At 40.0% G+C, this 56,672-nt stretch overlaps 5 protein-coding genes across 6 annotated transcripts; 2 read left to right on the plus strand and 3 right to left on the minus strand.

Moving 5' to 3' along the window:
* Positions 1-1,418: 1,418 nt before the first annotated feature.
* LOC117384214 (endothelin-2) lies at positions 1,419-3,318 on the minus strand. The gene is made up of 4 exons (XM_033981502.2): positions 3,192-3,318; positions 2,831-2,984; positions 2,213-2,326; positions 1,419-1,805 (listed from the first exon to the last, which is right to left on the minus strand). Exons 1-4 carry the CDS (start codon positions 3,268-3,270, stop codon positions 1,667-1,669), a joined length of 486 nt encoding a protein of 161 aa, XP_033837393.1. The 5' UTR covers positions 3,271-3,318; the 3' UTR covers positions 1,419-1,666.
* A 2,361-nt stretch (positions 3,319-5,679) lies between these two features.
* LOC117383261 (transcription factor HIVEP3) lies at positions 5,680-36,034 on the minus strand. Its single transcript, XM_033980381.2, has 9 exons — positions 35,778-36,034; positions 12,776-14,963; positions 12,295-12,563; positions 10,390-12,165; positions 10,126-10,280; positions 8,683-8,858; positions 8,473-8,574; positions 7,273-7,889; positions 5,680-7,087 (listed from the first exon to the last, which is right to left on the minus strand). The coding sequence occupies exons 2-9, from the start codon at positions 14,655-14,657 to the stop codon at positions 6,473-6,475; spliced, it is 5,592 nt and encodes a 1,863-aa protein (XP_033836272.1). The 5' UTR covers positions 14,658-14,963; positions 35,778-36,034; the 3' UTR covers positions 5,680-6,472.
* Positions 36,035-39,565: 3,531 nt separating this feature from the next.
* Positions 39,566-44,414, minus strand: serinc2l (serine incorporator 2, like). Its single transcript, XM_033981074.2, has 10 exons — positions 44,276-44,414; positions 43,610-43,771; positions 43,334-43,521; positions 43,136-43,215; positions 42,900-43,037; positions 42,648-42,817; positions 41,977-42,067; positions 41,484-41,631; positions 41,200-41,409; positions 39,566-40,728 (listed from the first exon to the last, which is right to left on the minus strand). The coding sequence occupies exons 1-10, from the start codon at positions 44,312-44,314 to the stop codon at positions 40,590-40,592; spliced, it is 1,365 nt and encodes a 454-aa protein (XP_033836965.1). The 5' UTR covers positions 44,315-44,414; the 3' UTR covers positions 39,566-40,589.
* A 607-nt stretch (positions 44,415-45,021) lies between these two features.
* stmn1b (stathmin 1b) lies at positions 45,022-47,135 on the plus strand. Of its 2 annotated transcripts, XM_033981075.2 has the most exons (5): positions 45,022-45,097; positions 45,973-46,008; positions 46,369-46,538; positions 46,615-46,806; positions 46,873-47,135. In XM_033981075.2, the coding sequence occupies exons 2-5, from the start codon at positions 45,996-45,998 to the stop codon at positions 46,930-46,932; spliced, it is 435 nt and encodes a 144-aa protein (XP_033836966.1). In that variant the 5' UTR covers positions 45,022-45,097; positions 45,973-45,995; the 3' UTR covers positions 46,933-47,135. The 2 variants fall into 2 exon arrangements, with proteins under 2 accessions (XP_033836966.1, XP_055083693.1); XM_055227718.1 differs by lacking the exon at positions 45,973-46,008 and having other exon boundaries at positions 46,873-47,134.
* A 2,229-nt stretch (positions 47,136-49,364) lies between these two features.
* On the plus strand, positions 49,365-54,067 carry paqr7b (progestin and adipoQ receptor family member VII, b). Its single transcript, XM_033981715.2, has 2 exons — positions 49,365-49,509; positions 50,791-54,067. The coding sequence occupies exon 2, from the start codon at positions 50,797-50,799 to the stop codon at positions 51,853-51,855; it is 1,059 nt and encodes a 352-aa protein (XP_033837606.1). The 5' UTR covers positions 49,365-49,509; positions 50,791-50,796; the 3' UTR covers positions 51,856-54,067.
* The last annotated feature ends 2,605 nt before the right edge of the window (positions 54,068-56,672 follow it).

Consider the following 56,672-nt stretch of genomic DNA (forward strand, 5'->3'; position numbering starts at 1 on the left):
CCAGGGTTTCCATCGCCGTGTATATACAGGTTGCACCTTTAAAATAAATAACAATCACACATCTATATACATACATAAACAACTGTGTATTTTTAGTGTAAATGTAGTTATTTTTATATATTATTATATCTTTGTGTTTTTTAATTATATTGGCCTTATTTCTGTGTACTAGGAGGGTTGGGGTTATAGGTTAAATTCAGATGTTTTGATGAGGTAATAGAAATCTGTTCAATTACACAGAGCCATAAGCATTGAACCAAAAGAAGATACTTGACATGTTCACTTGGGATTTAAGTGCCAGATTTGCCCAGACCTGTTTTAAAGTCTCACCTGCAGGTACAGTAAATGTAGTGGGGGGATTAGGAGGGGTCACTAGATTAAGTTATAGATAAATCATAAAAAGCATAAAGTAACAAACCCAATATTTACAATTGGTCTAAATGAAGATTAAAGTTTGTGAAAAAGGTTAAAAGTGGATTTTTTGGAATGCTTTCTTTGTCCACATGTGGTGTCCTACATATTGCCCCAAATGCGGACGGTATGTTCTGGGCTGACACTCATTTAGTGCATGGGGTGATGGGGCTGTGCGTACCTCTCTTTCAACTGCGGCCCAGAGCAAAGTTACAAAACAGTGCATTCCTTCCATCGAGGACAGATCCTTATCATAACACAAGCTGCACGGCCTCTGAATAGCAGGTGAGCCTATTATTGAATTGAGCCTTGAATTCCAGGACCATTCATCCATCTAAGGCCTCCTTTTGAACTGGCTAATGTTTGTGCTAGCCAAATCACACATGCACCGCAACAGAGCATTTTAACAGTGACTCAACACTTTTCAAAGCAAACAGTAAAAGACATCAATTACTAAAAGAAGCCTGGAAAAACAACACGATGGCCACTTTGTGCATGTGTGTGCATCATTCTGTACAGGGAAAAGGTGGTTAGTGGGTTCAAGCCCCAGACCTACTTCAGTCTACTTAAGTGTGCATTTTTAGTCTTACAAAGAGGTTTCTCCTTCCTGTCTGTGTATAAATAGGTGTTTTATAACTTTGTAAATCAATATTACCACAGTGGTTAACTGATTATGATTGCTACTGTCTAGAGTACTGCACCAATACTCCTGTGATAGTCTGCCCATGACCTGATTTGTGAAGAAGCAAAAGACAAATGAAAACAACAGGATTAAGCAAAGCCAATCCAGCATGACATTTATTTTAAGTGACAGAATTGTGGCAAAATGTAAAAATAAAATTCAATATAAATATATAAATATTGCAACATCTAAAATCTGCACCTAACATTGTGAGAATATAAAAATACATATACAAAATGTACAGTTGTTATTGTTCTTTTTCCTTATAAGGTTGGATTGTTGCACTCAATCCTAGAAATCCTTTTTCTTCACCTTCTCTGGGGTACCCATCTTGATACTGGAGTCCCATCCAGTACCACAGTGGTCTATCATCACACGGCGTCACTGATCGTCCTCACATTTCCCATGATGCATCTGGAGACCTGTGTTTCCGCCTCATAATCTTGGGTTTACACAGACACCTTCTTGGCGTTTTGGCCATTTTCCTTTGGACGCAACGTTTGATTTTGTTCCATCAGGTAAAGGACTGGCCCTTGTTGAAATGCTCTCACTGCCCCTCTGTTATCCAAACTTTCACTGAGCTGCAGGTCCACTGTCCTGTCCTCCAGGTGCATTCTGGGAATATGGGGACCTCTTGATGACAATTTTTAAAAAGCTGAATATGTCCTTAGCAGTCTTCTTAGGTGCTGTCGCTTGAGTTGGCACTCCACAACTGCAAAAACACATGGATTTGATTGATCACATTTCAGCTGTCATATTTTACAGTTTAATAGTTCAGTCTAGTCTTTGCCTGCCAGTGTAATACATCAATACTCAGTCACTCAGTCTTTCCACTGGATCTAGGTGGGTACACTATTTGCTTGTTCGTACCAGGAAGTGCACTGTTATAGCTTAGATTTAATAGATTTTTTCCACCCTCCCACTCAGTCGATACTGTTTTGTTGCCCTGATAAAACAACACTGTACTCCCTAAGTCCCTAATAATAAAAGGAGATGCACAACTCCTACTGTTGAACAAAGGACCAGTATCCGCCTTTGCAAACACTACTGTGATTGAGTTTGGAAAAGGAGTTATTTATAAAACCCTTGTAGAAACAGTGGATTTAAACTGAAACTCACTGGTGCTGACAGAAGTTGGAGCAGGTGTAATCGTCTGGGTTGGCACAGGAGCAACGGGTGGTGGACCTCCGACGACGGGACGGTCCGATCCCCAGGCCATAAACGCTGGTCTTACTACGCACGCGAATAGGAGATAAACAGATAGTCAGACTTTGATCTTTGATATGACACATTTTATTTCACCACAATAAATGTGCAAAGTAAAACGATGCAACAGTATATTATGCAATCTATTTGTGTCTGACACAAATATGAGTTTCATTGGAAAGGACTGTATATGCTGTGATAAAGACTACTGTTATTTCTAGTCTGATACTACAACTGGTCACTAATAACTGTGCTAACATAAGACCACTGCTGTAATTCTATTTTACCACTTAGACCTAAAAACACATCATAACTTTTTAACATTGTGCATGCATTGCAATATTGTTCAGCAAGTTACAATCACATCTTTGGCCCTCTGACTTAGGTTTCTCATCATTTTCTTGTTTAAGTGGTGTGGTAAGTTTATAACTACACATTTATCTGTCTTATTTCAATTTTAAATAAAAATAAATACTACTGAATTTAAACACATAATGACATATTATTTTATTTTGGATTTATTCTGTGTACCTTGGCGTGTTGACCCAGATGATGTCTAGGTGGCAGAAGTAGTGGCACTCTGAATCCAGGAGGCTGCTGCAGGCACAACGTTTGCTCCTCACTGAAGAAGCCGGAGCACCGCCCGTGTCTTCTGTCCTCTCCTTCATCACAGGAAGACCAAGACCTGACACAAAGGGTGCACTTTAATAAAAACTGTGAGAAGGCACTGCAAGAGTTATTAGCCCTGATAATAAAATATAATAAATACAATTGTTGTAATGTCCTTTAAGAGTTTAATAGTGATTTATCAGAGGTATTTTATAGCAGTAATAATTAAAAAACAAAAAAAAGTATAAAATCAGATAAAAATGTACATGTAATAATTACTCACCCTCCTGCAGTGAGGCCCACAGACTGAATAGAAGCAGAATGTTGGCGTGTGGAGACATATTGGGGCAGATAATATCCATTCACTGTTATTATTGAACTGCTCCTGTGTTTGTGTGAGCTCTGACACTTAAAGCTCCTCTCCCTCAGATGACGCAACAGCACAAGCCCCGCCCTCTGCCTCGGAGCCACGTGAAGAAGGGACCCTCGCCGGGACATCCCACCCGCGACACATTCCACGGATAGCTCAGCTCCTGTGATGTGTTGTCACCTGCAGGCAGCCACTTACAGGTTGGAAGTACTTCAGATGAGACAGATAAGGATTAGAGTGTTGTTAGGGAGCAGAACAATGCACAGAAATGTATAAGAAATATTAATCAAGGTAAGAGTGTAACCATAGACCATTTTAGACAGACTGAAAGTCTGTTTTGACAGCCACATAAAAGCAAAACAGCAAAAATGCTTAAGGAGTTATAGAAATTTGGATAAAAAATGTAATACACAAATGATTAAAAATATTGCTGATTTATTTATTTATAATTTTAATGTAGTCCAATTTCCCCTCAACCCAGACGTGTCCTCCAGCTCCTTCAGTGGGACCCTGGGGCGTTCCCAGGTCAGCCAAGAGACATAGTCCCTCCAGCGTGTCCTGGGTCTTCTACGGGGCCTTATCCCGGTGGGACATGCCCAGAACACCTCCCTAGGGAGGAATCCTGAACAGATGCCCGAGCCACCTCAGCTGGCTCCTCTCAACATGGAGGAGCAGCAGCTCTACTCCAAGCTCCTCCTATATCACTGAGCTCCTCACTCTATCTCTAAGGGACCGCCCAGCCACCCTGGGGAGGAAACCCATTTCGGCCACTTGTATCCGCGATCTTGTCCTTTTGGTCATTACCCAGAGCTCATGACCATAGGTGAAAGTAGGAATGTAGATTGTAAATCGAGAGCTTTTCCTTGCGGCTCAGCTCTTTCTTCACCACAACTGAACAGTCTGATACAGTGACCGCATCACTGCAGGCGCTGCAGTTTATGCTGTATTTCATGCTAAAATTGTTAAATTGTAATTTTATTAATATCTGGCTGTTTCTTGTAATGTTTGCAACCATGGAAACCAGACATCCACAAACAAGACAAAGAGCTGCGAATAATATCTCAATTGTCAATAAATAATTAGTCTATCAGCCATTACTTAATGGCGCTCTTGTTCATAGGGCCTATACCTTAATGTCATAAAAATAAATGAAATACAGAGAGGAAATAGAACCCCTCAGTCCAGATGGATTGTGAGGAATGTTGATCTGCGCACATCAGTCCATCTCCCGAGGTTTTAGTATATTTCCCTGGAGCACATTTGCCCCCTGTACTGGAGTGCTTTCTAGGAAAACTGGGCACAGAGTCGAACCAGGACTGTGCATTTTTTAGACGAATGTGCAATTATGTATTTTTTGGACAAATGTGCGATTATTTTCTTCCAAACTGTGGAATATTCCAGACAAAGCAATAATATCTCCATAGAGACAAGCAGGTGATGGCAATAATATCTCCATAGAGACAAGCAGGTGATGGGCCCCCACCAGAAAAGTTATATAGAGCACCTTTAACACAGTTAACTCTTCAAGTGGTCTTAGAAAACACATCTGCTGTTGTCACATTTTGCAACATTATTGTTTGCCAAGCCATACTGCCAGTCACTTCAATCTAAGATTTATGTAATGCACATTTGTAGGAGCTATTTGTGTGATCTCTCAGAAGCTGTTTTATGGTGTGTTTTCACTGCATATCAAACACTGCAGGGACTACAGAGATGACCTGATAAGCTGATAATCTATTTTCCTGGTTACTGTCATTTGACAAAGTACAGACCTGTCATCTGAAACAATTTGACAATACTTAAATATCGGTCACACTTTATTCTACACTACACTGCAGTATTTGCATAGTGTGTAATTACACTGTAATTAGGTGGGTTACATGTTTGTCAGTGGCAAATGGCAAAAATAGCGTTCTGTATTAGTATTGAGGAAGTGTGCTGGATCCAAAGCAAGTTACATGTTATTACACACTTAAATTAAGATAACTAGTGCAGTGTAGTGCGAAATTAGATGTTACAACATAATGCTTTTCTTTTAAGTAATGAAAAGCAGTGACAACCTTAATGAATCATGCTTGTTCAAACATAAGCTGATAAAATGTATTGTATGCAGAAGAGTGAGAGATGACAAAATATGGGGATATTACTGAAGGTAAAGCACAGGGCTGGCAGTATCTCTGTGTGAAATATTGCCAACCCTATTTTCGCCTCATCATTTGTGCTGACAGATTTTAAACTTTATGCCAGTTTATGTTTCATAATTAGGGCCAGTAATTACATTTTATTACCTATAAACCAGGTAACATGGCAAACAACATTGCATATTCTGCTATTTAGCCTGTCATGATATCACATCAAAGCACCTGGTTGGGTGAGAGAGCAAAATAAGGTCACAGTCCCATTTGTGTGTAGTGCATTTTTATTCTTTTAATGTAATTATAAATTCTGCTGTGTGTGAAATTAGCAGGGCACTTGTTCCCTCTGTACCTTCCCTCATTTTTGTAACCACTTCAAGTCACAAGAACATGATGAAAAACACACACAAATGTAACAAAAACTACTTTCTCAAAAACTAAAAGTAAAAAAGTTGAAATAATGCACATTTTATCTTTAAACATCAATAAATAAGAAGCATTCAAGGCTGTACAAAGATATTTTCTGATCTCAAATGTCATAATAAAAAAATAACTTCAGTGCATTTCCTTTGACATGTTTCTGCTCCTCCATGTAGATACCCTGGCATTAAAGCATTGGCAAGAAACGCAATTATAACCTTCACAAAAAAATAAAAAGGAAATATAAAATTTCACAGCCTCCTTTATGTCATCTGTACTGACATGTCAATACATACACCTGGACAGAAAAGGCACAAGAAACTACAACTGGAGTAATACTGTAATAACCAAACAAATGGAATTATTAAGAATAAAGTTTTTGGTCATTTACAAACATAGTCAATTTTTAAAAAGATATTTAAACAGACAGTATCCATACAGGAGGGATATATTTATATATAATTTATATATGCATTTACATACTTTTATCACAAATAAAAAGTGCTGTTTGACCACAAACCTGAATATTGCCAAAGAAAAATTAAATTAAAAAAGCATTTCAATGGTAAAAAACAAAGCAAAAATAAGAGTGGAGCAATCGATAAAGCTAATGTAAGTGACACATGGAGGTGCTGACACTTAAGTGCTCTGGTCTGACTGCTCTGTTCCCTCCTCCACATTGCCCCCTGGTGGTGGCTGCTCCCTGTGCCCTCTGGAACATTCGGCTACAGACACGGCTGGGCTGAGGGCTGGTCCCAGGCCAGTGTCCCTCACGGGGGTCCCATCAGAGCCCCTGGGTGTTTGGACAGAGCTGTGCGAGCTGCTATATTGCTTTGAGTCTGTCTCGGGTTTGTGTTTGTGTAGTTGTGTCCTGTCTCCGTGGGGCTGGCTGGTTCCTGTTTGCTCTGACACTAAAGACTGGTCCGAAGGAGTCCTGAGCCCTTGAGTCCTGGGGGTCCCGGCCCAGTACACTGAGTCAAAGCTGAGGCGAGAGGATCCCTCAATGGGGGGAGAGGTCGGGGAGGAGGGGGTGGTTGGGTGGGATCTTGGCCGGGCCTGCACCATCTGTATTCCGCCAATAGGGATCATGACACAGGGTAGCCGTGCCTGCTGTGAGTGCAGAGGAAGGTGACTGAAGATGTTGTCTACAGGCTGTGCACCAGGATAACTCTCACATGTGGAAAGACGTAAGGCAGATGGAAATAAACTGCTTTCTGGAAATGTCTGTCCTTCCCATGTTGTTCTGCATTTTTCCTGCAGATGGTGCAAAAATATAATTTTAGAAAGACAAATCACACAGTACTGAAGAGATACTTAAAAGTCTCATAAAATGAACTGGTGGCACCTCACTGCAAAGGAAATGTGAATTCATAAAATAAGCAATATGTAAGTAAAATGTATTCAGAGAGTTTCTTTGATTCACAAGTTATCTCACTCACCTCTTTGCTGTTAGCCCCTCTAGTAGCAGGACTTTCCCAGGGCAATAATGCAGGGGTCCTCCGGTGCAGACCCAGTGGAGAGGGTGGGGCTCGGGCTTGGGGATACTGGTAGAAGCTTTGCAAGGTGGGCCGCAGAGGAGAGAGGGGCCTGATGGGAGATGGTCCTCTCTCAGGGGAGGGGGACACATGTCGACTGGGGGAGGACAACTCTGTTTTGGGGGACAGACTGAGGACTGCGGGGGACAGCTCGAGTCGAGGAGAGAGGCTGCGACTTGGAGAACAGCTCTCACTGCTCGGGGAGAATGCCCGCGCTGCTCTAATGCCCCGGCGGGAAAATAACGCTCTTCTGCTGCAGGGAGAGGACCGTAAGCCCCGAGGAGAGGGCTCATGACTCAAAGTGGGTCCAGGGAGCTCGCGATCTGGGGTGCCCTGATGAGAGTGCCCACTGCCTGTAGAGCGCCCCCCAATGGAGGGATGTGTGTCAGATGAACAGGAGGAAGGAGGATCATCTTGTGTGGTAGACTCTTCGTCTTCCTCCTCATCGTCGTCTTCAGACTCATCCACGTCAGAAAACTGGTGCTCCTCCTGCTCCTCTGGCACAGGCTCCTCACTCCCTCCTGAAGCAAAGACACAAACTTTGAAATAGGCTTACATGGGCTAAAATAATAATAATAATGGTGGAATAAAAGATACACAGAACAGCAGTCAAAGCTGCTTCACAGTCGTGACTAGAGTCCTCTCAAATATTCTCTAAGCTAGTCCTGACCCTCAGATGTTATAAATAGTGCTTACAAGAAAAGACTGGAAATGTATTGAGTTGTGCTGTGCTCTATTCATAAACTATCTCTAGCTTTGTGAATGGCAGGTCGATGGTATGTCCTTGGCTGTAATGACTGCAGTCCATCACCAGCAGACAGAATAAGGTAACTGTAGCTTTGGCACACACTGAGGTTTAAAAATGTCATTGCAGAGAATCATCTTTTCTAAAGGTATTCACTTCAGGAGCCTTGTGAATGTGGAATTGTCTGTATTCTTCATTTATTTATTGTATTTTTATCTATACTTAAGCAAGGCCAACGGGAGGAGAATAGAACATGGTGTTGCATAAGCTGTCAGAACTGAAAAGCTGCAGTTATGAACAGGCACACGCTCATCCAGCCGTAGCACTGTTTCTCCACAATAGAATCTGATCTTTAGTACCTGTTTCCTCACTCTCAGGCTCATCCAGTGATGACTCAGACACTCCCACGGACTGGCACTTTTTCCCATGAGCCTTTGACTTCATGTGTTTGGTGAGGTTCCCTGAGAAGGAACAAGGAAAGCATATTATCTCCTTAACCAAGAGAGGCTCACAATGGCAGAACATGAATCATGGAAATACATTAGTTAATTGCAGGGGGCCAAGGCTACCTTTTGTTTTGAAGGCAAAGTTGCAGTGTTTGCAGACATATGGGCGTACGTCTGTGTGTGTGCGGATATGCTTCTTCAGCATGCTGGGCTTCTTACAGCGGATCCCACACTCTCCACAAATGTACTTCCCCCGGCCACGTCCACGCACATACACATACTCCTCGCTTGACCTGTACCTGGGACACAGGTGAGAAAGTGAAGAACACATGGAACTGACAATATAACCTTTGAGTTTGTATGAATAAGAAGTAAATTACAATTATCAACTCTTACTTATCAGAATCTCATGCCTTTTATTCATGAACTCGACACAGAGACGCTTTTGAGAAGGTATTTTCATTTGCCCCATGAAATAATAATAATTATTGTGGATGCACCAGTTACTTGCATAGCAACACGCACACACAAGATAAACTGAGGAACAAGGCCCTCTTTATGCAGGCGGCTGGGGAAGCCCCAGCAAACCCGCAGCAGCAGAATAACATCCATTCTGTTACAGCCGACGACGCTGCCAACAACAGCAGCCGCTAAGAGGGGACGGCCGGGAAGGGAAGCCTGCATGGCCAACAACCCAAAATAGATACTATATATAAAACCAAGCTACACATTTAGCCCTGGTCTATAAAAACCTTGTTGATATGCACTATTGATATTTACCCATGGCCTATTTACAGAAACAGTAAACCACAGACAATTTATATTTGAATGAGAAAGTTAATTGTGAGATGGCAAATATCAGTGTGTTAAATATGGCATTTGGGCTGAAAAGTCAGGAGCTGAAACCATGAATGCACTGTTGTACAACACAAGCCACAAGAGTAAATCAGAACAAATTGTTACATGAGGGTAAAACAGTCTCAGCTGTGGCATTATGCAGCGCTGAAGAACTGGTGTCTGTCGCACTCAGTTAGTCACTGCTAAAAATATTTCCCCCACCTTAGAAAAAACACTGATTGTTTTCCCACACCAGGCATTAAATCAGCAGCACAGTGTTGAGTAAACTGAGGCCGGCCCTCTGCGTGCTTTATGACCACCGGAGCGCTTCCAAGCAGACGTAATCGGCTGATAACGCCACTGAGATTCACAAAAGAGCCTGAGCATGACTGAAGAACTGGGACTTAAAACAAAACTCATCACTGTTATTCATCAATAGCAAACATTTAATATACTGAGGACCTGCTCTGAACTATTACCTCAGATGTAGAGACTCCTAATCCTGCTAAAGTCTTAATTCAATTCAAGTCAATTAAGCTACACTTTTGGTTTGCTTACAACTTAAATTTACAAAAGTGTTCCCTTCTCTCTCAGGAGATACAAGTTTGTGCAGTTCCCCTGTCCTCCCATCTATTAATGTTCAATGATTCAATACATTTCTTGGTCAATTAAACATCTATATTGTCAGAATTTAAATAACAAGAGAAAAGTTTAAAAATTCTTTCTCACCCCCCTTCAAAAATGCAAACACATGAGGACTCTCTGGATTTGGATGTAGTAGCTTCTTCATCTCTCTTTGGTTTTGCCTTGTTCTTTTCATGTTGTGGTTGTTCCTTTATCTGACCACTAACCACAGGGCTGACTGGGGCGGGATTTATCTGCAACTACAGAGAGAATTGTGTCAAGTTTTACCTTTTGCAGGTGTTAAATTCAGCGACTAGTGCAAAAACATAAATATATGTTTTATCTATATTTGCCTATGCATGTTGTTACCTCTGTTTCCTGCTGGGGCTCCCTGCCCCCCTCTTTGGCCTGGCTGGCAGTGGCCATGGTGTAGGTCTCTGCACTGTGCCTCTGCTTGGTGCATAGCAAAGACAGGGCTGTCTTGGTGCTGAGGCCAGGCAGGTTGGGGTTGTGCACGCTCACGCTCCAGGAGGAGTACACTGAGGTCTGGGAGTCCTGCTGTGCTGAGGGGTTGGGCTTGATGTAGTTCAGGTAGCACCAGTTGACTGAAGTGTAGGTGTGCAGACTGGGGTGAGAAGCAGAGACTGGTCTGGTGCCTTCTTTTTTCTCAGTAACTTCAGGGTTTTGAGCTGAAGCTTGATTTTCCTCCTGCTTCTTCTCCACCTTTACATATTTATCTTCTGCATTTTGAGTTTGTTTGTTTTTTTCCTCTTCCACTTTTCTCCCAGTGACCTCACCTCCCCCCACACCTCCAGCTGCCTTCTCCCTGCTCCTCTCTCCCGTGCTGCCCTGCTCTCCCTCCTCTTCCTCTTTCACTCTTTTCTGGTGTCTCTGAGCCTCTGTGCTTAGCTCTAGACTGGCGGCGGGTGAAAGCATGCGTTTACTTCCTCCAGCCCCAAGTGGGCCATAAGCCTCCTCATCAAGTGAAACTAAAGAAGGTGTCAGCGAAATGGGAGTTTTCATTTTGAGGGCTGGAACAGTAAGGTAAGACCTCTGAAGCTTGTTTTGCTCCAGCTGGCTCATAACAACCATAGTGGTACATATAGGCTCAGGTGAGCGTGAAGAGGCCAGGATTTGGGAGAGAGTTGTATACATGGCACTAGCATATGTTGGCATGTGAGTCTGCAATCGCACTGGGACAACAAAAGGAACAACAGGTGTCAACTGAGCCAAACATGTGGCAATAATGGGTGGTGTGTCATGATATGGAGTGGTTACAACGGTCGGAGAGAGTGCTATGGATCTGTTTACAGAAGATGGGGCCAAGGGAGCATACGGCAAAGGCCTGGAGGAAAAGGGAAAATACAGAGCTTGACTGTGGCTAGAGAACTGCAGAGGGAGTAAATGGTGAAGTGGAGTTCCAAGCCGTGCAATGTGTGGCTCAAAGAAGGCTCTGTGGAGAACTTCAGTGGGTAACACATGGCTGAGAGATGGACCTGAGGTTTGCTGATCTCTGGGAACCAAAGAGAGAACATCTGAAGATGTCAATGTTTCTCCCGATTCTTCATGAAGAAACCATTCTTCAGTGGAGAAAAGTGGATGGTGGCCTACATGTGACGGCCCAGGCCGGGGACTGTCTGCTCTAGTCTGCTCCTCCTCTGGATCTCCTAATGTGGCATGTTTTACCAGAAGGCATTTCCTCCGCTCCTTCCAGGAGGTGGTGGGCTGCTGAGAGGACAGACAGCCGTAGTCAAAGGACTTGCTCCTGTTCTCAGGCGTCTGCTGAGGTTGTTGGTGAGTAGGGGGTGTCTGCTCAGATGCAGAGCGTCTCATCTCCTTGTGGCTCTGGTGGCACTGATGAGAGGCTGATGGCACTGTTAACATTTGGGAACTATGGCTGGTGGCCCAAGCCTCTGATCTGACGGGATCCTCCAGAGACACAGAGAGACTGGAGGAGAGGGAGACGGTGCTCTCCTGACTGGGGCTGCGAGGCACAGACACAGACTCAAAGCTGGACTCTCCTGAGGACTGAGCTGCTTCAGCCAAACGCAGCCTTTTCTTTTTGGGCGGCAGCTTCTCTGCAGGAAGCTGAGCCAAAGTCTGGCTTCTTTGAGGCCACTGGAACTGCTCCACTCTCTCTGCTTCCTATGACACAAAGCAACACATACGGTGTTTACAATGAGCAGTGCTAAAATTATAAACATGTCATATTCATTTAATATTTGGAATGTATTTTTTCTAAATAATTAAATTTCTTCTAGATATGAGACGAACCTTAGGTAAGGACACAGTCACCGTGGGAGACACTGGTGGCATGTCGGTGTCGGGCTCCAGAGTGACGAGGATCTCGGGCACTTGGATGTTGGGCTGGCGAATGAGGCGACTGGTTGAGGGGGAAGGTTTGGGCTGGGGCTGCGTCTCTTTGCTCTCTGACCCCTGACTCTCCATGGACACACTCTCCTGCTTCTCAAAGGAGCTGGTATGTTGAATCACTGACACACCCTTTCTATCCTGTTGCTGCTGTTTTGGTTCTGAAGGAACACCTACAAACAAATCAAGTCATTAATAAGTAGGACAGTAGCACTTAAAATATTAATTGTATATAATTATGTATTTATTCCAAAGAGAACTGTTGGCAAAATAATTTACAAAACTATCAAGTATATTGGCCTCGTAAAAATGTATAGTTTGAAATAAACTAGATTGATTTGAATATTTCATTATTGGAAATGCATTTGGATGCATTTATATTTACCTGACTGGGAATGGCTGCGTTCCTCTCCACCTGACACTGCAGTACGGGTTGTGGGGCTGGGAGGATCTTCCTCTAGGCTCTCCTCTTTTCTCCTCTTTCTCACTGTAACTGCCAGAGCTGGTAACTTGTAGTGCATCATTACATGGGGGTGGTCGTCCCTACCAGATATGACCTTGTCCTCGGCCTCCAGTTCAGGCTGATGGTGGTGTCCTGGACAAGTGCCCATGTGGGACTCATAGCTCTCACTGTGCTGGAACAGGGAGCCACAAGCCTCACACTCAAACAAGCAGGGACTCTTGTGCAACTGTTGCTTTGGTTGTCTTTTTCTGTCTGTACCTTTTCCTGAAGAGGACTGACCTGTATCTTCTAACACTTGTTCAGCTCCTAGAGGAACCTCAATAGCTGGTTGGCGTCTTAACATGCGCTGAACATGTCCCACTCTCATTTCTGCAGCTGCTGCCTGCTGCTCATCGAATGACTGGCAAAGGCGGAAGCCTCCAGGGGACATTGGTGTGGGGGAGGAGGGGGTGTGCTCCTGGCTAGTAGAGGAGGGCAGTGAGTGACTTCGGAGCAGAGGCACAGATGAAAGAGGTTCAGGAGAACCAGGTCTTAAACCGCTGGGACCTGGGCTTTCAGCTTTGGGGTCGAATGCATAGGGGTCTTTAGGAGTGCTAATCTTGGGTGACTCCATGCTGCTTTTACGGGAGAGTGATGAGCGTCGTGGCTTGACACTATCAATCTCACTGGTATCAACCACAGCTTCATTAATAGTGATGAGTTTGGTGATGTGTTCAATGACCTGTGTTTTGGGGACTGTGAAGGAGATGCTCTTCTCCTCAGTTCCAGAAGAAGCATGAGGTTGTTGCTGATGGCCCCCTCGCTGTTGGCCTCCGAGTCTTCCATATTTCCCCAAAATAATTTCGGCATAAGTTTTGGCACTGGCACTTGGGGGGCTGATTTGTGACAGGTCGGTGCTCCCTGACCCAGAGAAGTAGCCAGATTCAGTGCTGCCTTTACTGCCGGGGCCAAGTGAGGATGAGGATGTGGAGAGAGAGGAAGAGGGTGGGTCATCGGGGGAAGCCTTCGGACCTCGTTTGCGCTCACTAAGTCTTAGAGCCAGCCTCTGTTTGACGGCCTGTGAATCCTCAGGTCTGTGGCTCTCCTCTTTCCTCGGGGAGCGTAATGGGTCCTTGGGTTTTCTACGTTGTCCGGTCTCCTCCTCAGACTCTGTACTCTCTCCTTCTGTGGGCTCCTCATGCTCCTCTCCCACATTTGCACCTTCTGTGCTCAGACTAAGCTCCTCCCGACAGGACATCAGGCCTGCTTTGATACGGTGGGCATGGGACTTGCGATGCTTGTACAAGTTGCTCTTGGTCTTAAAGGAGAATCCACAGGGGTCACAGGGGTAGGGCCGCTCTCCTGTGTGGGAACGGATGTGTTTCTGAAGGACGCTGGGTTTGGCACATGGTCGGCCACAGTAGGAGCATACGTACTTGCCAGGTTTCTGAGGCTTCTTCTCTCCGCGTTTGGGAGAACTCAGCCTCTCTGCAGGGTCCTGGCTGGTCTGAGGTTGTACCCTGTGTCCCTGATCCCCTCGTGCTGAGGAGGTAGAGGGTAGGAAAGATGAGGGTGAGGAAGGAGAGAGGAAGCTGCCTCCAGAGGGGCCGGCTGCATCTGAGGGCTGCCATGCTAATGCCTGCTGTTGTTGGAAGCGCAGGAGGAGACCTGGAGATCTGGGTGAGCGGTGCTGCAGCCGCCCCCGTGACCTGTGTGCAGGACGTGGGGCGGAGATCTGACCGGGATCAGAGGGAACGGAAGTTTCTGTCACATGCTCCTGTCTCTCAGAGCACTCGCCCTCAGGACGTCCAGGCTCCGCCTCCATAGAGTGGGAGGGGCCTCGCACGCACTATGACAACCCCTTTAGTCTCATGGGGCTAACCGCATGGCAGAGAGGTCTGTGGCAGAAGTCAACATGAAGCACCACAAATCAGAACCAGGGACCTGTTCCTCCAGTCTGAGCCCATGTTATTGGAAAGGAGCAAAGGAGGCATTGTTAGGCTTCCCCTGTAGCTGCCATGAGTCTGGTAAACAAGCATCATTTTGTACAGTGCACCTCAGGCCATGAGTACAGCCCTTCCCTGGTTGAAGCTCTAACAGTGGCTGTCTGCTGTAGTTCTTCTGGAGGCATCTGAAAAAGAGACAAAAACAAACAATATATTCAGTCTAAGCAGGAAAGATATGGTCAGGTACCAGTGAAAAAACACAATTATGGCTGGCAAAGATGTGGCATTAAACATAAACAATTTCTTTACATCTGTAGTCAAATATCCTGTTTTGATGTGTAATATAATATAAGCAGCTTCTCTGGAGAAGTGAGCAATCCATGGGCCACTGGTAGTCTCTTCAAGTCAGTGAATACCACAATGTCAGGGGAAGAAATCAAAACAAATGTTGAAAGAATAGTTTATCTGATGGGCATCTCTCAATTCAATTCAAGTTTATTTAGATTGCACATTTGAAGCAACTTCAGCTGACCAAAGTGCTTCACATGAATGTTAATCACAATACCAAATAGACTACAGTACAGTACTGTTCTAAGACAGCCTGAGGTGAGGTCTCAAAAATGGCATTGGGTTTGGATGTATGTAGTTTGTGTAGTGTCTCGAGATGCATTCAGACCCATTTCTCTACCACAACAAAGACTTTTATAAAGATACATTTTCATATCTTCCACTTAGACACTTAGCTGGCTTTATGAGGACTCACACTTTTGTGCATTTGAAAACTCTGAGATGACGTTGCGATGAAATTTCCACCTTTTATCAAGACAGATGTAGTGTAATATCTCCCACTTACTACAAATCCTGCACTCGCTCTCAGCTCCAAATTCCTGTAGTGCAGACAATCTTAACATTTTCTGCCAATGGATTGTGCAAATCATAACAGGTTTGAGCGAGCATCCGTGTCCACACCTTTGACAACTCTGTGCCAATACATTCAGATTAGCAATCATTCAAGAATCATATCACTCTTGTTAGCATGTTAGCAACCAGGGACACTGAACTTTCTTAAGCCTCACGCTCTATGTGATCACTACGATATTGATACCACAGCAGTGAAAAGGGCGACAAAAAACCTAACAGACTTGCACAAAAAGCTATGAGAGGATGTAGGAAATGGGAGGAAGTGTGAATTGAATAAACAGCACTAGACTGGAGCGTTCGGTGGTAGCGGCACTGACAGGTTTTTAATGAGCCACACTTTTGCTCTCTCCATATGTCTATAAAAACACTGCACAGTCAGCCTTCATTAGAGCCGGTTTACAGCAGGAGGGGAAAAGAAAGACCCCAGAAAGAACTCGACAGACTCAAGGCGACTTCTCTCGTATCTGTCAAGGGCTAATCATTTGTTGACGATTTCCTCTGAAGAGCTCACTTTGATTATTGCAACACATGATGACTCAAACTATGAGCTATGCACAAGTCTTGAGAATTAATTTAAAAAGAATTCAGTTGTAATCATTACTCTTTGGTTATATTATTATTTTGTTCTGAAATACTGATTGCACACACGCACACCCACACCCACACCCCCACCCCCACACCCACACCCCCACCCCCACACCCACACCCACACACACACACACACACACACACACACACACACACACACACACACACACACACCCCCCCACATACATACATATATATATATATATATATATATATATATATATATATATATATATATATATATATATATATATATATATATATATATATATATATATATATATATATATATATATATATATATATATATATATATATATAATACTGTGGGGACAGGATCGGTTTAATTTGGAGCAATGCAATTTTAATACATTTTTAAATAGGTGAGTTAACGTGCCTTTAAATGGTTTTGAAGTGTCAACAGAACAAGGCAGTGCAATAAAATTACTGTTGTTATTCTTAATGTGAGCATTTTTATCGTAATATAATGAGTTTACGCATTTTGTCCTTAACAGAAATAATCAGTTAAATGTTAAACTGTGAACGATGTTGCCTTACTACAGATCTGACCTCTAATTTGCATGATAGCGCCAACTGCTTGTCTTGAGGTTGAATGCCATACTTTGAAACATCCTGGGCAAAGGACAAGCAGGTGACAGAACCTACACCAGATTACATAGTATGCATATAGTTATACTTCATTAACACATGTATTGCGTGTTTGTCATTTAGTTGTGATCTCAACTTTTACAGCTTCACTCAAATGATCTCTAAAGTTTCGCCTACAAATATGAATAAATACAAGCACATTGGGGTTTAGTATGACACGGGAGCTTTACTAATTGGTGACTTTAGGAGCTGTGATGCTGCACAAACATTCAGGAGCAGACAGGAGCAGACAGGAGCAGACAGGAGTGAAGGCAGACAGAGCATGACAAATGGTCTTCCTCGACACCTATGAAACTAATGTCTTTGTTTGTGTCAGCATGGTGATCACAGAGTGGGTTTAATTATCTCCGGTGCCACCAGTGAATCCGCCTAAAAAAAGGACGATTAGCTGCTTTTTAAGAGCAGCAGGAAGGTGCCTCCATTATTCATGACAGTCTAGACGACCAACTCTAGCGGGGATCCTCACTGCAAGAATGTATTTCTAGAGGAGTTAAAAAGACTAAAATTCAGATTATTGTAAGTAGATTTATTTGGGATTAGTATGGGCACATTTTTTGTCTTATTTTAAGCCATGTTCCAATACATTACATTTTATTATAAGCCACTCCAGGAAAATGCACTTTACCCATTGGATTTAATTTATTTTTTCAATGAAAACTAAATTGTGATCTGATCATTGTGACTTCTTAAAGGCTCCAAATCTTGTTCAATTAATTTTTTATTTATATAGCACTTTTTTTTAAAAAAAAAAGAAAGCATATCACAGGTGTGATGTGCTCTCATCTCTTAGTTTTTGTCAGTAGATGAGATGCATTCTGTTAGCATTGCAGGGAGCCCTGGTCCAGCCCCACATACAAAGAATTACAATAATCCAGACGTGATGTTACAAATTCATGGATTGCTTTTTCAAAATCCGCCCACCTCTGCCAGTAACCTGGGGAGAGTTCAGATCGTCAGGTGGTAAAAGTTATGAAAATGAGAAAAACTCACTGGCTTGGGGCCATAACTCCCTGAGCAACACAAACTCCAGTTTCCGCAAGGTGAAGAGATCATTCAGGAGAAGCGGCAAGTGACGCAGAGTGGGGTCTACATGACGGACTTAAAGGCTGGATACACCATAATCCATGTGATCTCTGAAGTGGTCCCGGGGAGTGGGATGGAGAGGAATAATTCCAGAATTGGCCCTCCAATAAGCCTTTACTCTCACTAAGAAGCCTCCTCTGTAAGGAGACAGGTGAGCGCAGCATGTAGGCCAGGACCGATGCCAAGTGAGGAGGGACTCTGGATGCTTGATCCTCAAAATTGTGATTAAGAGACCATCCTTGATCTCGCTTTAGATCAATAAGTGCCTGGCAATTGTAGACTAGAACTCCAGAGATATCTTGGCACAAAATACAAAGCAATACCACAGCAAGCAACAGTTTAAGCAGAGCAGGTAGACAACTGCCGGAATACGCTGGCGCCATCTTGTTGTACCTGTAGTTTAGAGAGCTGAACCTTTCTTTAAAATGTTAATGTCCTTAGAGCTGTTTGCAATGTGCACTCTGAACTGAATCCTACTTTAACACATCACAAATCTAATCACAATTGCAATCAAATCTAAAGTCAAAACTACAAAATATTCTGATAGTCCTTTGAACACATGCTAGATTTTATGAATGCAGGTGTACTTTAAAACAAACAAATGCCTGGTTCATACGCAGACAAGAGGCAAACAGGACTAACCAATCAGCTCCAATGACCTGAGGTGACCCAGCATGAGCCTATCCTCCTCTGATTCGCTAGGGGTTTTCCTTGTGTCTCGCTCCACGGAAACAACTGGTTATAAATAGCAACATTCCCCACACACGGCTAAAAATGATATCTATTGATAAGCGGGATCTTAAGACGGGGGTTATGTAAATGTATGTGCCCTGCTTAATAAGGGCTGACAAGGGCGTTCCTCTCTTGGGCTATTTTTAGACACATGAGGTGTGAACAGGAAGCTACGGAGGCAGTTTTTAGACGGTGCACAGTTCTTCGATTGGAGGTGTCATGGGGAGTTAATTTTAGCGGCACCAGAGCCGTCGATGTTGAAGTTTAGAACAATAAAAATCCCAGCTGCAAGACTGCTGTGTGCTGTAATGTTAGTAATGAGTGGTCCATAGAGACTGAATGAATGAAGGATGAGTGGAAGAAGATGACGTTTTGCCACAAGAGAATTTGATACACGTTTCTGAGCGGCAGGGAATATTAAATTAAAAGGAAACAGCCTCTTCTCATTAGCTGGATTTTAAGTCACAAACCATTGTTACCACACACTATAGCAGAAGCATTTTCACTATAGCTACGTCAGAATGGAAGTGCCAAAATGAAAAGTAATTTATTTCTAAACAAAGGCGTTAGTCTAAACTTAATTTTATTGCAAAAGTTAAGCTGTCCAGTTTGTATTATATTTTCTAATCATGTTTAACTACAGCTAACACAGATGTGAAAAGGTGCCACATATTAAAATCCACACCTACAAAATTAACAACATTCATCATTTCCTAAAACATCCCCATAAAGAAATTTCCTCCTCTCCTCGTTCTCTTACTGGTGCACGTTCCCATGGAAACCACCAGCCTACTCGGTGCAATGGCAGATGGAGAGGGAGCTGGAGGTCTAAATTTATCTCCCAGCATCCTCTATGACTACAGACGCACAGTGGCAGCAGGAAGTGAGGAGGGAAAAGGCTTCGAGACCGAGACGGTGTGCATTGACAAGCTGGCATCACCGCTGACAACCTGAGTGCTTGACTGACTGACCCATGTCAATCAGTTTTCTTACAACTAGTACACTTGTATTGCGTGAGTGGAAAGTTAAAAGATAGCTCTTGTCAATCAAAACACCAATAAGAAGAATCTAAGAAAGTCTGGTGTCAAAATTAGTGGAAAAAGACATAGCCAAATGATGAAGTGTTAAAAAAAAGTCTTTCTCCGTGCATACCAGAGGAGTCAGTCACTCTGCAGTATAATGGATACGAGGGCTATACCTGGACCGCAGAAGACAGCCAGTTCACAACGTGGTAAGACTTGCTTTGATAGAGAAAAGCCAATGAACCACAAGTCAATACTGGGGGCTTAAAGCGGACTCGTAATGAACACAGCGGAGTCTGAATGCTCGGATTGGTTAGACAGAAGTAACCACAGAATATAACATGGAAATGCATTAAAAAGTAAGACTACACCTGCAACTATTGACCTATAGCTAGTGTTAAAATCAATAACCATTTGTCCTTCCTTTCCACTCTGCTATCCTTTATCCATACATAATTGTCACATACATTTTACTCTGGATGCCCTTCCTGGTGCTACCCTCTTCATTTATCCTGGCTTTGGACTGGCACAAAAAGAAAAACGGATTGTGGTTAAATTGTGGTTAGCAAAAAAATCAACAAAAATTTGATCAGGGAGAGTCCTACAAAAAATACACAATCTTACATTTTTAAAAAAATTTGTTAAGAATAAAAACAAAACAAATAACAAAATTTTGACCATTTTTGAGGAAGAAATAATGAGCAGATTGCATGCATAACAACTTGGAGAATCTAAGATCTTCTTGAAATTTGACTGCAAAAATAACTTATTTAACACAACTGATAAATGAACAGCAGCACAAAATGAGTATAATATCTTGACCAGGAAAGCAATGGATTCCCATAAAAGCACAGACGGAGATGACACAGAAATGGGAATGAGGGAGGGGTGGGTTACCTGACAGCGCAGCCCTGGTCTTCCCCCTCTGAGGAGCTCCAGACACAGAGAGGCCGTAGAGCTCCGAGTCACAGCGGATATGACTGTTGGAGTGGGTGTGCGGCGAGAGAGACAAGCCCAGCGAGGAGGGAAGGGGGTGAGGCGAAAACTGCGATGAAGAAAGAGCCATGCACACAGGAATGTTTCCAGTGAAAAGGATGCAAAGAGGAGGTGGTATTTTCCAAAGAGGAACTTGGCACTCCACATAGCACTCCAATTGGTGGCTACAACAAGTGCTAATATCTAATGTTAGAATGATTATTATAACTGTGTGGATGTACAGCCATTCTCAGGCTTTACACCTTAACAATAGTTTTACAAGTCATTAGATACTAGAAGACATATTGATATAAGAAAGAAAAAAACAACCTTACAAGGACTAATCCAGGGCAAAGAGTTAAAAAAAAGTGGTACTGTGTTAGGGCTGGGAATCACAGGGTTCACCAAGGTTGATACACGATACAAGGCTCACAGATTGATAATAACACAACATCACATGCATTTGACATAATAATCTGAAATATATCAATATTTTTAAAGAACCAAATACATTTTAACTAAGGTGTTTCTTTGTACAATCACAAACTGCACAAACTTGTAAAACAGATATTAATAATCATAATAATGTCAAATGTATTTCAAGTTTCCTTTCTCTAAGCAAGCAACAAAACGCAGTCACAAAATATGTTCATAATACTTAAGTAAACAGCCGCTCACAATATCAGTACTGTATCATCACATCATTCCATATTTTAGTACCTCCCTAGACTATGTACTGTATATCTACGCTTAGTTACTTTGTTCACCAAAACGCAAACTAATCTTAGGTTGGACCATGTTTGGTACCATTACCGCAGTTTGAGAACCACCTGTGCAGTATGCGTAACTCAGTGGTGCCATGTCACTATAGTGAAACCAAACACTTCCCTCATTGTATGCAGAGGTGGCATGCTGCTGACAGATGGGCTTACAAACAGGTCTTACATGGGGCTTTCCCTGCATCACCAAATCCTTAAGGCAATCCCTTCTAATTATCACCTCCTTATCAGCAAAGCCGCACTATTCTAATGGCCTCAACACCAGTTTTTAATAGATTCGCTAGTCCTTTCCCCTTTCTAACGTCACTAAATAAATTGCATCCATTCACAGGGCCCCCGCATTATACAGAAGTTGGCCAATCAGTGGTGCTACACACAAGAGACGGAGAGAGGGAGAGAAAGTGAAAGAATTGAGAATGAGCGGAGGCCCTGCTGTTCTGTAGAGAAGTGTAGCACAGGAAGCGTGAGTCACACAGTCGAAAATAAACAAGAGCACACAGAGACGAGCAGCACACGACCGAGTAGATGACAGGGGCAGAGAGGCAGGGGTAGATCCAGGGGCAAATCAGGGAAGGGACACAGCGGGGTTGGGGCAGATGGGAAGGAGCAGAGGGGCAGTTCAAAGCAGATAGAGGGGCTCGAGGGGCAAATCCAGGGGCAGAGGGGCTGGTTAGGGCAGGGTTGAGAGGTGGTGAACAGCAGGTGTAAAGGGCAGAGGGCAGATTAGGACAGAGGGATAGGGGGCGGGGCAGGGCAGGGCAAGGCAAAGGGAAAGGAGCCCTGCTGCTGAGGACTAGTGTTCCAACATTCAAATGCCATTACATACTCATTTAATTTGATTTAGTTAATATAATAGCATCTGTAACTGATGTGGTATATCAATAGATCTTGGTCAATAGATTTTAATAAGACAAGAAAAGCTAATTAAATATTATTAGTTAAAGTTTAAGTACTGTAAAATTGTAATCAAAAGTGCTAAGGAGATGCTGAAAGGAAAAAAATTACAATCTCCCTTATATTCGAGTCTCCCTGCGCTAGAGAACATATTTTCTCCTCCTCTGAGTTCCTCCTCTCATTTGTTGTCATCCCATATCAATAGTGTAGTTGTTCACAATGTGGATCCCCCTAGTCCTGTGCTGAAGCTGGTCGCCTACAGGAGACAGTGCTGGCTTGGTGCTTGGACATTTCGGAGATTGGCTGTCTTCGGCTTCCCTCTGCTGTATTGTGTTGTACAGTGAGTGTGAATGCGCTCATTGTCTGGCACTGACAGGGCACACCTTCTGTACTTCCTTGTGAGGGACCTCCGGCTATCCGTCATGCCTTTGTCTTGTGTTTCTACAACGGGCAGAGGCTGAGAGAAAGGGCAGAGGCCAGGATATAAAAGTGCCACTGTGCATTTGATTGGCAGGAAAGTTGATCTACAGAGGCGTCTACAGCACAATGGAAACTTAAGACAAGATGTGTGTTTAAACTAAAGCCAAAGCAACGACAGCCGATATAATCATTGTGAGAGTGGTTCTCCATTGGAATTGCAAACATTGTAGAGGTGTGAAAACAGCACAAAACACAATCTGGTGTATAATAAGATAAAATGTGTTAATTAAAGTTGAAGCTTCACATTTTTTGGAAAATAATATACTTGTAATTCGATTAGCAGTGTAGATTACAATAAACACAGTCAGTAACATTTCCGAGAGGACTCAAATGAACTGCTTAGACTTATTTCCAAGCATGTTTAGGTCATAAGGTTTTAGATAATTTTTTTCATAAAAAAATTGAGTATTTGATGAACAAAGTCAGTTTGCCTGTTGCAACAATTTAAATAGCATTTTTGTATTGTAATAAAAATCCCACAAATACAAGAGCATAAAAGCAATGAAATAAATCATTTTATATGTTAATATACTTTAAAGATGGATTCTGCAAGTCTGTCATTCTTGATTTCTCTCCTATATTTCTATGTTATGGGGTACAAAGATGATACTATCCCAATACTGTACATAACATTTATTGTCTCTTTGTTGATGTTGCTGCAAAAACCACACATTCACACAATACAGTGCAGCCACAGTGTGAATCTAAGTGTTCATAATGTGAGATAAAGAACATATGGTTCGGATTTTAGCCAGCAGCACTCATATTATGCAAAGCTGTGTCATTTACAGTAAGTGGAAACAAGGGCTCCCCTGTGTATATGGTCACATGACACATCTCCCACACAGCAGAATGCACAGACCAGCAACACTAAAACACACACATCATGGTTTATAAGAAACTCCATGTTGTTCTGTGGCCACCACAGACTATAATTTGAACTAAATGAGGCGTTTGTGTATAAACAGACAACCGTACCAATGACATATTTTTGGATTTTTTGCTCATGAAGTGCAGACACAGGCAGTAAAACAGGCAATGAGCAGTGGCTTGTCTCAGATTATTTTAGACATGTGGGTTTTCTGTAAACTGGACCCTCTCTGTCCCAACCACTGTGGTGTTATGATAGAAACTAAAACCATTTAAGAGGGAGCCCACCTTGTGTATTTGTGGGTTTGTGTGACTGCAGACCAGGGCCAAACAGAGCATCTGCCTCCTCACTGCAGACAATTTATGGGGAGGATTTTGAGCCTGTTGGTTGCATCATGAAGAGTGGCTAGCATCTTAAAAAGTCTAACTCAAAACACCAGACAAAGCAACTATACTGTTGAAATACAAGAAGTGCTAATCAATATGATGTCACCAGACAGATTTATAATGAGTTTGGAGCTTACTAAAATATTGATTCATTATTTTTATTCCAAATTACTGGTTTGATGTGGTGTGAATTGCCTATTGTACACTCCAGAAGGTAATTTTAAAAATACTTATTGGGTTAACAGCAATTACACAAAAAGCAGTAAGACCAGAATTGCAACAGTGGAAAAATACTGACTTGATTCCAATGAGATCCAGGCTACTGTTCACATTTAGCCAGCTCAGACAGAAGCAGCAAACATTAATAAGACTGTTACAGTTGTCTATGATTACATTTGATTAACTCTATTAGGATAAACAAAAGTATAGTGATGCAATCAGTTGGCTAATGGACTGAAACATGCTAGTCTTTTGTTAGTGCCAATCGATACGAATCCTCAGCAGATGTGATATTTGATCCTGCTCAGCACTGAGGCACTGATCATGGTGTTAGAACCGTTTTCTTTGTCTTTTTGAGCAACACATTTACCTAAAAACATAGATTCTTGCATGGTGGGTTGATTTGAAAATATCCAGGACCTATGCAATAGACAATGTGGCTCAATGAACACAATGTTGCTGTTCTGTGAGTAAAAGCACAAAAACAGTGATTTGGCAGTTTGAATGTGGACAAAAATAGGTGTGATCTCTTTGCCTGAAAATAGCCTTGACTAACAGACCACGACAACAGGAGGATATTGTAGGCATAGTAACTAACTAAAATGTTTCAGATCAGAAATCTTCTCAATATGGAAATGTCTGAAAAATATTTTTGCTAAACGATGGAACAATTACAAAATATTTAAGCACTTGAGTTAGTCTGAATTGTTATAATAGCAAGAAGAACCTGTATTTCATTCCTTGAGACGTGAATGGTTAATGTTTCGGGTAAATAGGGTTGCAAAATTGGATAGTACTGCAATTGTTGTTTTGGTGATATGAAAAAAATAATAATAATAACAGAAACTTGCAATGTAATCTTCCTAACAAGGTAAGACATATTTATATACTTTTGTGGTTCATTCTACTGTCCATTCAGATGTTATGTGACACACCTCAACCATGCCTTTTACAGATGAGCCAGGGATTGCCATGACATTGTTTTATCTCATAATCGCGATAATCCAAAACATATTGCCGCACAGTAATTGGTTATAACCCATAGTTCATTCAGGTGTAACTTGATTGTTTGTCTGCTGCACTGCCCACAGCTCCTTGGATCAGATCTGACACCGAGCCTTATCTACCATCTCTACAAACTGTGACTGCATTCATTAGAGGCCATTAGCTGTGATTTTTCCGATGCTTTTAGCTCCACTTACACAAACACAGGAGTCCACAGGTGAAACGTGCCACAGTGTATCCAAACAGAGCTGCACCCACACCCACCTTCCTCTGAGGGGATCTATTCTGATTGGGAGGTTTACTCAGGGTCAGGTCGGAGTAACGGCAACACACAGTGACAAACAGCCTCCTTCAGCAAAATGTGGGTTTACAGTGGACTCAGGCTCGTTCAGTGTGCGCTGCTGCCAATTTGCCCCACGTCAGACTGCATTAGTGACCTGTCAACAGAGGGTCCCCATATGTCAACACCACATTGCCCCGATCAACACAACACTTAAGAGGTGCACTGACAAATATGAAAATAAAAGACCTAAAGCTTTAAATAAGGTATAATAATGATGTATTGGATTTACATTCCTTCCAAGACCCAAAGCCCAGAGCATTATTCATTCACTCCACACTCAATATATGTATTATATTGTCCCAAAAAGAGAAGTTTATTGTCTGTATCTGAACCATCATGCAATGCTACTGTCGGGGCAATCTGTCAGAACCAGTGGATGACACATTGGAGGGCCCGGGGAGAGGGCACTAAATGCACGCTAATGCAAACTTTACTGTGATAGTTAGTTTTAACAGAAATAACACATTTAGCACAATCTGATACATTTATGAGGAAAATAAACGATATTTAAGTGAGCATAACCATTCCTCCCTTTTATTGACCCTGTCTTAATGGTTGCCGTTGACACTATCTTCCATCTATGACAATCCTATAAAAGCCTATCAAAAGTGTGCACAGCGGGCAGTCTCTGTATCAGGAGACTGCAGCTTTAGGACTCAATGAGACAGCTCATCAATCACAGCACAATCAAGAGACACAGCCCTGACAGCCACATGCATGAGGACGGGACGCTGAGTGAGCGAAAAACACAACATATAGTGAACACTGTTTTCATTTACAGGAAGCCGCAACCGTTCATCTGAAAAATACATTTGACGAATCCCCAGCTAAAATAATCATTGACTATGTTAGTAGTTGTTCATTGTTGGAGTTTAAAACGCATGTCAAAAGTTTTATCATAACGCAGCAGATACATTTTCTATCTTTATATTTTTATCTAAAAATATAAAAAAGTAAAACTGTCCAATAGAGGTGCTCCAATTGATCAGCGCCAATCATTAATCGGCTGAACAACATGGGACAATCAGACATTCCGATCACCCATGTATGTTGCTGGGCAGCTAGAGGTGCATTATTGGCTTAAATTGCCAGCAAAAATACCATTGATGCTGTAACTAGTTAGATTTTGGTCAAACGTCATATCATCAAAAGCCTATATTATTTTTTCAAAAAAACAGAGCACCTCTAATGTACAATATAAAAAAGTTGGGAAAAAAACATCTGACTAGTCGACTAATAATCATCATTAGTTGCAGCCATAATACTGCTAATAGTTTATATTTTTGGGGCTATAACAATAAAACAAGGCCCCTAACAGCTTCAATCTGTGTGAAGAGTGAAAATAATATACTCACTTTTACTATTGAAAAAAACAAGGTTCATATTATTGGGAGATGATATATGTCTGATTTCTACTTTTAAGTTATATTGATCTTAAAAAGCTTTGTCAAGAGAGAATTCTAGGAATATTGAAAACAAAGTAAAAAATATGTGATGCCCAAAAGCAAACTAGTTCATCATGAGTCAAGGTCTTGTGTGAACCTTTGTCCCACTTTGCAAAACAGACAAAAATGTGTCACTGGCGACACTTTAGCTGGGGCTAGTCTGAACACTGCTCAAAGGTACTGCATGACCACAACGTACATGCTACATAGACCTAAAATTTTGATGTGTGATCTATTCCTGCATAAAACATCATAGAGATAAATGACAATTGAGAAAACCATTATGGCACTGATCATAGGTGAACCTGGTCTAGAATACGAATGAGCTGAAGAACTGTAAAACACAATTTACAGTAAAACAGGCTTGTTGGTATGTATAATGATTGACAGATTTGTTCATATTTCAACTCTAAACCAGAAGAACTCTGAACAAATCAGTCAATCATTATACTATATTAACATTTGACAAAAAATATAAACAGTTTTAAATAACATTTGGGGATAAAGTATGTCCTTAAAAAGTGCCCATGCTCAGACTACGTGACAGCAGTGAGTCAAATGAACAAGTGAAAGTGAGACACAGTATTGATGTAACATAGGTGGCTGGATACATTGATTTTCTGTTCTGTTCTCTTGCACAGTTACATGCAAGGGACTGGTTATCCAATACAGGCTTAAGAACAGTCTGTGAGCGTGCCCTTATAGCCCTGTATGGACACACGCCTCAAATCATTGTACCTCGAAGAGGCTCTCCCCACCAGGGATGCTCTCTGTTGGGCCTGTCTGTCAAAGCACACATAGTACAGAACTATAAATGATAAATGGTGAATTGGATTAAGATCAGTTTATTATATTAGTTTGTGAAAACTTATTAAACTATTAAACTTTTGCTCAAGTCCTTTTTCATGCTTTATTAAGCTTCATGCTTTATTTAGGTCTATAAATACTTATTATTAAGTGTTACAGGTCAAAGTAACTTAATAAAACGATGTAATTAATTTCTTTTTTACTACTGAGCATGGACAATAAGTTTATGTTTGATTGAAGCATTTGAACTAACGTGATATTTGTCTCAATTGCAAGTATAAATAATTATCTCATACACCTAACCTGTTATATAGTTCACTTTTGGAAACAATTTTTCTCCTATTTTTGGTCTATCAGAGTCAATACAGAAGGGAGTGGATACAAATTTACAATGTAGAACCCAAACTCACCTTCACCAAGTTGTTTCAAAATACCAACAGTTAAAAGTTTCACTCTCACCACACACTGATATTGCTGCAATAATGGAAAAAGCATATTTAAAGGGAAGTAGATTCCAAGTGTCCTGCTCAAATACACAATGGCAGAGTTTCAGAAGGACATTCATATACTTAAAGAAGACATGCTTTTCTGGTATTATATTATACCAGATTATAATCCAGGTTAGTCAATGATGCACGTACATTATTATTTTAGATATTCTTCACTGTAAAGAAAATATTGGCTCTAAAACAACATAATAAAAGAAACATTCATGTGGGAGTGAAAGTTCTCTGACAATGACACCTAAAATGCAGCATGATACAGCATTACAAAAACATGAATCATTCAGTCAAAATACTTTGTTTAAATTTATAATGAGAGGAAAAGCTCATAGAAATACATAATATGTATGTCCACAATTAAACCAACATACATTTAACTGGGACACTATGCAACACTGTGAAACATAGTGCTACACTAAATATATTAGAGGATATAGGCCTACACTGGCTGTCAAAAGGGCAATTTAAAACAGAGGGCATCTCTCTTCATCTCTCCAGTGTGTTTGTGATGCCTCGCCCTTTCCCTGACACTGATACTACGTCCTACTCAACTCCTCTCAACACTATAATCACTGCAATTTCAGGCATTTCCACTGTGATGGTCAACTTTCTAGAGGAAGCAAGTGTGATAGGAGTGCAGATGTCATGTTACATCAGTGGCATCAATTACACAGCATATGTGTTTGTGGCAGAATACACCACTAAACAAAAAGGAACATTTGGGTGGTGTTAAAAGCATTAGAAAAGTGTTGATGAAAGTGCAGCTGACGATGCAGAGAGAGAGGACATGGGGGACTACCTGGACCAGCCACAGATTGCTGACTCTTTAAAATCATTAAGGACAAATACATTACATCATATAAAGACAAAGTTGACAAAGCATCTCCCTCCCACCTGCCCATATACCTACCCGATACTTAACATATTCGGCTCTGTGGGTAGGATTTGCATATATTTAATATGTAAGTAGCAACCAAAACCAACTGTCATAAACATCTGGCTTCGACTTTCCAAAATGCATTGCTTTTAACAAGGCATTTTGTTTTAAGGATGCTTCAGTTTTAATACCTATGGATTTAATTCTCAAGCTCTCAGTTCAATGTCTCTTAAGAATATATTAAAGTAAATAGATTAGATTTTACATTGACAAAGATACATTTCATCTGTCTAGGGTACTGAACTGAGATCACAGCTGTTTCCTTAAAGGTGCACTGTGAAACTTTTCTGATGCCTGTACCCATGGTGATGTTATTGCTTTGCCTATAATATTTTCCACAATATGGTATTAAACATAGCTATCTTACATTCTTTTTATTACACTGTTTTTCATTGCTTAAAAAAACATGCATTCTAACTGTGAGCTGGGACACCTTTCCACAGATCTCACATGTAAGTTGGTCTATTGGCACCACCAGCTTGTTTCCATGGAGATAGATAAGAAAAATGAGTGCAAAGTCTCTTTTCAGTAGAGGTGGTTGCAAAGCCCGACTATTTACTATGAAATGTTTTTGAATCTTATTCCAAGTTATGATCTATGAAAACTTCTCTAACTTAATAATACATGCTCCTCTTGTTACACAGTATCAGTGCGGTCCTATTAAATCTTAAAGCAGTGCAGGAGCAGACGATGACCTTGTGGTTGGTGAATGTACAGTGGAGGTCTGTGTGTCTGGACTGGGCAAGAGAGTTGTCTGTTGGAATGCTCATACAAATATTGACCTTCAATTAGGTGAAAGAGACGCCCTCGCTTAAGGCCTGCAATATGGACATGTCAGCAAAAACCAAGTATACATAAACAACCAGTGAATTCATACATATAAAAACACAGACAGGGCCACAGCACCAGAACATGGCTTTGGTAAATACAACTCAGTGAGACATCGAACTAAAACATGGGCAGTATAATAAAAGATGAGTTTCGAGATAATACAGAAATTGAATTTTTTACAGTGCAAAATTAAACGATGGAGTATTTTGTCAGTAAGTGATATTTCCGGACTTATGTCTTATATCTTAGTTTTGTGCAAAATGTGAACTTCAACTAGGACCTTTGCCTGGGTGGCTGGTACTCCGTTTTTTCCCATCAACTCAAAACATGCACAATATAAAATCCTCCAACTAAGGTAGCCCAAGCATAGCTCAAGATGTGGAGATGGATCCTCCTGACAGGTTGACAAATTTTCTTACACACCAAAACAAATATTAAGAAGATATGAATTTTTTCTCAATATCGTTCACTACTACTTAAATGTCAAATAAAATGTGATCAAAAGCCTAATGTTTGAACACAGTCTAAAGCTGTTCTTGACCTTTTATAGGACAAGTAGCAAATAACCTTCCCAAGGCGACCACATACTGCATAATTAACAGCAACTAAAATGAGCCGTTCTCAGTCTGACCTTACCTGACAATGCCGTGCACACATTTCCCACAGGGACCGAGAGGAGCAAGAGTCAAACGCATTCACCTCACACCATGTCTTTAAAGTTCACCCTTTATCATTACACAGGCATATTGTTAGTTGAGATTCTCAAACTTTCTCAACCATTGAAGCATGTTTAGTACTATTCTGAATCAAAATAAGTTTAAATAAGGGGTGCACTGATATTAGATATGATTAGGTATCGGTTCAGGGATATGTGTTTAGTGCCTTTAAGCAATAATAAGACTAATTCCTGAGCAATAATGGCCCAGAACGACTCATTATCTTTTACCTTTTTTTTTTATTCAAAGCTGTTTGGTAGTTACCTGAAGAATAAACAACAGTTACATAACACAATTGGATCAGTTTTGTTATTTGTTCAGTTTAAGGTCTCCTCACTGCTACTGGCTGATATATCTATAGTTAGCCAAAACCACAGTTGGTATTGGCCAACAGGGATGATAATAACTAAACCAAGGACTCAACCAAGTCTCAGCCAGAAGACCATCAAGTTCTAACCAGAGCACTAATCTAAAAAAAAAAAAAAAGTTAAATTTGACTTTCAAATCAAAGCAGCACACATGTCTAAATCCAAATAAAAAATAATTTCTAAAAACACTGCGAGAATATTGCATAACTCCACTGGTACCTGCAGCACCACAGTTAGTAAAAAAAACAAAAAAAAAACAAAATGCCTCATCACAGACAACAGCTAAAAGCTAGAACACCTAGAACATTTGTAAATTATATGACATACTTTGGTGTTCAAACAGGAGATAAGCAGTGTCAGCAGCGAGACAAACCATTTAAAGTGAACAGCTGCTGTACAGTTTATGAAGTGCAACTGAAACTGTGCGATACAAACATACAGTAGCTGCTGATGCTGAGGATCCTCGCCTGCCGCTTTGATTTGCTTGGCAGATCTGCGGCAGGCGGGACGGATTTTCCCCAAAGCCCTCTTACCCTCCTACAGAGCAAAAATCCCCTCCAATCCTCCCTCACAACCACCACCACCGGGACACCCCAAAGCTGAGAGAAGGGACTCCAGCAGAGGAGAGGAGGAGAGCTGACTTTGCTGCTTAGAAATGAACAAACGTATTTAGCTCAATCTCAGGTATTATAGACAATTATGAAATTATGATTTTTTTTTTTTATAAGGAACATCTGGGCTTGCATAGATGTAGGGAGGAGGAGGGGTGTGGTCTGATGTGTCTAGGGAACCACTCAAGAAGCAGCAAGAAGTCGACAAATCTAGTTGTGAAATATAATACCAAGCATCAATCGATACATGTGCACAAGGCCAGCCTCTCCAGACAATGCAAGACTAAAGACATGAGAATACGGTGGTATAAAACCATATAGTGGAAAATTATAGTCTGTGAGATTAGTGCCAATTCATCTGTAACACAGGTTAATTATAGGACTCTCCATTTGATTGATTTACACATATTAATGCATTTAATGTAACTTGATTTATCAATTCAGCATGTTCTTAATTTAATTGGATTTAAAGGTGCACAATGTAACTTTTCTGGTGGATTGTCTACCACCAGTTTTTGTCCATGGAGCCTGCTAGCAACTACATGTTTTTGGGGGTATTTCTGAGTAATAAACACATATAATGAAATGAAGGCTATGGATATGTTTAATGCCTTACTGTGAAAAATTCCAGCAGGAAATAACATTACCATGGAAACAAGAAGGTGGCACCACAAAAGTTACACAACGCACCTGTAATTCTCAATATTCAACCACTGATGTGTTTCTTTGCTTGCAAGAGTTATCAGGAGTTATATGTGATTGCCAACTGGATCCAGGTCAAACATAACTGTGGTGTAAACCCAGAAGTTAACAAAACCTCTATTACAATGCATAAACATGGATGAAATACTGCTTCACTGTTGTTACAAAAACTTGATTATAACATATACATAGGAGTAACAATGGAGAGCTTGAACAGGCCAAAATTATGCAATAAAAAGGGGGAATTTTGAAACAGTCATTCCTGTTGGCTGTCAGCTGTGCCATAAGAGGTAATGATTAACAAAGTCTGAATGGGTAACTTCACCACTGTGCTCATGTATTGGACCACTATCTACATATACGTCATTACATAAGCACTCAGAGAAGACCAGACCAGGCAGTTACACGAACACTCATTCAAACAATGTTTCCTGGCAAACACAAGGAAACTCGATCTCAGTTTGAGAGAGCAGCCAACACCCTGGACACAGCAAAGAAACGTCAATTTCAGAGACAGCTTTATTAAATAGCTATTCTATTTGATAATACTCTTTTTATAGACAAATATTCATTCACCAGATTTCACTGATGCTTTGTGTGTCTTGCCTGTGTCTTCTCAAATGCAATACTTTTGCTCTTATTATCATTTGGGTCTCTATTGAAAGTGTAGTAAACTAATATAATGGAAGCATACAAGCACACTTTCAGTTTAGAGATGCTATCTGTAGCTTCAGAGAAAACCTGCACGTACAGGCCACTTATGGTCCACTGCAAAGTTACACTCATCCATGACGATAAACTGATGACTGCTAACTCAAATAAAGCCTTGTTCAACCAATGATTTCAAACTTCACAGACATAACACAAAGATGGTATTGGTTGATTAGAGTTTAAGGGAGCAGCTGCAGTCACTTAAAAGGTGCACAAATTGTAACTTTTGTGGTAGATGGTCCACCACCTGCTTGACTTAATGGGTATTATTGCTTTGCCTGTGTTGGCATAACTGTTTTATTACAGTTATTTATATTGAATGAGAAATATTGGAATACACGCTTCCTTACTTTGGGCGGGGACGTCTCTCTACAGATCGGACTTGCAACTTGGCCTGATGGCGTCACCTGCATGTCTCAATGGAGAACAATATCTTTAATGCCAAACCCTGGAACATTCCAGACAAAGCACTAACATTCTCATAGACACAAAGAGATGGCGGACCCCCCACCAGAAAAGTTATATATAGTGCACCTGTAAGCATTATTTAATTTTGCCAAATCACTGGGCGTGTTACAATTTAAACATAAAAAACAACCATAACCATCATGAAAAATAAAAAGACATTTGCTGAACTCATAGATGCTTTTCCTGAAACCATCCACTGATATATTTTCAACACACAGAATATGCTCCAGAATCACCAAGTGTAAAACAGTAAGATGAGGGCCAGGTGAGAGAGGGCAGCAGGGACACTCTTCATTGGCACAACACTATCGGTTGCCATCTGGGAAGAGCACGTGCCAAAAAGAAAATTTAGAAACACGGTGTGATAGTAAAGTCTGGGCTTAGTAATCAGTACATTAAGGTTATACTAGAAAAGCATTCATTACGTAAGCCTTTGCTTACCCTGGACCTATGATACCCAACACCAAAGCTTTGTGTAATGAACTGGTAGTGCCAAGGCAATGACAGGTCCTATGAACTTGTTCTACAGCTTTTAACATCATAATAGCTCACCACACGCTTCAGGTATGTCGTAATTACTTTTAACAATTCACATTAAATACCTTTGCCAGTTTATGATGGGGCATCACTTTGATCAACGTCCACCTGACAACCATAAACGGCCATATTACCGTCCAGTGATTACATTCTCTCAATATTTATATAATGTGATTTCTGATCCAGACAGAGTTTAGTATTCAGAACACACGGGTTTCCATGTGCCTCCTTAACTGAGTCATAGCACCGTTTACTGTACTTTGGCACTTTACAATGTCCAGACGGAGCACACTGGGTTTCACACTGACACTGGCAATGTTTACATGCACACCAAAAATCTGATCATTATCTGATTTCTGGAGTCAGATTAGTGAAATGGCATGTAAACAGAAACATCTCTGATCTGATTTTTTCTGATTGTTCATAACTGTGCTATTGCAACTAAAAGTTCCCAATGACAAAGAGCCTATTTATGATCAAATGTAAAAAAAAATAAAAATGTTAAGTGTTAAGATGTGTAACAGCTGAAAAGATTTGATTGACAAGTGTCACCAGGTGTTTTGTACTAGGCTATTTATTTTAGACATGCGTTATCTTACACCAGTTCAATGAGGCCTAAATGTATCCTACTCACTCACACTAGTAAAAAACAAACTGACTAAACAGTTCCAACAGTGACAAATGTCAATGAAACATAGGCGAAGAGACATATTGTTGCATAGTAAAGCAACAGTCATGTTTGTTTAGCTTATGCAAATATCTTCCAGTTAGAGCACAGCTATTCCTTCACTGAAACTACAGAATAGTGGGTCAATAATAAAAAGATTACATCACTATGGAAGCAGCACTTTACTCACAGCAGAGGGTGTTTGTCAGTGCCCAGTGCTCAAAATGTACCCACCTTTGAGCCACTGATATTGGATATAATGAATCAAAGCGAGCACAAAAGCATGATGTCATCTCCTAAAATATGTCAAGTGTATGTGCAGCTCGCTAAAAAAGAAAGTTCAGGCCTGACTGGGTGGACACGAGCGCAGTGACGGCTCTGGCTCCGCACTCAACAGTACAGTCGACTGTTACAGAAACAGTCAGTGTGAATCAAGTAGGCTACATGATGGAGCATGTGCCCGGCTGGATGAGCAGCGCCCCCGCTTCTCTCGGCGCACACGGCCATAGTTTGAGCCTGGCCGTCCCTCAAATGCCACCACGGTCACATCTGCACCTCTACCAAAACACTCTCACTCAACGCACTGGACTAGGAGTTTTTTAAATCCGATAGTGGCATGTCCTAAAGTTTCCCCCGTGGCCCGAAGTCAATAACACGTTATGACAGAATAATACAACAATCACTTATTCCACTGACATGCTATTTTACTGAGGTTAATGCTTTATTTACCAGCTCTTTACGGTGCGTGTGCTGCAGCCTTTTATCCCGTGGCGAAGGGGGTACAAGTCCGCATTTCCTGGGTTGTGTCGAGCTGGATGCACGGGCTGGCGCGTGGACAGGGGCGTCGGGGAGGGGGCTTCGGGGGGAGCTTCCCGGTGTGTTGTCAGAGCGGACAGCGGTGCCACGTTCAGCTGATCGGCACAACAAAACAACATCTCGCCCTACGCGAAACGCACACGCACTATGCAACAACCCGCGCGTAGACCTCACTGGCCCCGCCCCCCTGAAGAGGTGTGGGCCAATGGGAACGCGCGCCATATGCAGCTCGTGCATAATCAATGATCACACAGGCAGGTCATTGGCGGAGAAGTCAGTTCCTGGTTAATACCATTACTAATGCTAATTTACAGGGCTTTTCCGGGGGCAAGTATGGCATGCGAGGGAACAAATACCGAAGTAGTGACCGCAGGCCCTTCCTCTCTCTTATGAGCTCTGACGAACCTTTAAAGAGCTAAATCAGTAAGACATCAATTCACAGTTTTAATTCAGCCTAGTGTTTATAGGCTAATCAGCCATTTAACACTACAAGTCGCCAAGGCCGATGTCTATAAAAGAGAATTTCAAAGGTTAACCCACATTTTGGTGTTCTTCTGTTACTGTGAGTTATAATAGGGTCTCCCACAGGAATAAATGAGGCTGTGAACATTAGTTAGAATGGCACTTTTCCATCTGATCAACACACAGTTCTGTAAGACTGAATTCATCATGAAAAAATAGTTTATTAAGAATTAATCATTCTTAGTAAAGTAGTTATTATTCATCAAGCCTTTGCTCATTCTTTGTTTATATTTAATGTGAAGTTATTATAATGTTGCCTACAGTTCAAATTCAAATTTGCTGCAACTGTTGTGATGCGTTGGCCCCAGTGTGCATGACACAATGCTTCATGTGCCAGATACAGTAAAGGTCAGTGAGAGATGCGACTGGCTGCTTTGTCCTCTCCACATCAGACTTTTCCAAAGGCCAGTGGACATCAGAGGTGACAGGGGCCTGTGAGTGGCAGTGCATCTAATCTGCTCACCTGGCTCACCTCACATCACCATCATGACACAGGTGGATAAGAATAGAGTCTGGCAAGTGCTCCTCAAGGCTTCCACCACTAGGGCTGCAAGATTAAACAAAATCAACATGAAATTGCAATTTGAATGAATTAGCAAAACTCAAAGGTGCAGTTTTTGAAGTACCACAATTTCCTCCTGAAACAACAAAAGTCTGTATAAAGACTGCTACCCCCGTGGTTTAGATCTGTACAAACATGGTCTGAAATGTGTATTAGTCTGTCATTTTTATTAGCCTTTGCAAATTATTCTGGGTGCATTTAAAATGCGAACTTTGAACAGAATCCTAGTATTAAAAAAATAAATTTAAATTGCAATGCTTATCAGAAAAATCACAATTACCGGTAGATATTTTTCCCAAATCATAGAGCAACCACCTTCACAGCTTTTTACTGGAGGCGCTGCTGTGGTGTTTTGTTTTCGTTAAATGACTACAGACTGACTTCTTTTGCTCTATTTTTCAGAGCTCGGCATATCCACAAGCTTTGTTCCTGGTGTTGAGAGAAAAAGAGTGCAAGTGGTTGCGATGGAGGAAAACAGCAGCAGTGGAAGACAGAAGGAGGAAGTGCCAGACCAAGCCGAAAAGGAGGGGACATTGATGGTGTGAGCGCTCCCCAGTCTTACTATGCGACTTATGTAAGCAGACTGGCCCAGCATTTGGCTCACAGCAGACGCCAACTGCGCTGACTGTTATATAACTGCATTAGCTGCTCCTCAGAGTTTAGCGGAGCATGCGCACAGCTGAGCCAGCACACACACTCACCAACACTCCATCAGACTTTGTGACTTTTTGTCTTGCAGCTCAGGGGCAAATTTTTGCAATCGAGGAACAGTGCAAATAACACAACTTTTGGTTAGAATTACAGGCTACAGGAAAATACACAAATTGACTACTACTACCACAACTTCTTCTCATCTTCTCAACAGGTCCCCCATCATGAAATGCCTAATTAGGGTTTAACGTTGGGTAAATGTTGCAATTGCGCACACAGAATGCCAACAGGACTTTAAATTAATTAACTCCCCTGCATAGCACACAATTTAATGAGCCTGGATCCCTCACTTAAAACCCAATTACATGTTTTCCATCCATCTGTCAAAGAGTTAAACTGTGATGTGTCATAATAACATGATGATTTATATGTCATTTAAACAAATACCAGTATTCAAGACATGATGAATTTGAACCTCCTTACAAACCAAATTATGTACAAACAATTGAGCTAATTAGAGAGGTAAAAATTATTGCAGGGCAGATCATAAAAATTGCTTGAGTGAATTTCCAATTAAAAATCCAGAGATTCCTTGCTGGCCATTGCTGCAAATCTGCACTAAGTGGCTCCTGATCAGCACATTAGAGCCTTTCATCTGTTTCTACAGCGACAAATTGCATCAGCTGTTAACAGAAAAGAGAAAATGAAGTTGGGATTTATATGGCACAGACACCAGTGACCGAAGACTGAAAATACCTTAAATATGTCTCCAGGGTAAAAAAAACCCCCAAAAACATTAATTGTTATTCACTTGATCAAGTCGTTCTTGTGTCTATGTTTTTATATATATATATATATATATATATATATATATATATATATATATATATATATATATATATATATATATATATATATATATATATATATATATATATATATATATATATATATATATATATATATATATATATATATATATATATATATATATATATTTCAGATGTGAGTAATGCATGTGAATACACCATGGCAAAAAAAACCACTTTACTTGTAATACTGTAAGCTTCTGTTGTAATAATTGCAGAAGTTTGAGTCTCATTCTGAAATAGCCTATAAAACTACCAGGCAGTGAAAGTGACTGAAGGACCCGTTTACAGTAAGGCTGCATTCACACTTGCACAATGACTTGGTTCTAAATTGAGACTAAATCCAGAACTAAACCAGGACTAGACCAAGACCATGCCTACATTAGGACTCAAAATGGGCCCAAACCAGGACCAAACGAGGACAAGGGTGCATTCTTCTCACAATAATACTGCTATAGTGTGTCTGCCATCATTTATATCAAGCCCTTATAACTCACTTAACCAACTTTGTCCCCTTTAGACCAGTGTTGCAATTTGGTGGGGTTTCCAGTGTAATTCCTCAGGTGAGTGCTGACAGTGATAGGTTGAGCAGGGGGTGTCTGCCTGCCTCACGTGGAAATAACAGCAGAGGGTTTCGTCCAGGTCAAAACCGCACTTTGGTAGCTTACATTAAAAAGTAGTGGAGGAGGTGAAAACAAATTGCAGTTAGTAAACCATAAAAGGAGTCATTTAAAAGTTGTGTAATCTTTCTATCACTGTCAAAGTGAAAGTCAACATCCCAGTGCAGCAATATGTGCCAGATAACTAAACAAACAAAGAAGAGCATGACTTGAAGACACTGTGTAGCACTGCCACTTATCAGAGATTGTCCTTATCAACACCTGGCACCCCCTATTATAGGACCTCATGACCTAAATACAGAGGAATTATATCAGATCACACACATCTTAATGAGCCCCCTACAATAACAACATCCACATAAAACTAGCATAGGTATAAAGAAAAGACTGCATTAAGTATTCTACCCAAATATCCAATGCGAGTGTACGTACAATGTAAATTGTGTTTTTGAAAAACACGAACCATGCAAGAAAATGGCATCCTTATTTTTTATTATAAAGATTGTTTAAGGTAAATTCATGTGATTGCATTTCATCTGGCAAATTCTGGTTACATGCAAATTTTACCAGCTGATAAAAAAAACGATTAGCAAACATTGGTACTGTTCACAAGATAATAAAATTACCACACTGAAAAGGCACTCTTAGTGTTCACAAAAAATAGCGTTGACAAGAATTATCATTCCTCTGTCAGACTTGAAATAATGTTAACTTACAAGTTGATTAAAATAATGAAAATAGGTGGGACTTAAATGATTTCAGGACAGCATATACTGATTGAATTAACAGTTTACAAGGAACTTGAGGTAACTATGATACATTATATTACAGCAATACATATTTTAAACATTTTACCAGCAATCTGAAATGTCTTCCCTTTTTGAAATAATAACACAACCACACTATCATAAAGTGACACTGTTGACAGGGCTCACTACTTTCTACTACTTTTCTGTCTATATAGCTCAAAATGGAGTTTAGGACTGCAGGTAGGACTTGGCTGTTAGTCCAAACTGATGCTTCATTTAAGTTGGATTTTAATATTTTTAATATATCCCTGCTGCAGTGGAGAAACCCGTCTTGGGTGGGTCAATTGGTTCTTATCTTACTTCCACACTTGTATATCTGAGGGGCACTGAAAAGGCTGCCTCCTCTAGAGCTTATACACAAACAGCTGTTTAGGGAATTCCACACTTGACCAATCAGAATACTAGTTTTACTTTTAAGTCTTGTTGTAGTTAGTACATAGGTAGTATCATATTAGTGTTTAAGCCATTAAACAAGACATTACCCTTGCATTGGTAAATTAAAGCTATGTGATACCTTCTAATGCAAAAAAAAACAAAAAAAACACAACATATTGAAAAACACTAACAGAGACTGTCAGTCTATATGAAATTGGACTAGTTGATTATCCTCATAAGTACCCAAGACAAATGAAATGTTTTCTTCATTAATTGACTATCATCCTACATTTTACAAAGTGCATTGAGGGGACATCTCAGCTAAAATCTCTGTCTGGAAAAATGAGAGGGGCAATGAGAGTCCATAGGTAGAGTGCAAGGCCCAGCCAACTGGAGCTGATCTTCACCCACACCGCAGGCATACTGTCCTGCATAGCTTGGGTAGTGGTGTCAGGCCTATGGGAGGACACAGAAAATTATATTGACACTTTCATAGTAATATCAGCCCTTTATGGTTGGCATGTGTTTCCCATCTATCTACACAGTCTATTTTCTCCCTAGAGTCTGAAAAACAAGCTAGGCAGCAGCACTGGGAACAATTATTCTTGCAATTTGTATTATCATAAGCATTAAAAAAGCCAATCAAACAGATGTTTCAGTCCAATGTTGTATAAGTCTTTTAAGTACTGATTTCCTGTGTCACCTTAGTCTCAGCAGAAATACCTAGGAAACACTCTAAAAGTGTCAAGTGAAGAATTAGTCTGCCCTCTGGTGGTCATATATGTATACGTGCGTGTGTGTGCATGTCTATGTATATACACACACACACTTTGACATACTCTGACACACTATAAGTGATCAACTTACTATGACTGAGTTTTAATGGTCCAAATTTAAATGTTTGTAACTTGGGTGCCTTGTACTTACTGGTACCAGTTGGTGAGGGTCATCATGATGTAGAGCGAGGCCAGGCAGAGGTGGAAGTGGAAAAAGCTGTAGCTGTAGGTGACTCCATCCTCCTCATTGTCCACAGCTCTGAGCACTCCATCCTCCCCCACAACCCCCCCGCCCCCTGACCCCCCAGTCTCTTCTGTCTGCATCAGCTTGTTTACTTGGGCATTGCTGGACGAACGGATACTACAGAGGGGGAAATAAAGGTTTAATATCTTAAAAACAGAAGTACAGGAAATTGTTGTAGAAACTGTGTTTACCTGGCGTAGAGAGTGCAGAAAATGAAAATGATCAATCCAACAATGCCCTGAGCATCCCACCATTGGACATGTCCAGGATTGTCTCCAGGCTGCTCTGTAGTGCTAACGTTTGACATAAGACTCAAGAGGCTTGGGTTACATTTCCGATCTAAAAATGCAAATACAGAAAAAAAAAAAACATTCAGACTGACTAAAGCTGCTAAAAAATAGCATATATAATATTTATAAGTTTGCATGGGAAAAAACAGCTATGCAATAAGGAGACTAATTGTAAGCAGGAACACAAAAACATAACAAAACTATAGCTTGAAGGTGCTTGGAAAGTCCTTGAATTTTAGTTTGAAAAGGTGCGCACATACTGATACAAACATATTCTAAATTAATAATAGTGCTAAAATAAACCAGTTGTTGGTTAAACCTTTAGTAATATTTATTTACAATGAGTGCAACATAGCAGGAAAGTACAGAAAGTCAAAAACCGAGATCGACTCACTTGGGTTGTTGGTCATTGCAGACCAGGTGACATACATGGTGTAGAGAGAAATGATTGAAGCTTGAAGCAAACCGGAGTGTGGCTGGGCGTCCTGCAACAAACATAAACATAATTTTACTATGGTTATTCTGTTCCAGTTAATGTTAAAAGGAGTATGAATCAGAGGTTAGGTTCTTATTATGCATCATTCTGTCTTAAAAACTAAAATGATTAAGCCTTGATATTTCCTTTAATATCAGAATCAGAATCAGAATCACTTTTATTGATCCCCGAAGGGAAATTCTCTTAGTTAACAGATGCCACAACCACAGGATAGAATTAAGAATAAAAATAAAAAGTCATTTAAATAAGAATAAAATTTGTGCAATAAGAAGATAATATACAGGAATAGGGCCGCTCCCTTAATGAAAAAATAAACCATAATCACATTTGTCAGGATTAAACATTATTTCTTGAAACAACTATTTTATCAAACGTTGACCTGTAGGAGACAGATAGATTTATTGTGTTTGTAATGTAATGTATTACCACTGTTATTCATTTAAAAGTCACTGTAGATTTGATAAGAGGCTTTTGCTACACCACTTTTCTAAGTGACGGAATAACTGTAATCATTTAGTATGAGGCTCATTGTTTACTATTCTATATTCCTAAACATTTGGTTACTGTACCTGGACCTTGGGCAGGATGGACACAACAGAAATGATGACACAGAAGATGAGATTGAGGCTGATGAAGACCTTGTGCTCTGTGCAGTCATCAGGCTGTGTGTAGTAAACATAGAACAGCACCACCACAGTGATGGTCAAGGCATAGTTAAGAATGGTAAAAAACAACAGGGCTGTAAAAGAAAAAGATAAATGTAATAATAAATAATAAATAAATGAAAAATACTGAGGAAAGAATATGCTAAGATATCTTACCTGCATACCAGCCTTTGTTATCACCCTCTTCTGCATTTTCAACCCAAATTTTGTTCCAAGAATGGGCAAAGTCAATGAGCAGAATTAGTTGAATCAGAATAAAGATGAATGACCCCACTGCTCCAAAGTAAAACCATACTGGAAACACAAATCACATAAGGACCAGATAAATATCTAAATTATTGGTTACCCTACTCATCCAAAATTATGCATAAATCAAGTTTAAATTTAAGTACCTGTGTTAAATGTTCCGTCGGGGATAAAAAATGCTCCCACTGTTATCCCAACTAAAATAAGAAACTTGAAGAACCAGAACCTAAAATAAATAAAACAGTTAACTCACCTTTCAAACAGCTTACCAAGACAATACAGGTACACTGTTTGTAAATCTATTACAAGACACATTACTCATAGATTTAAATAAGAGCATTCACCCATTCTGAAGACCAGCTCGAGGGTCTTTACTGCTGCGCACACGGATCATGATGGCACAAAACAGGAAGAAAAAGCATGTCATGGCAAAGCACATGCGATAAACAGACTTGTAACCAACAATGACATCACAGTTGACTTGGTTTTCAAGGCCTGGTATACTTGCTCCCCCTTGGCAAAATCCTGGGATCTATTGCACAAGGAAATATGGTGTATTATTGTTAGTTGAAAATTTATAAGAACAATTAATAACTCATTTGAAAAAGAAAACATCTCACTTTACGTAGTTGAGTCTCCATTCCCGGAAGGATCATTATTACAGACACCATAGTTCCCAGCAACAGGAAAAAGGAGAAGACCAGGCGAGTGATAGTGGAGTTATTAGAGGATGGACAGCAGCCACAGAGGAGGCATGGCGCGGAGCCACACAGACAGGACGCCTTTGGAGAAGAAACAAACCTTCATGTAGTAGCTACGGGTTTGGCCACAGCCCACCAGCATTATTACATGATAAGTAATAAGTGTCCCAGTTTTGGATAGCCTGTGACTAAAAGCATTCGTTTTCAGATAGATCACAAACTAAAACATAAAAGCCATTTATATAATGATTCATGCATACTCCTATATTTAACCATTAACTAGGCTGGCTGATATTAATAACACTGACAATGTCATAATGCAGAGTGTTCTTATAAGGCCTTCGAATGGGTTTAACTTATAACTCAATTGACTATATAATTCGGCTATATATATATCGGTTACATTTTTTATACATCAGAATATGTATAAAACCTGTGGATGTAACATTAACCTTGTAGTCGTTATTACTAAGACATAACACAACAGCAAACCAGGCTCGTCAGCTGAGCTGAGCGTGAACAGGTCAACCACAGAATGAAGCACAGAAAGTACGACTGCTGTTCACTATAATGTAATGTACTTACACAGCTCGCCAAAGAGCATAAAGCCATACAGGCGCCCATCGTGATGGATGTGACTTATACAGGGCGATACAAACTCAGGCTGTTCCGTGTTTCCAACGCAAATAAATAAAAGCGGAAGTTGTGACTGGATTTTCAGAAGAAAAGCCCTGTTTCCTTAATCACAATTTCAACATAAAGCGAGTTAATCCTATATTTCATCCGTTCCTTTATAGATCAAAGATCCGTCCATCCAGCTGCAGACGATCACCACACGAAGAGCCTCCTGCTGTACTGTGTCATTACAACAGGGACATTACCTTCATAACCCAGGTCTTTGTATAAGTGACATCAAACCAGACTTCTAAATGATTAGTGAAATGTATTGGCTAAATAGTTCAGACCTCAGTGAATTTGTTTGCACTTTCATTGTACGTTTATGCTCTTCTCAAGGCTCTGTGCTTCTCTGCTCCTTAAATGTCGGATGACTGTCCACAAATGTAAATTTAACAATTAAAACCTGCTTTTAAACATTTTTACAATGACACTCTATCATATATTAACCTTTTAAATGGGTCTGTAAACAAAAAGGTTCTAAAAACAACAACAATTTGAACTACTTAAATTTATCGCATGTACTTTTTTTCTGTTGCACCCCCCTGACGGTCTCGCGCCCTAAACCCCAGCGCGTGCAGTGATTGGCTGAATTTGACCAATGGCGGCGCACGCTTTTGTGACGCAGGTTCGTCCTTTTGATGCGCGGTTTGTGCGCGAACCTGCAGCAGCGGCGCGAGGTTGGCGGTCTGAAAAGAAGAAAAGACTCAGGTCTGGACCAGGCACTTGACGGTGAGAACAATGCTTTGGATTTTCATCAACAAAGGGCTTTCAGACAGATTAAAGAAGGCTCAGTAAACATTAGGGTCGATGGGTTTGACTTTTGGAAGTACTAGATTAAGTCAGGGTTATTATATTTATTAGATTAATTTACTGTTCCAAAGTACGGAAAGAGGACTTTTAGTTTTTGCATCATGGGAAATGTTTATGAAAACACTAGCAAGAGCCTACTACTAAAAGTTTGTTGTGTTTACTTTATTACTTGTTAGTACTCCACTGTAAACTCAAAAATAAACACGTGCTTTGTGCGAGTAAACATTATGTAACTGACCAAGTTGGGTAGAGTTAGTGGCTATCACCCCAAATCTTTTTACGTCACTTCAAAATACAATTAACTGTTACTAACACGACAACGCAAATTTGAACCCTATGTATACATCATCATTTGTTTCAATGCATTTGTTCCGTATTATTATTATTATTATTATTATTATTATTATTATTATTATTATTATTATTATTATTATTATTATATAAGATAGTCCACAGTCGGTTTGCACAGCAGCACACCCCATTCTTATCGTGCACATAGTTAATTACACAGTGGATTGTAGCTCTGGGCACCAGTGAGGGGAGTGGAGAGCTCGTTTTGTTTGGCATGTTATGTCACGTTTCTAATTACATAAGGAACAGAATTTTTGTATGACATTAAATAACCCAGAGCACATGTTGCAGAGGAGGTGTATGTGTTCAAATTTCATGTGCATAAAAGGATAAGACATATGTTATAGAAACATTTTAACTCATCACATTTTATTCTGTATATTAAGTGAAGCATGTGTTAAACAATATATATTCATTTAAGCATTTTTTGTTTTCTCTTTTAGTGACTAAAGATACCATTGCAGAGATGGACTCTGGAGGTATGGAAACTAATTCAAGCCTAATGTTAATAACTGGTAATTAGGGATGGGACACGATCTTGTGCTACAAGATAAAATAGCCAAAATATTATGCACACATGCTGAAATGATCTCTCCAGATGTTTTTGTATTTATATTTGTCTTCAAAAAAGCAGTGCAGTAAGCAATAAAGTATGTGAAATTGTGAACTGAACAGTACAATGTATATCTTGAGAATTATATCAAAATCTTGTCTTCTCCAGTTCTCGTGGACCCAATCTTGTGTGTCGTCTTGTTTTGCAATGCTCAGAATTGAAGTAGACAGTACTTTCTCATACAAATGACTTGCTAATAGTTTATTTGATGTTGTTGGTGGTTCAGAAATGCAAGTGAAGGTTCTTAACAAGCGAGCTTCGGGTCAAGCCTTTGAGGTGATCTTGACACCCACAAGCCCAGAACCCAAAGACTTCCCTCTGTCTCCTCTGAGGAAAAAAGAAACTTCACTTGATGAAATCGAGAAAAAACTCGAGGCTGCAAAAGAGAGACGCAAGGTAACCACGTTTCTATTCCATTAAATAATTTCATATCATTTTTTCATGTTTATTGATTTATATTTACATGTTTCAGAGTCAACAGGCTGAGGTACTAAAACATTTGGCTGAAAAACGTGAACATGAGAAAGAAGTGATCCAGAAAGCCTTCGAAGAAGACTGCAACTTCAAGAAGATGGCACTGGAAAAACTCGCTCAGAAGATGGAGGCTAACAAAGAGAACCGCAACGCTCAGATGGCCGCACTGAATGAGAAATTTAAGGAGAAGGTATGTTCCAAAAACTGCACCCACAGGTGTAATAAAGTCATGCTTATTTTTGTTTTGTATTCACAGGATAAAAGGCTCGAAGAGGTCAGAAAAAACAAAGAGGCAATTAAAGAAAAGGAAATTTAACTTTTATGTTTGGGTTCATTTATGACATTTCCAAAGATCTGTTTTTATTTTTTACTGATGCTGTTTTCAATTTTGCTGGTTGCATTAGTTTATCCTGTTACTGTTGTTACATGTTTTAGATTTAGTGTGACATCTCTAACATCTCTTCTAAGTAGACCTTGGCAGCTTTTTATACTGTATTTGATTGAACTACTATAGAGGGCTTTTTTTTTTTTATAAACAAACGTTGAAATATGTGAACGGTTCTGTTGGTTTTATATGCTGTACAATCAATCTTTTTCTATTAAAGTTTCACAAAAATACTATTAAACTTCGATAAACTTTATTGATCCACAAGGGAAACACTTGTTCACAGTAGCTCACATCTTACAATATATATTTGCTTTCTTTGTTGGTTGTAGGTAATACCGTCAGTACGTGGTAGATAAATGGCCAATTGCTGACATCTAGTGGCCGTTTGATAGTATGCAACATCTACACTTAAAATCACCTGCAATACAACATAAACGTTACACAATTTGATATACACTAAATCTCCAAAGTGTGAACATCTTGATCTGTGTCATGAGTTTTAAAGAGAAGTCCAATGCTAATAATTTACAACTGAGCTGGATGGCAGGTGGGAATTCTATGACACAATTTGCCTCTCAACTACATGTTTAACAATAACTACCTTATGTTTAATATCTCTGTAATTACAATCTTCATCAGAGACTGGAAGAGATACCAAGCCATGGTCACCAACTCCTCTGGCATGACCCTGAGAGACAGAATCACTATGTACAGAGAACAAAAAATGGCAAAAAGTTCATTGTCGTCATTGTCAGCACGAACACACTAAATTGAAGTTATTTTTCCACTATAACTTGATGGTATAGTTGAAACACATAGGCACCAGTGCTGTCCGTTGAAAGGGCCCAATCCTTTACAAAACTTATAATTAAAGGCTCTATATATTTGTACATTTTCTATTTGTTTATTATGTTTAAAAAGGAGTTAGGCATCCTTCTGCTCAAGTTCATCACTTGATTACTTGTTCGTGTTAGACTCTCTCATCCCATAACGTTAGCCTTAAGTAACTCTCAGCTCAACCTGTTCAGCAACTCTTTTTGTTAGCTGTTCAAACTTGCCCAATGTGATCCCAAATTACCTGTAGCCTATCTGAACAATTTGAATAAACCCAAAGAACACAACAGCCACATCACTATGCATCAATGTCACTGATCTCACTGAAAACGACATGTTCTGGACACTGGCCTTCAGATCTACAGAAGAATTACATATTACAGAAGAATGAACAGTTGCTCTATTGTCAGCGGTTAGAAAGGAACTATTATGCCGTATGTGCATCTGCATACTTGTACCATGGGTCTGACAGACATGGAGGGCAGGGTGCTTTCTGTTGTCTAATGAAGCTTAAACACTTAAAATACCATCTTTACCCAAATATAACCAGCCAAAATCTAACACATCTAAAGAAAGTTAAACATGCTCTTCAATTTAATTTAATACAGTCTTGTCATAATAAATAGGTCTGTATAAAATTAAATGTTATTGTAGCAAATATAACAAAAAAAACAAAAAAATAACTATCTGACTAAGGAGTGAGTAGGAAGGGGACACTGTTTTTTTTGTTTTATTCTTAATTTTATAATAGTACTTTTACCAAGGAATGTATGCAATGTTTTGTTGTGTTTTTTTTTTTTTTTTTCCTATTTTGCAGCCTATGTCTCAGGAGGAAACGCAGGTGTGTGGGTACAAAGCGTGTTTTTTGTTCAATGCCCCTGTTATGTCCCTGTTAATAAACTTTCTAACATATAAACTAGATAAGCAGGGAAATTAGCTTTAATAAACAAATGTAATGGCGTCATGGGTTTTTTTTAGGTTCATATGCTATATATCTGACACAGAGGTGGGCTTGAATAAAGGTTATATTATTCAAATCACATAGAGTGTTCAGTTATTTGCTGGGGGAATTAACCCAAAACAACACACACAGCCTTGTCTTTCATGCTTTTCATACACAAGAGATGCAACTATATAAAAATCTAATGAAACAATAATAACATAACATAATGCATAATTCAAAAGTCAAAAGAAAATGTATCTTTTTCAATTGAACACACTGAAAACGTCTAATATGGCACACCTGTTTTGTAAGAATAATAATATGTGATGTTATTACATTGGCCTATTCATTATTTGACTCTGTGGGATATTTAACACCACAGTTTGCCAGTAGCACTCACGCCAAAGTGCTAATGAGTGTCACAATGGAAGAATTCCTGTTTGAAGAGGGCGGACTGGTGAGGAGACAAGCGGCTGTGATTGGCCAAAGCAGAGCGAAGGCGCAGACAGGAGCGGCGCTGCGCACTCTCATTGGTCAATGGACAGTACGTCAAATACATGTTCGTATTCCCCAGCAACTGCGCTTCGAGAGCCGCTTCGCACGGCTCCTCCTACCTGTCTCTGTCTTATGTAGGCTATCTTCCAACAATGAAGCCCATTTCTGTCGGCGTTCTTGACCATTTCTTGCCAAAAGGACTCATACATTTGGACTGAGTTGTCTGCCTAAAGGTAGGTTATGTGCGTTTGCATTTTCTTATATTGGGCCGCATCTGCCAGTATTTTCAGTGGAACCGTGCCATAGCCAGGGATGTGTCGCGTCCTATCGAGCTGTGCACCGCCGATAGAGGGATTATTCTCGTTTCCAGAGCCGAACAAGCGCACGGGAGATCTCCAGCCTGTCACACGCGCTGAATTACTGCATGGATTCTCATTTTCTTTTACTGTGCAATCCAGGTGCACATTTACATGTATTTGCACATCGAAATAATCACCAGATGAAAGAGCAGTCATTTGTACAGTCAAACATTATTCCTACCAATAAATAATTGAAGGGATTTCAAGCCTTGGGTGTGGACAGCGGATGGGGTTATGTTACGTAACGTCCTCTCATTCACCATCCACGCCTCTCCCTGAACCCCGGCCTGTGCATCCCACACAGCCTAATCTCCCCGAGCCCACTGCTGTCCACAGCCCTGGACCAACGCATTAAATAACTGATGTGATCCGTCACGTGATCAACCTAAATCCTGATCTCAGATGCAAATGCGGAGGCCTTTTTGTAGGCTAAAGGCCAACAGCCAAAGTCACAGTGTCTCAGAATAGCCAAAACTGTCATTTCACGTGTGGTCATATGTGAAATTGAATGAAATTGGTTTCCAACTGGCAAAATAATGACAGGTGGCAGGTGCGTACAATAAATATATACCATTACCATAGATATTCTGATGAGTCTATAGCATCGCTGATGATGATGATGATGACGAAGATATACGCGCTTCCAGAAAAGTGTGGACGCCTCTAGTGTGATAGTCTTAGGTGTGTCATATTCTATGACCAGAGTAGGCTGTCTTTTGTTGAAGGGTTGATCTCCTAAATGTTATGAATATTTGCATTTCAGCCTTAAAGCAAAAACAAACAGTGTTTGTGAATGTAAAGCCTAGTCATAGAACATGTACATGCACATTGTTTCCTTGTAGTGTAGCTTGTGGAAAAAGAGAATGATAGATATAGAAAATACACAGATAACCTAACATTAGTGAATTTAGTTTTGAATAACTTGCTTTTGTTTCCTTTCAGAAATTGAATCATTGCTACATTGTAGAATCTGAATACTACCGAAGAGTTGCTTTGGTAGTATTCAGAGTTGCAACATAATAAAATCTGACCCAACAGAACAGATTAAATATTAAAAGTATAAAAAGTACAAAAACAACTCACTATCAGGCCCACGACAGATTGTAATCTGTGCAGTAGCTGTAAATTACTGACCTTGTCCTCTCTCTGCTCCAGTCCAACATGGCGACGGTGGTGATGGAGCAGATCGGACGGCTGTTCATCAATGTGCAGCAGCTCCGTCAGATCCCTCAGCTCCTGGAGTCGGCCTTCCCCACGCTCCCCTGCACCGTCAAGCTCTCTGACGTGCCCAAGGTCTTCCAGGAGCGCTATATTCTCACTGGGTACAGGCAGACGGACCAGAGCTGGCGCTACTACTTCCTCACCCTCTTCCAAAGGCACAATGAAAGCATAAACGTGTGGACACACTTGCTCACTGCAATGATTATTCTTGTCAAGTGTCAGGAGATCTCCCAGACCGTGGACTTCTTACGGGACCCCCATGCCCAGCCACTCTTCATCATCCTCCTCACTGCCTTCATCACACTCTCCTTCAGTGCGCTTGCTCATCTTCTGAGTGCCAAGTCCGAGTTGTCCTTCTTCACGTTTTACTTTTTGGACTACTTGGGTGTTGCAGTTTATCAATATGGCTGTGCAGTGGCTCACTACTACTACGTGATAGAAGAGGACTGGCACACAAGAGTCCGTGGGTTTTATCTACCCACTGCCGCTTTCCTGTCATGGCTAACTTGCTTCGGCTGTTGCTATGGCAGGTACTCAAGTCTTGAGATGCCTAAGTTTACCAACAAGCTTTACCAGTTGGTTCCCTGCACCTTAGCCTACTGTTTAGACATCAGCCCAGTTGTTCATCGCATCTACAGCTGCTATCAGACCGGCTGCTCTGACCCTGCAGTGTCATACCACTTTTACCACACAATATTATTCATTCTCAGCGCCTACTTCTTCTCTTTCCCCCACCCAGAGAGCCTGTTCACGGGCAAGTGTGACTTTATAGGCCAGGGTCACCAGATTTTTCACGTTCTGATGGGGGTCTCCACGCTCATGCAGATCGCGGCACTGCGCATGGACTTCACGGAGCGCCGCCCCCTCTATGAGCGTCTCCATGGCGACCTGGCTCACGATGCTGTGGCGCTCTTCATCTTCACCAACTGCTGCTCCGCGCTCACCGTGTTTTATGTGCGCAAGCGTGTAAAAGCATCTCTCCAAAACAAACAGGACTAACGATAATGTCATACTCTATAATGTCATCTTGACTGTAAATAGCTTTTTTATAGGTGCACTATGTAACTTTTCAGGTGGAGGGTTCGTCACCTGATCGTATCCATGGAGATGTTATTACTTTGCCTAAATTGTTTCACTGAATGGCATTAAACTGATCACTTATCACCATAGGAACAGATGACGCCACCAGGACAAGTTACAGGTGACCCTCCCCTCCCAGTAAGAATGGATGTTTTTATTATATTTTTAGCGAGTAATAAGTAAAAACTCATGTAACTGAATAAATGATAGAATGGTTTAATGCCATATTGTGGAACATTCTAGACAAGGCAATGACATCTCCAAAGAGACAATAAGGTGGTGGGTCCCACACCATAAAAGTTACATATTGCACCCTCAAAGATTCCATATTATGCTTGATTAGGCATTTCCACTCAGCAGGAAACCCTTGCTTTTTTAGTATTTCATTTATAGTTTATTTGATTGAACAGATACAACATAGATTAACAGAAAAAAGTACCCACTATAAATATTGACCCAGAAAGTATTAGATGATAAGAAAACAACAGTAATTATCGTGATAGATCTACAAAGGAACACAACAAGTGATTTTCATAATGATTTTTGTGAACATAATTAATACATACTTTTAATCATTGCCATTTAATACAAAAAATAAAACAATTTCTTCCTTCGAACTCGGAACTCAGCTCTAAACCACTAGTTTTTACTGACTGTAGATATCTCAATTTCAAAAAATCCAAGTTGATCATTGATATTTAGAAATGCCCTAACTGGACTTATCTGTTACTGTCACATAGCTCATAGTAGTGCTAAAACAGCATCAGTCTCAGAGGAAAACAGACTGAACCAAAAAATGTTTTCCACACGTATCTGTTTGTTTGCTTTTTAAGCCTGAGAAAGCATAATATGGGTTCCTTACATATGACTGTAATGCAATATAATGTGTTCTGCCAAAACAAAAGAAATAAGTAAAGGTTTTATAAGAGGATTTTTATGTGGTGACAGAAAGTCTATCATGCACATTTCAGCGTTTAACTTTAGAATTCACAATGAAAGAAACAGTATACATAGCTTTCTCATTGACAACATGGCCTGTGTTATTTTGTACTTTTAAACGCATTGAGAATATACAAGACCAAAACCTCACACCTCAAATAATTCTTCATAATTTATCACTGAAAACCTTTGTCAATTGTATTCAGATTTGCCTTTTATTCCCAACACATAAACACTGTATTTACATTGTTGTTTTTTAGATTTGGTTATTGCGATTTGACAGTCAAAGTCAGTGTTACATGTGTGGGCCTTTCTCTTTGCATCCCATTCTTTCTTTCTGTCTGATGAAAACGTGTGCCTCTTCGCATGTTGTATTACTGTGGACGTACTGTGGGAACTGATGTAGCTTTGCACTTATTTCTTACCTTGTATATAAATGAAGTGTTTCTCTTTTTATTTATTTACAGTCATGCAGCACCTGGTGTGTTTAAGATGTTGCGATCCAAAACAGTAATGCAGACTACATTTCACCTGGTGCACTTCTCTTTGTTGTTTTATTCTCTCCAAAAATGTGACATTAGGCTATATACAAAATGTCAGATATTATTTATATTTAACCCTTTGTTTAACATGATGTTCAATGTGCCAATGAATCTGTATTTGTTTCAGTGATGGTACTTCTGGATAATGACTGAGAATGAGAATGAATTTCTGACTTGACATTTGCGTATTTACACTACTGACTATATATTTGAATCCTATAGACACCTTGCACTGCCTGAAACACTGGATATCTGTAGCTGACTATGTTTACACACTCTTTTGTTTTGCTTATTCTTCCAGTTTTGGTCTTTTTCCCTTACAATCAGAATGACTTTGGATTCAGTTCACCTGAAACTGGTTTGAACTGCGCACTGAACTTGCACTGAAGACACCAATTATTATTTTTATTTAAAACTAGTCAGACTGATATTTTGAGGGCATTTTAATATTTGTGCTCATAATTATTAATGCAGATGTCTCTATGTAATACCTCATATTGAATTGCAGCATAAATTGTGTGTAAGCATAGCCTGACCTTTACCTTGGAGAGCAGAGTGTGAAGGACTAGAATGTCTCCTATTCTGTATGTGACTGTTCTAATGTCAAGTGGTATTTAAGACAATAAAGTGTTTCAGAAATTTTACCTTTACCTTATTATCTTATTTACAATCCCTCATGTTTTAAAAATATATATAATGTGCAGAACTACATTTGTGTCTCTTGGGCTTATATACTACATTTTGGGACGCTAAACTATTTACCATTTTTAAAAAACTCTTAAAACATATTTGAGTAATATGTTATTGTCCCCACCAGAGGGCAGCATTGTTGTTTTGAAGATTCTGCCAGAGCATATTCAAAACGCTTTCTCCTTTCAAGACAAGGTTGGTTTTGAAGCAGTTTTTTAGATGAACAGGGTTTTTTGGGGACATAAGATGTGCAATTTGTCTTCTGAGTCGTGAATGCCGTTTATCAAACAAACTAAGTGGTGTACACACAGTCCTTAGTCATAGAGGGCAACACTTTATCACACACTGTTCTTGTTGTTACAGTAAAATATTGAAAATGGCCAGAATCAATATTAATTGCATCTTTGACTATGGTAAATTGTTATAATATAAGTGGGTCAGTGTTTAGATCAGTGATCCCCCAACCTGAAGATTGGAGAATTCATTCCTGCTCTGACCAAGTTTTGTCATTGTGTCCTTAGGCACTACACCTAGTATGAATGTGGTGTGTGTGTGTGTGTGTGTGTGTGTGTGCACGCGTGTGTGTGTGTGTGTGTGTGTGTGGGTGTGTGTGGGGGGGTGTGTGTGCGTGTGTGTGTGTGTGTGTGTGGGTGTGAGGGATTGGTGGTGATGGTGCAGAGTGGCAGCCTTGCTGTATATCAGGGCAGCTGTCGCTATAGTATGTACCACCACCAAGCATAGAGTGAATGAATGATGACTAAAGTGTAGTGAACGTTCCAGGCTTAAACAAGCCTGTATGTATATATATATATGTATATATATATATGTATATATATATATGTATATATATATGTATATATATATATATATATATATATATATATATATATATATATATATATATATATATATATATATATATATATATATATATATGTATATATATATGTATATATATATATGTATATATATATATATATATATATATACATATATATATATATATACATATATATATACATATATATATGTATATGCATACATGTAATGCACTTGCATTACATGTGGGCATTATATATATATATATATATATATATATATATATATATATATATATATATATATATATATATATATATATATATATATATAATGCCCACATGTAATGCAAGTGCATTACTATATAAGTCCATATGCGGCACACAAGTTTTTCATAAAAAAAAAAAAAAAAAAAATTATAATATGGCAACAAGCGTTTGAAAATATTGTACACATTCGGCATATATTGTTGCATTGGGAACTATGTTTAAGCCATCTGGAGACTGCTTTGTAAACACAGCAGCATCTCCTAATGTAAAGTAATTCACAAGAGTCAAAGATAATTATTCCAGAAAAGATTACAAAACAATATGAGAAGATTCAATAATGTTTTTGCAGCTGCTGACTCCTGTGCCATTGCTGTGGGTGGCACGCTTCTATTCATTATGCATATGCATATGCCAGCACTCTATATACTGCATATTCTTTTTATTAAAATAGTAACTGTAATATGTTTGTGTGTGGGTTTGTGTGTTTGTGGTGAGTTTTACAGATGATTAGGACATGCACACTGCATCCTCATATAAGGTAACAATCTCATCAGTGAATCTTCTCTCGCTGCTTCCCACACAAACAACAGCAAATTAGTACAGAGTCTTGGTGCACACTTATATACAATGTTAATTAGAACTTCTACCATCTATGAAGACATGTAATTGAAATTAGCCAGAAACCTGCTTGGTTGAAACACTGAGCATTCCTGTTACCAATATAATTTCCTTCTCTCATGGGCCACTTTAGGCATAACTGTGGCCAACGCTGTGTGCTGCTGGAGCCCATCTGTTTCAAAGTTTTTCCAAAATGTCTGCACATCTTTGTTGTAACAATGAGTCACTGTCGTTAAAGATTAGTTATTAATAGGGAAGGGACAAGAAACAACTCCCACAAGACACGAGATTAGGAGGAGACAGGACTGGATTTTGGGAAAATATGTAGGCCTAATGAATAAGTTGTATGGTTCAGTTCATAATGATGGCTACATTTTTTAAAATTTAATTTTAACAATTTGTTTTTGCCCGGGCCAAATGTAAAAGTAAATCTCACAAGATTCATTTCCACATGTGAAGATAATCTGTGAATTTTCTGTTGTTTGATCTAGTGGCATGAGATTTTATCCCTTCACTAATAATATTTTTTTAAACACTTATAGGTTGCTTTATTGACTATTTTAAAGTGTGGGGCATCTAATCAACAAATTCAACCACAGCAAATCTTAAGATATTTAATAAGATAACCTAAATGTTCACTTGGGTTACTGTTTCATTTGCAGCATGCTCTGTCTGCCAATGAACAACAAAAACATGTTTACTATTAACATGTATTGTCAATGACTTTTCTATTGTGTGAATTATATGCATCCTGTACCACGATTATTTGGGTAAAATGGCTACTCTATCCATTTGCATGCTGCTTTGAGTTTTCACACTCAGTCTTGGTCCTTCTAAGTTGCCCTGAAAATCTCTTCGT

The sequence above is a fragment of the Periophthalmus magnuspinnatus genome, chromosome 16, assembly GCF_009829125.3.
Source record: "Periophthalmus magnuspinnatus isolate fPerMag1 chromosome 16, fPerMag1.2.pri, whole genome shotgun sequence".
Lineage (NCBI taxonomy): Eukaryota > Metazoa > Chordata > Actinopteri > Gobiiformes > Gobiidae > Periophthalmus > Periophthalmus magnuspinnatus.

Excerpts from the sequence above, each read along its gene's own strand:
- LOC117384214 (XM_033981502.2), bottom strand. The coding sequence starts at position 3,270 with ATGGATATTATCTGCCCCAATATGTCTCCACACGCCAACATTCTGCTT. Across the intron at positions 2,985-3,191 it reads GTGGGCCTCACTGCAGGAGG|GTCTTGGTCTTCCTGTGATG; the intron begins GTGAGTAATTAT and ends CCTTTGTGTCAG. Across the intron at positions 1,806-2,212 it reads TCCAACTTCTGTCAGCACCA|TTGTGGAGTGCCAACTCAAG; the intron begins GTGAGTTTCAGT and ends GTGTTTTTGCAG.
- LOC117383261 (XM_033980381.2), bottom strand. The coding sequence starts at position 14,657 with ATGGAGGCGGAGCCTGGACGTCCTGAGGGCGAGTGCTCTGAGAGACAG. Across the intron at positions 10,281-10,389 it reads AGCCCCAGCAGGAAACAGAG|TTGCAGATAAATCCCGCCCC; the intron begins GTAACAACATGC and ends TTCTCTCTGTAG. Across the intron at positions 8,859-10,125 it reads GTTTGCATTTTTGAAGGGGG|GTACAGGTCAAGCGAGGAGT; the intron begins GTGAGAAAGAAT and ends CCTGTGTCCCAG.
- serinc2l (XM_033981074.2), bottom strand. The coding sequence starts at position 44,314 with ATGGGCGCCTGTATGGCTTTATGCTCTTTGGCGAGCTGT. Across the intron at positions 43,522-43,609 it reads TGGAGACTCAACTACGTAAA|ATCCCAGGATTTTGCCAAGG; the intron begins GTGAGATGTTTT and ends CTTGTGCAATAG. Across the intron at positions 42,818-42,899 it reads TAACAAAGGCTGGTATGCAG|CCCTGTTGTTTTTTACCATT; the intron begins GTAAGATATCTT and ends TTTCTTTTACAG.
- stmn1b (XM_033981075.2), top strand. Across the intron at positions 46,539-46,614 it reads CTGCAAAAGAGAGACGCAAG|AGTCAACAGGCTGAGGTACT; the intron begins GTAACCACGTTT and ends TACATGTTTCAG. Across the intron at positions 46,807-46,872 it reads ATGAGAAATTTAAGGAGAAG|GATAAAAGGCTCGAAGAGGT; the intron begins GTATGTTCCAAA and ends TTGTATTCACAG.
- paqr7b (XM_033981715.2), top strand. The coding sequence starts at position 50,797 with ATGGCGACGGTGGTGATGGAGCAGATCGGACGGCTGTTCATCAATGTG.